A 68,689-nucleotide genomic window follows, 5' to 3' on the forward strand; every position below is an offset into this window, starting at 1 on the left:
CAGGCAGGGAGGGGGAGCACTGCCAGAGCATCCCACCTAACTTCCACCTTCCCTCCACCCATCTCCCAGCCCCCATCCCTCCACCCCCATGCTCCAGCCTAAATAATTCCTCCTCTGCCTGGCGGTGTGCAGACTGCTCTCCTGTCCTTCCCTTAGTCATCACTCAGCCAAGAAAGACAGATATAGTTTTGTGCTGCTCCTCGTGGATCAGTCACTCCAGCCCCCGGATCATTTTCCTGCTGGGTCACGGGGTTCTCCATGGTGAACATGAGGTGCCTCCCCCCTTTAATACTCCCATCCTTGCTGCCAGAGCCCCAGGCCCCACTCCTGGAGAGTGAATGGCCCAGTTGATGCTGCGTGGGTTGGCAGATACCTCAGATGGAACTCTGTGTCCCCAGTCATCTGAGGGCCGGGTGCCTCTGCCAGTGCAAGCACAGTGCTCATTTTCTGGAGTGGCTCAGATCCAAATCCCTGCTTTCCAGGTACTCTGGCTGACTTCCTCTTTCCCTGGCCAGCAGGGTACGTCTTGGCCCCATTGAGCTCCCACATTAGATGCTTTTGTATCAATGTCCCATGACTTGAGGGTAATCTGAGAGGACTGTGTGTGCTGTCTTATGGGTCCAGGGGCACATCCTACATGAAGAGGGGATAGTGGGGTGCACAGCACGCATATAGCATGAGGAGGAATGCTGGGGCACACAGGGACACGCATGGCACTGCCCAATGTGCTATCCAGAGGAGCGCTGGAGCACCAGTATGTGCTCCAGTGTCAACTGCAGCACTTCATTGTACCCCAAGTAATTTCACTCTCTGCTTCATTTGGCACCCAGTATCTCCTGCCACACCAGCCCTGGTGCTTGGTAGCAGCTGCTTAGGAGACTATGGGGTGCAGAGAGGAACATGGAAGCTCAGGGCTGGGGGGCCAGCTCCTAGTCCCACTGCAATGCCAGGGCAGTAGGATCAGGGAGATGAGGAGGCAGGCAACCAGTGCTGTTAGTGCATTGCTCTGGCATGGCCTTACTCTGAGGCAGGAGAGGACCTGGACACCCTGCCTGAGTGCTGTGTGGGTTGCCAGGATGAGTCACAGCAACGCTGCTGTGGGAACAAGATGCTTGCCATGCCCGGCACTGTGCTGTGCCCCCCCATCCCAGGGCCTCCTCTGCACCCTTTGCACCACGCAGACACCCCGTGTCCCCCCCCCGCGCAGCCGTGCTGTGCAGGAGAAAGTGGGAGAGAGTGTGCTGGGAACAGGAGGGAGTGTCTGGCAGCCCTGCACTCTGCCAGGGCCACCAAGCCAGCAGTGTGGGGGTGGTGGGAGCTGGTGGCACTGTGTGCAGCTTGGAGACCATGCAGAGGCCCTGTATGGGCTCCTGTGGGTGGGATGGGTCATGTGCATTTCCTTGGAGAGGAGCACACTGTCCCCATGTTGGAGTGCCTGTGGGGTTGTGTCCTGTTGGGGCAGCTCATCCAACAGCTGGCAGTGGGCTGGGTACATGCTGGGTAGGTGCTGGGGAGGGGATGTAATTTCCCCACTCAGGTGCTCCAGACCACCCTGTGGATCTGAGCAGCATGTGACTGGTCCCAGCAGGTGCTGGTGGGCATCACTGTCCTTACCTGTGCCACCACACCTAGTGCCAGGCTTCATTTCCGTCGCTTGAACAGCCTTCCCAGCCAGGTTGCAGTGCTGGGTGTGGTCAGACCCTGTGGCTATTTGGGGGGGGTTCAGTGGCTCTGTACAGAGGAGGTGGTGCCCAGGGCTCCTGCCGGGGGACAAGGAGAGGAGGGGGCTCTACCTGCCCATGCAACTCATGGGGAAGGGTTGTTAGACCGAGGGAGGCCTGAGTCAATCCCTCTTCTCCAAGGCCCAGGGTCTCCCATCTTCAGGGGGCTGTGGAGAATAGAGACCATCCCTGCAAGAGCCTGGGGCTGCCCGAGCTCAGTCCCAGCTCCCCGGGCAGCAGGTGTGGTCCTCCATTCACCAGCCACGGGCACATAACCAGGGAGGAGGAAAGGTGCTATGAGGCAGAGGTAGGAGTTAGAGCTGGGTTTGGCGCAGGAGGGGAAGGGGGTCACAAACCAGCCTACACAATTATTTCGGGGTATTGAAACGAGTCCCTGCGTCCCCCCTCCCTCCATCCCTGCATCCCTGCTCCCTGTATGCTTTCTGCGAGTTCCCAAGCGGCACGGCCGGCTCCCGGCGTGGAGCAGGGGCGACACCCCGTGGTCACCACTCTGTTGCGGGGGACACACGCACTTCTTACGGCCCCTTGTACCTCTCCGCGGCCCGCTCACCCCCAGCCCTCCCTCAACTGTCCCCAGAAGGGCCTGGTGTCCCTAGGGACCGTGATTTGGGGTGGGGGGATCACTTTTGGGTAATCCAATCTCATCGCAATTCCATTCTCCCAAATCATCTCAGCTTCCCCACCTTGTTCTCCTGCTTGCATCTGCAGTGATGTTGCTAAATGGGGACATCATTTATCCCTGTTCTGCATGGTCACTCCTGCTCTGACCACGGGCTGTGGCTTTGCTGTCACTGTCACATGCTGCCCAGTGAATCCTCTTTTCTTGCCAGTGGTCTCTGACAGGTCCAGGGATGGGATGAGGCTCTGACCTCTTGCCCTGGTGATAGCCAGTGCCAGGACTCAGTGACACTGTCCAGTGAGTCCCTCTGGTCATCTTTCTCCCCTCTATGCCAGTACAGCTCTCCTGAAGATTGTTTGGCTTTGGCGTGGGGCTCATCATTGTCACTTCCCCTCTGGGACACACCAGACCTGGGGGCATCTGGCCAAGTCTAGGGGAACTGCAGGGATGTGCAGAGGTGTCCAGGCTCGGAGGAGGGTGCTGTCCTGCCCCCTGGGGTGCAAAACCAAGTCCTCCCCACTAACAGAGTTTTTTTGAGGGGGTGGAAGCCCTGATCAATAGCCCTACAGCCTGGCAGAGGGGGCAACCTCAATACAGAGTGATGCACCCCCATCTCCTGGGTCTCCCATGGGGCAGTACCCCATCACCTGTGGGGTGCTCCTGAGCCAGGCAGGATCTGCCAGTCCCCTCCCAGACAGCAGGACCAGTGAGGTAAAGGGTGAACAATACATTGACCACAGCCTGCTCTGAAACACAGGAGCCAGAGCTGCCCCCCAGGACCCTGGGACTCTGTTCCTGGCTCCATGCAGAATGATGCTGGACTGGAGCCCTGGGGCTGGGAACCCCCAGTGGGGAGCACAGCATCCACTGCATGGCACTTGGTGGTGGGTGACAAATGTGGGACCACAGGCATGTGAACTGCACACTCTGACTTCAGCACAGCTTGGGAGGGTTGTGCTGGACATCTGGGTTTTGCCCCAGCCTTAAATCCCACATGAACATCCTGATCCTTTGGTTTAGGGCCTGGGATCACCATGGGGATGTTTACACTGCTGTTAAGGGAGAGGTTTGCAACAGCACTCAGTTTGCACCAGCATTCAGAGAGATCTGGAGAGAGGTTTGCACCAGTGTGAGGTGAGCAGATTGCATGAGTGTCCAGAGAGATCTTTGTGCCAGTTTTCTGGTGTTTGGTACCAAATGCAGCAGAAAGTATCCTCCAGTATTTGCAGATAGGCTTGCCCCAGCGTTAGGGAGGGTGATCTGTGGGCAGCAGAGGTTTTCTGGGGACTGTGTCTCAGAGGTCAGCAGTCTTGAAGGACCAGGTGACATCAAAGAGGAACCACAGCAACACCTTGCCCATTCCCCCACCACATCCTCCTGCTTCTGCCCAGACCTCGATGCTGCCTCTGTGGAGACGTGGCTGGGGCACACTGGGCTGCATAGTGGTCACTCACTGGGGATCTGTAGCTGTGACAGAGCTGTGAAGCTGGTGCTGCAGTGGTGACAGCACAGCCCTGCAGGACACAGGCCATCACAGCCACCTGTAGGCCTTGTTATCCAGCTTCCGTGGGACACCAGCCAGCTATGTGTCTTGGCAGGGGTGCCAGCCTGCTGCAGGGCACGACAGGGTAGGCTGGGGCTGGGAGAGCTGTTGTGTCTTGTTCCCCAGGTGAAAAGCTTTGGGGTGCTGGCAGTGGGTGCCCCACACCCAGGGTTATCAAGCCTATGCTCTGTGCTTGGTTGTTCTTCATCTCCAGCAGACGGAGCAATAACACAGTGATTTAACACCCTCTCACCATGCGAGGGCTTCCCTGGGCTTTCCTCCACTGGCAGAGCCCGCATCATCACCAATCCATGACATCCCACCACCAGGCACAAAACCTCCCTCCCCCTTCCTGCAGATGTCCATCCTCTTCCCCAAGGTGATGAGTGTGTCTCCCAGGTAACACAGATAATTTTAAGGCTTATCTGGCTCTCAGAACCTGAAATGCTTGCTGGATTTTCTCTGTGGGTGAGCTGGACACCCCTGCTGTGGTTTGTATGCAATGGTATCCCACTGTGACTGTGGGAGTGAGCTCAAATATCCAAGTCAAGCTTTTAGCAGCAAGCTCTGTGGCCCCACAGGCTGAACTGATGCTGTCAGGGCAGCACTCCCCCCTCCTAATTCCCTCCCAGATCCTCTTTGCAAATCCCATTCCCCTCCCAGCTGCAGCATGGGCACTGCAAGGAAAGTCCCCCACAGGCTGGAGGGTCTTTTTTACTGGCAGCCTGGTTCCCAAAGGCCATGTGCTGCCAGCAATAGCTGCAGCTTTTCCTGGGAGCTCTGTGGAAATGATTAGCTGGAGCATTCCAGCCATGGGGACCACTCTCCTGGGGAATCTTGGTGTCTCTGCAGGGTTATTTTGCTGCAGACAGCCTGTTCCCAGCATCCAGCTTCTCCAGTGCTCAGTTCTCATAATCCAGTGCCTCTAAGGGTGGAGAGCACGCGCATCTCTGTGGAGGGGTGTCCCTTTCATTGCAGTGTTTGGGGTGGTTCCACGATCAGCCAGGCACTCTCCTTACTGTCTGCTTTCCTGGGGACTCATGCAGCACCCCGAGTTTGCTGAGTCCTGGGTGCACATGCAGTGCCCCCTGTCACTGCTGTGGGACACTCTGGGGACAGGAGGCCAAGCTTGCCTGATGTCTGGGGTGGGATTTTAAACAATAGGAAGCTGTGGGTGCCCAGAAATGCCTGCAGAGAAGCCAGAAGCCCTGTGAGCACACCAGAGAGAGGCTAGCTGGACACAGCTGTTTAATGAATGTATCTCAGTACGGATAGGGAGTTGCAACCCACGCACCCACGGCCGCCTCCTCGCCATGGCTCTGGCCACATCTCGGACCTGGCATCCGAAATATCCCCATTGGCGCTCTGGCCACATCTCGGACCTGGCATCCAAAATATCCCCATTAGCCTGGCATGCCAGGGTGGTAGAGGAAGATGTCGTGGCACTGGTGCGCCTCCTGGTCTTGCAGTGGGAGAGACCCTGGAGAGGGGAACTGTGCCCTGGCTGGGGGAAGGGGGCTGACTGGGATGATGCCCACAGGGCATCAGGGATGGAGGTGAAGGTGTGACCAGGCTGCTGCAAGTGCACCCCTGGCCCGTGTGCATCCTGGGGCCTCCTAGCTGAGCCATGGCACACCAGGCAGGGAGAGGCTGAGGGCACTGCGGGAAAGGGATTAGAGGGGCAGGAGCAGCTGCTGGGACTGCCATGGGACCTGGGCATCCCAGCCCCTGGCGTGTCTGGGGCAATGTTTCCAGGCTTCCTGCTCCTTCATCTGTGGGCTGAGTGTATCTATCACTGTGGACTGCCAACGGGCCCAGTGAATGCCTCATCCCTGCAGCTGACACCTGGGGGGGCTCTGGGCTCTGCCTCCTCCTCCCTACCACGAGCACTAGTGCTCCCAGAGAGGCAAGGCTGCCCACTTGATGCAGAAGGTAAAGAGCGAGACTGAACAGGGTTGGTGTGGGACTGGAATGGCAAGCAAATGAAGAGCATCCCTTGGAACCAGGGGGAGAGGAGGGGATGAGGGATGCAGGGGAGTGCTGCTGGCAAGATCAGAGGCATAGGGGTGTCCCCCTACATCTGACCTTGCTTTCCTATCCTCTGATGCTTTCTGTTACCAGTGCTCCTTCCTACACCATCACTGTTGGCATTAAATAGTTGGTTGCCAGCAGGGAAGGGTTGAGCCATGCCAGGAAACTGTCTCTTCTAGCCATGAGGTGTGCATGCAAGAATGGACCTACTGGGCTCCAACCCCTGTTGGAGTAGGGCAGGGATGTGAAAGACCCCAAAGGGAGTCAGCCACATCCCGAGGATCCACCATGCTGATGAGCTGAGACACTACTTGCCGCAGACCTGTGGGTGCTGCCTGTGGCACGCAGAGGCTCAGCTGTGCTGCCCCATGATGCTGTGGGAGGCTGGGGACACATGGGTGCTCTGGTTCTTCTGTCACCCCACAAGTACCCAGGGCAGCCCCTGCTCTGTCTGCGGGTCCCTGGGTGCTGTGGGGACAGGGATCATGGGGGCAGCATGTTCCCTGCCCCTTGTGCCCCATGGTGACCCTGGGCACAGGACCCTTGCCCACCATGGTCCCTGCAGCGCACAGGGAACAGTGGGGATGAGCCCTGCCCCACCCTGCTTCGCCCCACCCAATCAGAGACCTGAGAGCCGCTCCCATTCCCTCAGCCAATCAGAGAAGGTGCTCATCCTCTTCACAGCCAATCCAAGGGGGAGGCGGGGCATAGGGCAGCATGGCCGCTTCCCTGCCAGCCAATCGGCGCCTGGCTGTGCCCGCGGGGAGGGTGGGGCAGGTCACCATGGCGGGCGTGGCACCGTGCCCTCGAGGCGCGGCCAGCTCTAGGCGAGGGGCTGCAGGTGCAGGGCGGCGCTGTTGGGACGTGCAGCCAGGATGTAGGCGACATTCTCCCGCAGGAATCTGGGCCAGTCGATGCTCCTGCGGGCAAATGTGGGCTCAGTGGACACCCTGGAAACACTGCTCCTCCAGGGTCTCCCCAAAAAATGGGGGTGTCCATCATCCCCCTAACCATCCCAGCCTCACCTGGTCTCCTCCTGCTTTGTGGCTGGCAGGATCTTCTCCGGGCTCTTGCCATTCCTGCTGCTGGCGGGGCTGCCCTCTGATATGGGCCCCACATGGCTGATGCTGTGGCAGGGAGGAAGATGCTCTTCATCCCTGCTCCTTGCACCCCAAATGGTGGTGGGGGGGGCAACAGGATGCACAGGGCTGAGGGGCCATGGAGGAGGAGGTGGTGGGAAGCCGGGGCAACCACTTGTGTGCTGAGCACCTTTGGTAGGTGTTGGGACTGTGTTGGGAGTCCTGGCTGGGATATCACCCCTACACCAGAGTGTGCATCCACTCACCTGACATTGCAGGACAGCATCTCCTTCTGGTGCTTGCGGAACCAGCTGTGCCGGGCCTGGTGGCACTCAGCCTCCCCAATGAAGCCATCGTTGTCCTGGTCCAGGGCCAGGAAGGCTGTCCGTGCCCGCTCCCGCTCCTTGGGTGTGAGCAGCCGCAGAAGGGCATTCTAGGGGGTCAGAGAAGCGAAGGTGGAGCACTCATTCTGTGGGAACCTCTGTCCTTATATTCCCAAAGCTGTAGGGGTTTCCACCCTGAGTGCCGTGGCTAGGAGTCAGCCCCAGGTGTCACAGCCAGGGGCATCAGCTGTAGGAGCCAGCTTTGTGTGCCATGACCATGGGTGCTGTGGCGGTGGATGCTGGACCAAGGTGCCACTGCCACAGATGCTGGCCATGGTAGCCAGCCCTGGGTGCTGTGACCATGTGTGACAACCATGGGAGCAAGATTTGGATGCCACAACCATACCTGCGGACGTATTTTCTGCAACAGCTGGATGGACTCGTGGGAGAGGAAGTCCTGCCACTCAATGTGCCCCTTCTTGTCAGGGTCCAGGGCGTTGAACTGCAGGGCTGCCTGCTCCTCCTGTGCCTCAGGCATGGTCCGCTCAAACTGCTGCTTGTGCACTTGGTGTTTGTAGTGCAGGAAGTCATCCAGGGTCAGGCAGCTCTCTGCAGGGGACAGATTGGCTGTGCTGTGCCCAGGAAGGAGGGGGGACCCACCTCCCCAGCTGCTTCCTGCAGCCATCTGGGACCCGCCGCATGGAGGGTACACACCTGGAATGATCTTGCAGTTCCTCAGGGTCTCCATCAGGCTATACATCTCTTCCTCTGTCAGCAACAGATTAAGGTTGTCCTGGGGTGGGGGGCAGAGAGAAGCCATGAGGAAAAAATGTGGGGTGAGGGAGCACCTGCTCTGTATGGCAGCACCAGGATCCCTTGAAGGCGAGTGAGTGAGGACACCCAGAGAGATGGGCTGTATCACCCAAGGGTGCTGCAGTGGGATGGCTCCATGCCCCTGGGCTTTGGCCATTCCAGCTCTGCTACGGCATCTCATGTGCCCACAGTGTCACATCCTGCATCAAGGTTCTGAGGAGCTGGCTGCAGAGCTGGGGAGGTGGTAAAGGGCCACTGTCCCCTGCATCTGGTGGCCCCATCAGGCCAAGGTGGGTGGTGGGAACTGGAGAGCAGCATGTCCCCCATTGCCCCAGAGTAGGCTGTGAGGTGGGACCCCTGCTCACATCCATGTGGGGCACAGTTCCCTGGGCAGCACCCACCACCCAGCAGCAGCCTGGTGTCCCCTAGTCCAGGCACTCACGCAGTAGTAGCAGCTCCAGCCGGTCTCGGTGTGCGCCGTCTCTGTCACCTCCACGGCGCTGTCCTTCTGCAGGTACCCCATGCGGCGCAGGCAGCCGTCGTGGTACACCCGGTGGCAGATGCGGCAGGGGAAGAGGCTCTCGGCTGTCCACACCTCACAGATCTCACACATCTCATCATTCAGGATCTGGGGAGGGATGGGCACATGCTCAGCAGAGCAGTGTGGGCAGGGGCTTGGCTTCTCCATCTGGGCAGTGCTTTGCAGGTGGGGGTGGATGATGAGGGGGGAAGATGGGAATGTGTGGGGCTGGCATAGGGAAGAGGTCATTGTAATGGATGTGGCTGGTCAAGTTAGAGGAGGGTGGGTATGTTTGTGGGGAAGAATGATGGGTGGATGGGTCTGGTGGGGCTGTGGAGTCATAGGTTCTCAGCAGCGTGTTACATGTGGGTGGCTGGACTGTAGGATTTTACATTGGCTGGTCTTTAGAGTTGTAATTGTCGATGGATAAGCTGTAAGCCTTTCCACACATTTCCATTTCCACTTCCAAACAGACACTAACCTGGATATATTATCTAGGTGCCCTGTGTAATTTAGGCTCAGGGTGTGGTTGGACACTGGAATAGGCCCCCCAGGGCAGCGGTCACAGCACCAAGCCTGGACAATACTCTCAGGCACATGGTGTGACTCTTGGGGTGTCCTGTGCATGACCAGGAGTTGGACTTCAATGATCCTTGTAGGTCCCTTTCAACTCAGGATATTCCATGTCTTTATGGTGCTATATAAGGGTGTAGGTGGGCTGGGGTGTAGGCTTGTTGGGTGGGTGGCTGTATATGTAGGGTTGTGGGTGTGGATGGGTGGGTTGTAGGACTGGGCGAACAAGCTGTTGGGTTGTAGATGGGCAGGGTTGTAGGGGCTGCAGGTATGGAGGGATGGCTTGAGTTGCAATCTGGTTGACTGTAGGTGGACGAACACGTAGATCAAATCGGCCTCTCTTCCCCAGACCTAGAACTGCCTGTGCCCAGCAGTGACTTCTCCTTTTCAAGACACCCCAGGGTGCCTCCAGGGCACATCTGAACAATTGCACACCCCTCCCAGTGTGGCACCTCCACCTGCCCAGCCTGGCTACTGGCACTGTACCCCACTGAGCCACCTCTGAAGGGCTTTGTGAGATTGTCACTGCCTGGCAGACACTCAGGTGATTGTCCACTTCCAGCCCTGTCCCCATCCCTCCCACACTGTCTCTGTGGTTCCATCAGCTCACCTGCTCCCTTTGCTCCAGGCTGATGTCCGGGGGCTCATCATCGTGGAGCTCCCTCTTGGGCCGGATGAAGGCTGGCGGCGTGAACCTGTTGGCCCGGTCGAACTCCTCTGGCTCCACGCCCCGGCCGTCCCGCAGCCGCTCCCAGGCTGCCTTGCTGGCACTGCTCTCCTCCGGCTGGGAAGGTCCTGCCAACGCTTCCTCCTCTCCCTCTTGCACCTCCTGCTCCAGCGTCCCCTGGCGTGCAGTCCCCGCCTCCGCCCGACGCCGTGTCGATGGCTGCTCCCGCAGCCCATCCTTGAAGGCTGACACGGCCAAGCTGACCTTCTGCACCCTCTCCACGGTCTGCCTCCTGGACATCAGCACCCCCATGGCTCTGCGGTGGGAAGGAAGGTGCCATGTCCCTGACCCCCAAAAGGGTGTCCCAGTGGTTTTCCCCCAGCTGCATGAGGAGCAGCTCAGGGCAGGGAGAAGTGGGGTCTTTGTGACAAATTGACACTGGGATCATGGTGGTGGCTGTGGGGAGATGGATTCCTGGCTATGGAGGGTCTGAGTGGGTGGGGGAGTTGGACAGAGGGCAGGGAGATGGTTTGGGGGTGCCTCCCCACCCTTGCTGTATAGACTCCAGCTTAACAAGAAACACATCCAGGCCTTTTCCATGCCAGATCAGTGAAACCCAAAGGGACTAGGACCAGCTGTAACCCTTCTCTTTGCGTGCATCTCCTTGCTGCCTTAAAGACAATCTCTGTGGCCAGTCAAGGGTGAAAGATGTTCTCCCTGCAACTCTGCCCAGGACTAGGTCGTGGCAGGTCTGGTGCTGACCCCTCACCTTCCTTAAATTCCTCTTCTCTCTGCTGCCTCTTCTTGCACTCACATGTTCATGTGTGTGCAGCTGCTGTGATCACTGGGCATCCTGCAAGGAGCCGTGTGGGGAGGCTGGGCCAGCCCTAGGAGGACTCTGAGGGTAGAAGAGGGAAAGGGAGCAATGTATGGGACAGGGGCACAAGGGACCCAAGAAGGATTTTTTGCTTCAGTACCAGGGGAAGATCACCTTGGGATAAGGAGAGGAGGCCGACAGCAGCAGCAATAACAAGTTGGACTCTGTCTCACTGGGTGTGAGCTGAAGCTGGGGAGAAGCAGAATTTGGCCTCCAGCACCATGGGGCACAGCATCACCTCACATGGGTCCAAGGGCTTCCCTTGTGCCATGCTGGGGTTGCACCATGGAAGATGCTGCCCTGGGCAGTGGTGGAATCACCATCTCTGGAAGTTTTTAAAAACCATGTAGACATGGCACTTAGGGATGTGGTTTAGTGGTGGCCTTGGCAGTGTTGGGTTAATGGTTGGAGCCGATGATCTTAGAGGTCTTTTCCAGCCTTAATTATTCTCTAATTCTATGCTACAGCAAAAAGGCATTTCCAGCTGGTGCCCAGGGACCGGGAGGCAGAGCAGGGAGATTGGAGCAGCAATCTCCCGCCCCGCCAGCCTCGGCAGGGAAGTCCCCAGGTAGCGGGATAATTAGCAGCACGCGTGCACACCGCCGGGATCTCATTGCCTGCGGGAGGACTCCACACCACGGGCACTGCTGAGGCAGGGAGCCTGGTCAGGGTAATTACAGGTACCCCGCAGCAGCAGGGCCGAGCGGAGCGGAGCAGAGCATGCTGGCAGGCGGCAAACACCACTGCGTGCACACGCATGTGATTCCCCAGCCTCTCCCCACCACTGCGGGACCATCTGCCTGCAGATTCCCACGCGCTGAGCCGGGGATGCAACACGTGTAGGCCCCGTCCTGCGCGTGGGGGTCCCAGCAGTGGGCGCGTGTGTGGGCTGGGGTATTTGCACCTGTTGGCCGCAGTGCCTGGCTCGGAGCTGGAGCCCAGCCTTCTTCAGCTCCCGGGGCTTTGCAAGGGTGGGAGCGGGGCAGAGCTGGAGGCACGTGTCCAAGCCACAGCAACAGCATCTCTGCGGCTGTGCCAGTGGGAAGGAAAACACCTGGGTGTTTCTACCTCCTCGCCGTGCCACCACCCTCTGCCTGGCTGGCTCAGGATCACGTCTGCCGTGGTCAGGATCAGCTCTGCTGCTGGGCAGCATTGCAGCTCTGCCTGCGAGCGAGAGAGTCGGAGAAGTCACAGGGAAATCCCCACAAGATCTGCCTTTGTAGGTCCCTGCAGCACTGAGTGTTGACCAGATCCAGGCCTATTCCTGCCTAAGGTTTGGTTAGAAGTAGGGAGGAGAGGGTCCAGAGGGGCTAGGCTCACAGAGAATAGTGAAAAGAGCCCACAGCACCCCAGTCTCCCTGGTACCCACATCGATGTTACTCATCTCAGCGTGCTGGCAGCTTCTCCCTACAATGCTGCTGAGCTCTGGGTGCCCCAACCCCAGCTACCCTGCAGTGCAGTGGGGCAGCCTGGGCAATAGAAGGCTGGCTGGTGTGTGGACTTGCTGTATTCCCCCCCAAATCTGGCTCTCCTGTGCCAGAGATGAGCACATGTGTTCACAGTCACCCACCTGCACTGCACTGCTGCTGCAAGATCTCAGCCCACCTCCCTGTTTCCTGTCCTCTCTCAAGCCTACACTGAGTGCCTTCTGCTGCTGTCCCCTGTGTGCCTGGAGCCTGGACAGTGTCACTTCTGTCACGACTTGTGTCTATTCTCAGCTACACTTGCCTCCCTGCCCCTGCTAGTGCTGCAGAGCTGGACCTTGCCTGCACAGCCAGGGCTGAATGGCTTCACCCTGAACTCAGTCTCCAGACTCCACTGCCTTTCCACAGGCCCATTGCTCCCCAGATACCCCAAACTTGCTCTGCACTGTCCTGACCCTTTTTTGCCTGTGCTCCATGCTCTGCCTCACCTGGCTTTGTGGGGTGGGACTTCACCTTCACATAGAACCTGGGATGACTTGGGGGCCTGCCAGACTTTGGGAGTCCCCCTTCTCCTGGGGAGGGAGGACCAGGGGCAGTCTTGCCTCATAGCAGCCCAGAAACCCGAGCAGCCCCTACGTCCCCACATGTCCTTGGGGGAAGGTGTCTCCAGTGCTATTTGTGTCCACCCCCCGAGGCAAACAGAACCACCACCTGTCACACTGTGACCTAAGAGGTGCGGGGGCCCCGACCTTGCTGCCAGGCTGCACGGTGGGGCTATTTTTAGGTCGCCCCCACAGAGGAGCTAAATCTGGGCACAGGCGGGAGCTGCCTTCAAACACCCGGCTCCACTGAGCCCTGCCAGCACCGGGGGCTGTCACAGTGGGTGGTGGGAAACTTCCCAACCCCTTCCCTTCCCTTGCCCCCAGCCCCCTGCACCCCTGCCCTGAACCTTGGGCGACACCTGTTCCCCTTACTCTTCTCTTTTGGATTTGCTCCTCACTGCTTCATTCCTTCAGCAAAACACTGAGCCAGAAAGCGCTTCATCCTCTTAGTACCCAGGGACACATCTTTCTCAGCTTCATGCTCCTCTCTGCATGGGAGAAACTGAGGCATGGAAGCAAGGCTGGTGCAGCTGGAGTGAGAATTAAGCCTGTGTTAGGTGCGAATGGGGAGAGAGCTGGTGGCTAGCAGGGAGGCACCCCGGAAGAAGGAAACAAGACAGAACATCCAGATGCAAACAGAATCAGTAGTCCCTGGATTTTGCATGGCTGCAAAACCTCTTTCCTATGGCAGAGCACACATGGCTTGTGCTGGGGTTAGGGGGTGCCAGGTTAGTGGTGGGTGGTGGTGGCGGGTGACACACAGGTGGGTGTATGCGGCGCAGCTGGGGCGGCGTGGCGGCTGGGAGCGCAGGAGGGATGCGTCGGGAGCGGCGCAGGGGGGCTGTGTTTGTTAGGACTGGATGTGTCACAGGGTGGATGAGGTGTGAGGGGTGGATGTGCTTCGGGATGAACGTGCCACGGCGTGGCTGGCAGTGCGGGGCAAGTGTTATGGCCCATGGAGGGTGTTGCAGAGGCTGTGGGCTGTGGGGTGGGTGGTGGCTTTGGGTGCAGGGATGTTGCAGCAGCTGTGGGAATGGGGTGCTGTCTGTGGCAGCTGGGGGTGTGGGATGGGTGCTTCTTGGGGGCTGTGGGTGCAGGGTGAGCTATTGTGGTATGCAGTGGTGGCCTGGGGAGATGGGGGTGTGGAGCCACAGGGTCTGTAGGACTGACTGTTACCTGCCTCACAGTGTGTCCTCGGTGAAAGGCCCTCCCAGCAAATGAGGGTCAGCAGTGCTTGGGATGGTGCACCCTTGGGCAGGCACCCACTCTCAGGGAGATGCATCAGGGGTGTGCATGGAACAGAACCCCCTCATATGCCAGGAGCTGGCTCCCTGATCGGGGGTGGGGGAAGGATGTGCCTGGTCCCCACAGGCTGCCAGGGGGTCAGGCCTCCTCCCTGCCCTCTCCAGGCTGCTGAGTCTTTTGCCCTGCAGGGCTGTGCCTTACTTAGAGCAGCATTAGGGGCCCTGGGGACAGAGGGGTTGGGTACAAACAGAGGGGAAAACCCTGGGACTTCAGAGCCTATGGCAGCCTGGTCCTAGGTCTTAGTCTGAAGGGCATGAAGCAGGGCTGTGAGGAGCGCCATGGCTCTACCATGGCTCTTGCACATCTCTGCACACCCTGCCAATTGCTGCCTGCCTGGGGTGAGGGGGACCAGGCTGCAAAGGCAGCAGGCTCTGCTTAGGGGACATCGCATTCCACCTCCTTGAGCTGGTTGCAGACGGCCACGGGGGTCTGCCAGCATCCTCTTGTCCCCTCTCCCAGACAGACAGCATATGCCAGAACTGTGGAACTGCTAGAACTGCTGCTGTGAGATGATCTATTTGCCATGGGGCAGAGAGGTCCGTGGCTGATGGTTCCTTCCACCCTCTGCAGGACTGTGGGAGTCCAGTGGGGATGTTGGGTGGGGGGGGTGCTGTGTCCCAGTCGTGGGGACACCAAGCCAGTGGCTGTTCTCCCTGCTGGATCAGGTTGCCCATCCTGCTGCGCTATGACAGATTTTATAGGTGTGTCGCACTCTTTCATCTCCCAGAGGGGGATGAAAATGCCGTGACAGCAGAGTCCCTTCCTCTGCAGCAGACACAGCTCCTGCCCAGCTCTGCACTTCTCCTTCTCTTCTCCCTCCCCAGCCCCTCTCCCCAGTACCCACATGAGGACCCCGATGCCTGGGCAGGACCCTCTCAACCCATCTTCATCCCCATTCCCAGGCATCCCATCCCAGGAGCTCTAGTCCCTGGCACCAGGATCCCGGGGGCAGTGGGGGAACTCACGGAAGGGTGACACAATGTGTGGACAGCCCATGCTACGCACCCAGCAAAGCGCCTATAATGCAAAAAAACCCCACTTACCAGGATCGGGGTCGGTCTGGGAACACGAGCCCTAGACAGCAGTCCACACGATGTCCATCGCCGCTGCCTCTGGCCAGGAGCCCCTCTGCGCCCGCGGGTGCTCACCGCATGCCGTGCCTCGCGGGCAAATGCCTGTCAGGGGATGGATGGAGCGGCGAGGGTGGTACCCGGGAAGCCAGAGCCCTGCACTTGCTGCCGGAGGATGCAGGAGGCAGCGAGATGCTGGGAGCGGATGCCTGTGTCTAGCGCACGCACATACACACACACACACACACACACACACACACACACACACACACACACACTCAGAGGAAGCAGGGAGCTTGTGACTGGGGCTGAGCAGATGCAGCCTGGTTTGCTGTCCCTGTACCAATTGCTGCCTGAGCCGTGTTAAAAAGCTCTCTGAGAAACGGAGATTTTTTTTAACCGGGCTGACGTGTGCTGGAAGATACCAATAAAAGCTTTCCCTGCATCTCCTTTGGCCCCCTGGGTTGAACCGCCTTTCTCAGAAAAAACCTCAAGGATTACAGAGGTGGGACTGCATCCAAGGATGAGCAAAGGTCTCATCTGCCCCCGCTGTGGGGTCTTCCCCAGACCAGTGCCTCAGTCACAGGCTACCTGCACCTGCTTTAACCCAATGTCTGCTGGTCAGTGTTGTAGGCAGGCTGTCCTTCCCACACTATGGTGCAGCAGGGGCACAGTGGTGGCTGGCTACATGCAGCCCTGTGTGCCCAGTTCAATGCAAAAACACAGGGTTTTTGTTCTTCTAGTCCCCATGACTTGTTATATCACCTGGGTGGATACCACAGGGCAGCAGCAGGGCTGGGGGCTTACAGGGGCTTGGACGGAGGTGATGGGGCAGAAGAGAGGATGCTGGTGGGGAAAAAAGGCACAGCTCTAATGTAGCACCTCTGAAGGCAGAGTATCCAGTCCACATGCATCCCCAGCTGCACTACATCAGCTTGGCAGAGATGGTCTCTCAGCCCCCTTACACCTTACTGGAAGGGGGTGCCACTGGTAAGGGGCTGCACTTTCCCCTCCGGGAGTAGACAGGTGTACATGAGGATGCTTTAGGGTGAAACAGACTCTGAGCCCTTCTAGGAGCAGCGTCCATCCAGGCTTGGGATACACACTGAAGGCGAGAGCAGAGGGGCGGTGGGGATGCTGCAGGGCTGCCCTCCTCCTTGGCCAGGCTGGGCACGGCAGGTGCTGTTCTGACTCAGACATAGGGAAGCTCTGCTCAGCCCCACTGCACTGTTCCTGTTCCCAGGATACTGCCTGGGGGGAACCCCTCATCCCTCCCTGGCATCCTAGCCCTGCCAGCCCCTGTGCCCTCCACTGGCAGGTCTTATCAGGCTCCAGATCTGCCAGCCCCACAGAACAGTGGATGTGTGCACAGCAGTGAGCAGCAGTGGAGAGGTAGGGATGTCACCTTTCCCATACCGAGAGCATGGGGAGCATGGAGTGGGAGACCTGGGATTAAGAACCATTTGATGACTGAAGCTTCCTTGTTTCTGGAAGATGGGAAGCACCGTCCCTGAGGTCTTCTACACCCCCCCCTAAAAAAACCCCAAAACTGTGGTGGATGTGGTATGCAACAGCCCTGGAATGCTCTGCATCCCCAGGAACAGATCACTGGAACAGGGCAGCCTGGGGCGACCAGGTTCTACATGCTTGTGCCACATGTTGGTGCCAGAATGGTTCTTGACCCTGGGCTGCTATTCCACACCCTGTGCCAGCCCTCTATAGACTTATGGGCACTGACACTGACCCCACAATACCCATATTGTCATAATGGACCCTTCCCATGGCTCACCTGGGAGCCAGCTGAGACCATCTGCAGCTCATGTCACCTGCAAACAGATCCAGAGGCTGGGAAAGGCAGCATCTGGGTGCTGTGCTGCAATCTGAACCAGTCCATTGCTCTCTTTCTCATGGCTGGGGATGCCCAGAGCCAGGCTGGAGGCAGGATTTATCTGTTTTCTGCTTGTGGCTGTCAGGTGCTGTTTTGCTTCACTCCATAAGCTGCAGGAGCCTTAATGCAGCCTCTGGGTGCCCTGCCCTGGCCCAAGGTGCCTCTCTGTGCTTCGTCCTTCCTCAGGAATGCTTTCCCTTATGGTGAATCACTTTTTGCATTATTTAGCCCGGGGAGCATGGTGGAAAGGTGTTGGGATGGCCGTGCGGTGGAGAAAGTGGATGCCAGCTGTAAGGGAGGCCAGCAGGAAACATCTTCACAGACAAACCTTGGCCCCAGAGGACAGGAGAGGAGTGTGCGGGCAGGCTGTAAAAGCTTTTAGTGCCTCTGTGGGAAGGGCAGTCCCAGGGCCGAGTGCAGTGATTCCTGGAAAAGCAGAGGCAAGGAGGAGCTCCAGCCCCGCTCTTGCTCTAGCCGCCAAAGGCCTTGGGGATCCTGCTGCAGGCAGGTGCGCTGTCCCCCAAAATGAGAGCTACGTGCCAGATCCGCTTCTGCAAGGACATCCTGTGCCAGATTAAGGATCGTCTCGCACCCTTTGGGGAGGAGGAGGACACAGTCCCCTGTCCTCTCCGAAAAGCCACGGCGTGGTTGGCTGCTCACTGGAGCGGCACAACCGGCAACAGGCTGGGGAAGCTCCTGACAGGGAGCCGGCAGCGCCGGTCTGCTGGAGGAGGGCTGCAGGGGCGGAGGTGAGAGCTGAGCTGCAGCGGGAATGTGCATTTTCGTCAGCTCCTCTCCCCGCTCCAAAATCTCGCATGACGCCCGCGTGTAGGTCACTGGCTGCTGCGGCGCCGCGGCGTGTGGGCTCGCCATCTGCGGCGGCTCCTGCAGCGCCGGGAGCGCCGAGCGCTGCCCCGCCGCCTGCCCGGCCCCCGGGCCCGCAGCTGCCACCGCCCCCGGGGGGACACGGCCCGGGGGGCTGCCCTGCGATGGGGAGGGAGGGGGTCCCGAAGTTTTGGCAGGAACGGCAGCCCTGGCGCGCCTGCGCGAGCCGGCGTTCCTGCCAGCCAGCGGGGGGTGATGGAAAAGAGAACTTGTCAAAATAGCGAGATATCTTTTTTCAGGAGATTGCAAGTTTGGCTGATGGAGATAATAGTGTTGATGCGCTGCAGGGAGGGTTCGGAGAGGCATCGACTCCCCTCATGGCAGCTGTTTCAGGAGGGAAGTATGATACCAAAATCAGCGTGAAATTGGATAAAAACTGGCTGCCTGAAGGGCTGCCGTGTCAGACTGCAGGCAGAGAATGGCAGAGCATCGCCCATCACCTGGAATAAACGGTGAGCAAGGCAGACCATGCCTGGCTCCCTGCACAGCAGCCTGTGCCCCCCATATGTGTGGGGTCCATGCAGGGAAAGGAGCTCAGGATCTTACGCATGGAGCTGGTCCCAGTTACAGACATGATCCTGCTCTCCACTGGCAACCAAACAGGAAACCTCCCGGTGCTGGCTGCAGACAGCACCTCTCAAGGCCACCTGCTGATGGCTGTCCTTCATGTCCACTGACAGTTGTCCATCCCTGCCCCTGGACATTCACACAGGCTCATTGGATGGCTCATTGATGGCCATCCATCACTCTCTTGGTCATCAAGGGCTGTGCAGGAGGCTGATGGCTGTCCATCATGTTCCCACATCAAGGCCAGATCATTGACACTGCCTTTCACTCCGTGCATTGATGCAGCTGTCCCTGTGTGGTGCCACACCCTGACAGCTCAGCCATCGATGCCCACAGCCTCCAGCTCCCTGCAGCTCAAACCCAAGAGTGGAGGAGAGCTGTAGCCCTGTGCCAACTACCCTAAAGGTTTAAAACAACTTCCCTTGGGGAGCTTGATCCTAGAGGATCCTAGGCTGCTCTGACGTTCCCTCTCCCAGTCCTGTCCCCACTCATGTTCCCCCCTTGCCAGGTGTGTGTGTGTGAGGCTGCAGTGCCATTGCCACTGCAAATTGATGATGGGGTGGTAACTGCTCCATGGCTCCTGCTCCCTGCATTCATCCTGTTGTGTTTTTTGGGATGGTGATGGGGACAAGAATCATCCTGGCTTTTCCCCTCCCTCAGTAGCCAGAGTGCCCTAAGCAGGAGCTGCCAGATGGTGCCCAACACAGGTGCAGCCCCTCCTTTGGCCCCCATCAGCAGCCAGAGAGTAGCAAACCCAAAGTAGGTTAAGACACCGTGGATGCTGGCTGTGTGCCTCGCGGCTGTGGCACGGAGCTTTTGTGCTCTGAGCTTTTCCCTCCCATCTCAGAATGCAGAGCTCTTGCTGGACATCATTGCTGAGCAGCCCTGTTTACAAGACAGGGTGCAAGGGCCGGTTTTGCTGCGCCTTCCCCCAATCCCCCCAACAGCTTTTGTAGTACTCAAAAATCCCCCAACATAAAAGCCTGGAGTAGAACCTGTCTATTGTCAGTCACACAGGAATGGGGAGGGAGAGTTTGCAATCGAGGTCTGTCTGGATTCACAGCTGAATTCCAGCTGTGGTATGGCCAGGCACCACTTTGTGTGGGTAGGAGGAACCCCTCCTTTGTCCAGCCACAGATTTAGTCTGAGGTCCCACTCCAGCCTCATCCAACAACCTCTCCTGGAGCATGAACACCTTGTGCTTCCCAGGGTGTTTTTAGCTCCTTCCAGGGCCCTGACCTGGTACAGAGTGGAGTGCTGTTTCCTTCTCATCCTCTTCTGTGTCTGCTGCCACTCCTACCTCACTGCCAGAACTCCACATCTGCTGGGCTGAGCCATAGCAGCCCCAAATCCACTGGACATGCATCTCTGAGCAGGCAATGCACCCTACCAGCTTCTCCAGCTACTGGAAGGAGAAGATCCAGCCCAGATCCAGCCCATCTATCCTTTCACTTGTCTATTTCCAGAGCTGCATGCTATTCTCTGCTCCATGCTATATTCCTGCAGTCACAGTTTGGGTGTTCCCTTATCCTACAGGACAGGGCTCTGAGGAGCCTTGGAAAGAGTCTGAGGTGCTCAGTACCCTGTTCCCTTGTGCAATCATTTGCCCACATTGCTCGTCCATAAGCTGCCTCCATCCCCACAGTAAGGGAGAAAAGCTGGTGGGAAAAACTGTTCAGACCTGGGTAGGGAGTAGAAAGAAAAGATGTGGTCTGACAATGTCTGAGTGCTAAAATGCCCCATGAAGAGCTGGGGGGAAGGTTCAGGGGTGAGGAAAGCAGTGACATGAAGAAGATGGGAGGAAGGCAGCAGCCCATCTTGCCCAGAGGACATACTCCAGGACTTTGATCTGCAGGGAGGTGTTCCCCAAGCTTGTACTTATCCTGGGATGCCCTTCCTTGGAGTGGCAGGTCCCTGCAGAGCAGCTGGGGCAGGGAGTAATGGGTCTTTCGATCCTGTTCCTGCAGCTGGAGGCTTGCCAAGCATGGCCCTGATGAGATGAGGGTGCTCCTGCTGGACAGATAATAGCTGAGCAATTTAGAGCTCTCTAATCTAGGAGTACTCTTGCAGGCATCAGCTAAATGACCCTCTTCACAGGACCACTCCAGCCAGCTCCCAGACACTGGGCATCCCTCACACTTATCCCCTCTGCTCCACCTCTGAGTCCCAGAAAAGTTGAGTCTGACACCACAAGTCTCCAGGGACCCTCCTTCCTAAGCAGAGACATGGGTGTAGTCAAATAGGGACTTGTCCCCCAGGACACTGATGGGCTCTGGAGAGCAGGATGGCCCCTGGGAATGGGGAGAAGGATCGAGGCCATGTTAGTGGGGGGACTGCAGGGTTTGGGCTGTGGGTGGGTGCAGGGTGTGGGTTTGTAACTCCACAGCACTTGCAGGACATGCACAAGCCCCACAGGAATGCCAGCCCTTCCTGCTGCCTGGCCGGCAGCCTGGCTGTCACCCTGCAGCGTCAGCCATCCCCACATCCTCCATCTCTGTCACGGGCCGGTGCAGCATCCTCACAGAGGAGCTTTCAAGTGGAACGGAAACGCCTAATGAAGGCCGACTTCATTAACCAGGGCTGTCAGTGGGATGATTGCTGCCTTCCTGAGCCACTCTGTGAGCAATGAAGCTGTGTCAGAGGAGAGGGAGAAGGAGAGGGAGAGGGAGAGGGAGAGGGAGAGGGAGAGGGAGAGGGAGAGGGAGAGGGAGAGGGAGAGGGAGAGGGAGAGGGAGAGGGAGAGGGAGAGGGAGAGGGAGAGGGAGAGGGAGAGGGAGAGGGAGAGGGAGAGGAGAGGAGAGGAGAGGAGAGGAGAGGAGAGGAGAGGAGAGGAGAGGAGAGGAGAGGAGAGGAGAGGAGAGGAGTCAATCCAAATACCTCTGCCCTGCTGGCAAGGGCACCATGATATGTTTAGGGAGCTGGGGACAAGCAGGCAGCCCTCAGGGCTGGAGGCAGAGCCCATCTGGCTCTAGAGGAGAGTGGCTCTCCCTCTCTTTTCCTTCTCCTCTCACACAGTTCCTTTCCTATCTTCTCCTCTTAGCTGAGAGCTGTGAGTGCTGGATCTGGCCATTGAAGCCCCCTGGGGCACAGCTGGGTCCTGTTCTAAGACGCAGATGGGACCTGGTGTGACCTGCAGTAATCCCAGATTTCTGCATGCTGCAATCTGGACAGGGACATGGTGCTTGCAAGTGGTCCAGCAGGCTCCACATTGCTTTTGGCATCTCTATCAGCCCTGTTCCCATACTGCAGCATGCTACAGACTGGCTTCCTGAAAAAGCTCCCTCTCCAAGCCTGGAAAACCTTTACCCATGTGAGGGGCTGTGCACGCTCCCTGTCTTCCCTCTTGGGAACCTCCAAGCACCCCTGATGGGGTAATTTGGAACAGCCCCGCAGAGCATCAGAGCCCCAGCACGCCACTGCCTCTCCTCTTAATCAGCTAATTGTGTGTTTGGGGTTTCAGGCAAGGGCCCCAGCCTGGTGTTGCCATACCAACCACATCAGCTTCACTTTCAAACATTTACCAAGCAGGCTTGAAATGTGGAGGGGGGAGTGGGGGGTGTGAATTAAAAGAGAAGAGGAAGCCAAACAGAGGGTTGAAGGGAGGGGAGAGAGTAAAAGGGCTGTGCCTGTGCCTTTTTCACTACCCCACGCTGAGTCCTGCAGGGCAGAAAGCTCTGATTAAAACAGCTCTTGCTGGGACTCGGAGGCTTTTTGGGGAACAAAAAAATGCCCCTGCCTGCTGGAGACTGTCTGGGGCACTACTGGGGATGGGATTATATTGATTCCTTCAGCAAGGTGAGGGGAGGGCTGGGAGATGAGGGTGCCCAGGACCCTGAGTAGGATGATGGATGAGTTGTGGGTGCTGGTTCTGGGTGCTTATCACCCCCAAAGTTGGCTGGGCTTGTGGTGAAGGCAGCTGGTGGAATGGCTCGGTGTAGGAGGTTAAAAAAGGTGGCTTGGACTGTGATGTGGGGCAGACCTTACAGCTCAGAGGGCCTGTCCCCCTCTTTGTCCCCAGCCTACTGTCATCCCAGGGTAAAGAGCAGGACCCCCACTCCCAGGAGCACTGCCCTCAGCTGGCTAGTGCCTGTCCTGCTTTCTGGAGCTGGGTTTATTGTCTACCTTGCTCTCTGGCTGTGACCCTGTCCCTCCTCTCTTCTTCCCAATCCACATCTTTGCCCTGCTTGATCTATCTCTGAGCTGGATCAGCCCTTTCAGCTTTTCCAGCCCTGCAAAGCAGGCTCTGGGCTGCTTTTTCATGCCAGCACTGGTATGGCATGAGCCCTTTGCCTGCCAGCCCTGCTGCAGTGTCTCAGCAGTGGCCTGCATGATGCAGGCAAGGGAACTGCCCCAGGAGGGGAAATGGAGGCGGATGTGTGTTCCTTCTCCAGTTCATCCAGCTTCCTCTGAAAGCCCATTTAACAGATCAAAATTTTATACTCTGAGCCGTGCTACAGCCCAGAGCAGAGCAGATTTTAGTTAGCTGCAGATTTTGGGCAAAGGAGAGGTATGGCATGAACAGGAGACATCAGCTGCTGCAGTTACACAGGGGAGATGGTAAGGAGGCAGGGCAGGTCACGGAAACGATGACATTACAAGGAAACCAAGTTTTTGAGGGTGACATGTGGCCCTTTTGGCATCCTGTTCCTTGGGATGGGCCTTGCTCTGGCATCTGATTGCCTCTGTCCTATTCCTCTTCCCCACAGCATCCCCTGGCTGGACTCTGACACCCACCTGAGTGTCATGTGAGCCTGGTGGCACAGGGCCATGGCCCTGGCTGTGAAGCAGAGGCAGACAGTCCCTTTTCCCTTTTCATTGCTAAGTCTGCAACATGTACGACTGCTTCCCTTGAAGCGCCTCTGTTCCTCCTCCTCTGTGCTGAGCAAGTCACTCCATCCCTTCACGCTGGCCATGTGGCTCAGCTGTCAATCACCGTGGGCAAGGCTGCTCCTCAGGAGTTTCCTGGTCTCTGGAGAAGACCCGATGCACCCTGCTCCCTCCTGGCCATACACCTCCTCCCTGCCATGCTTTGCTCATCAGAGGCCCCAGCTCTCTGGAGACCAGTGCTTGTGGAGGGAGGGAGTTGGAAGAAGTCTGTTTCTCTGGAATGAGTTCTCTCCTTCCTCTCCCAGGTGTCTATGCAATCTTCACATGCCCCAACAGCCAGAACCACCAGAAACTGTCTCCTCATACTCATCACAAGGGTTTCAGAGGCCTGTGCCATGCCCAATGGCCTGGAGACCCTGTGGCCTGTGGATCCCCTCCAAGTTTCCTGTCCCACCTGTTATTTCTGCGATGACAAGGGCTACTGAAATGGCCATGGTTTGTGGGATGGCTCCTGTGAGCCTCAGGCTGGAGCAGATGCAGAGGTCAGCAGCAGGAGTGCAGCCCAGGCTTTGCAGGGCGAGCTCTGGGATTGCCTGCACTGCCTCGGGCTTTGCAAGCAGCCTGAGACAGCTTGGCCATCCCAGTTAGCTTATCAGCCTTGCTGAGCACCTCTGAGTGGCCCAGATGGCTTTCTACTGACAGAGTGCAGCCCTGGAAGCTCTCATCTGCTGGAGATGCTGTGTGGGCAGACCCCTGCCTCCTCCTGTACACCCTCAGGGGCTGGTGTGCTCAGTGCTGGGTTCTGGGGCTCACCCAGACCTGGCCACAGTGCAAATCTGGACATCAACAGGGCAGGAAGGCAAATCCTCCCTCTCAGAGCTGTGTGGGTACTGCTAGCTCCATGGATGGAGCAATCTGGGGGGGTCTCAGTGGGATTCCCTGTGCCATGGGTTATGCTTGCTGGGCAGGATAGCCTGGTGAATCCCTCCTGGATCCTGCACCCTGCCCGTGGCTTCCCGACTATGGACCAAACATCAGTCAGGAGCAGGGACAAGGACTTCCCTGGTCACAGTTGTGCCACAGCCACCAGGACAAGCTGCAGCCTCCTAGGTGCTGCCTGCTTTGTCACAAACACTGTGCTTTGTTCTCCATTCTCACCATGTGTCCTTTTGACAGGGAAAAGCCTCCAAGCCATTATTCTTGGGCTGTAATCCCCTGTAGATTCAGGAGGAGATGGTCAGTGTGACCGCTGTGCAGGTGGCAGGGAGAAGGAATGTGGTGTCCCACGACCCTGCATCCCACCCCAGGAAGCTCATATGTAACACATGGGCCTCTGAGTGCTGGACATGAGGCTCTTTTCTGGACAGCTCTGCCTGTGAGTTTTACATCTGCTTGCAACATTTCCAATGGTTTGATTTACTGTAATTCCTCTGGAAAGCAACTTTTGTGATTGCTAGCCTGGAGATCTCAAGCTGGACTTAAACAACAGGATCCTAAAGAGGCCATGAATAATTGAGCCTAATAAATATTAATAACTGTGGCAGGGCATGTAATTGCAAGGAGTGTTCTGGAAACACAGCTCTGCAGGCAAATGTGCACTCTCGGCAGGCCGGGGCAGAGCCCAGTTAACAATGATGCTGCCAGGCCATGCAAAGCCATACCTGGCCACCAGCCCAGCCACTCTCCTCTCTGGTTACTGGTGGCCAGGGGCAGGGCGTGCTGGCCACTATGTGAGTTTTCAGTTGTCTGTGTTTAGCAGAGGGTGTCTCCCCCATACCCTGACCTCCTGTTGAACACGAGCAGACTTGCAGCATCCACTGCATCATTTGGCAGGGATGTTGTCTGACTCTGAGATATCCCCATCCCTCAGGGATCCTGGAGGACCTGGGACACTCCAGAAATTCCTGCCCACACTCACCCACAGGCCATAGGAGGAATGCCCCGAACTGCAGCCAGGCTCTTTGGCCACAAATACCAGATTGTCTGTCTGTGGCCAGGTTCTAAACAGGACTGTCCCATGCATCACAAAAAATGGATGCACTGCAAAATCTGGTTCCCAAGTCCAAGTGATATCAAGAAGGCACAGCCTAAGTTTTGTATGACCTAACAAGTCCTCCAAAGTTGGGATGAGTGAAGACAAGACTGAGGGAAGAGATATGCATGGATTTTCTGCTTCTGACAGGGCAGTGATAGGGAGAGCATGTGGCCACCTCTCCTGACTGAGGGATGTCCTGCAGGGAAAGACTGAACTTGTCCCTCGAACCCTTGCTGAGCCATTGATCAGAGCTTGAGGAGATGCAGGATCCTGCCCAAAGCAGCTGATCTTTTTGGATGAAATGTAACAACAAAGCTAAAGACAAAACCCAGCCATACCCTTCCTGGGGTGCTCTAGTCCCTCACTGAATCCTATGCCTGAAGCAATGCTCACCCTTGTGGCTTTGCCAAGGCCCAATCAAATCCAGCATTTCCCAGTCTTGTCTCTGCTTTTCAAGGCAGATGAGGGAAAGGAGTCAAGAAGGAGTCACATGTGCCTGCATGGCTCAGTCTGCAGCAGTGCTATGGGAGGGTTTTGAAATGCATGCGTGAAGGCTTTGCCAGAGCTTTCTGGGTGTTGTGATTCAGAGTGGGGGCCTTGTGGACTTGCCCTTTGCAAAAAAACACTGGCTTTGTTACCTGATGCTGAGGGTGTGGTGAAGGCTTCTGTATGGCATACCAAAGAATGGAACAGAAAAGCTGTTAGCTGAGTTTAGGGCAAGAGCTGGGGGTAATTTGAGTAGGATGTTGTCCACAAGCTTCTGCTTGAAAATTGTGGTGCTTGGGCAGCTGAAGGCCTGTGAATGCTTGGCAAGGGTATTGTACCCTCTGCAGGAGCTTCTCCCACACTGAACAAGTGCTTCTTTTCCCCAAGCTGCCTGGCTGTTGAGACTGCATCTTGCAAATGCGGTTTCAGACAATAACAGCTTGCAATTATGCAGTGCTTTCAAAACCAAGATATCCTGAATTTCGTTAACGTCTTTGTATAAAACTAGCTGAGGCTGCTTTTGGGATGCAAAGCTCCAGCGTGTGCGGAAATGTCGCAGCTGGATCACCCAAATCTTTATTCTGTTCTGGAGATAGATCATCCTGAAGGAGATTTTAGGGTGTTGCTGTCTGCCTGGGACATACTGCCTGGGCTCAGCCAGAGCAGAGGGTGCACAGAGACATTGTGTGGTCTCTGACCCCACCTTCTGTGATTTCTGCTGCAATATGGGTTCAGGGGGAGGGCTGGGGGGGGTGGGGATTATCCGTGCTGGAGTCAAAGGGCTCTGTGCTCTCTGGGGGAGAGAGACATGTGGCTTGGTGAGGATCAGTACAGGAAGTGGGAATTGCTGTAAGACCCATTGCAGGGCAGAAATCTCAGAAAAGATTTCTCAGTGTGCAAAGGGCAAGCAAGGATTACCCAGGGAAAGCTGTGCTGGCCTCCAAGTGTCACCACCAACTGCTCGAAGACTGGTGGGTGGCCAGTAATGACTGAAGCACCTGGAGGCTGACACAGGGCTTTCCATCAGCAATGGGGGCACCCGCAGGGGATGAACCTTCAGCCAAGCCTCAGGTGCCACTCGACAAGGGGGCCTGACACCTGACACAGCCTCAGTGTGAAGGGATTAGATAAATGTGAACACCAAGACCCTGAAATTCATCAAGAGCTATGCAAAGTGCAGCCCTGAGGTGCAGTGAGCCCAGGCAGGGAGCAGAGCATGAAGCAGCAGCAGCAGTGGGAAAGACCTGTGTGTTATCATGGACACGGGGCTGAACGAGAGCCAAGAGAGCACTCTTGTCGTGGAAAAGGGAAACCACATCCTGGACTACATTAGGAGGAGAGTGTCCAGCAGAGTGAGGGAAGTTATTATCCCTGCTCCTTGGCCCTGGGGGTATGCACAGATGTCAGAAGCTATTCTTGAATTGCTGTTAGGAGTGGCTCTCCCCCAGCTTCTTCTGTTGATACCGGGAGGTGAAAATACAGACGATGATACAGGGGTTACTGCAGGAGCAATAAAGGAACTGCAGTGTTATCCCAAGGCACTTGGAGCACCCGCTTGGGAAATGCGTGGTATTTCCTAAGTTCCATGTAGTTCAAATGATACATTTTGGAGAAACAAGGATCTTTGCACTAGGATATTAACTTGTCTTTTGGATGAAAAATTAATGAAAAATTTGGCTGTGAAGAACCTGGAGGTTTTTTTCAGTGATAACAAATACCTCAAACATAAGAACACTGAAACGCTTCCAGTTGCTCTGAGTTGCTGTGCACTCTCCAACTGAAAACAGTAATACATCATCTGCTGCACTGCATTCAGGATCGAAAACTGCTTCAGCTGTAGTTGAAAGTGTGAAAAAGTGAGTGGTCAGCAGCTTGGCTGACCATTGCTACGTGCAGCTGACAGTGCTGGAGCTCTTTGAGGAAGCAGGCAGCAGATTCCTCTTTGAGGAATCAGTACTTGCCAGGTGCTGACTGCCCAGAGTGTGTTGCACAGGAAGTGCTCACATCAATGTTTTCTCAGTCCTTTTTCCTTCTGACTGTGTCGAAAATTCAGTGTTTCAGATGAGACCCATCTGTCATGGATCAGCACATTTGCCCCACAGAGTCAACTTAATACCCTGTGGTTGTGAGGAACACGAATTACTTTGGGGGTTATCACAGGTATCTCTGCACTGAGTGTTGTGTTTTGTGGGAGTGGTTTCACTGCTGGGTGAAGCCATTACCATGCTGTCAACACTTCAGAGGGATCCAGCATCACGTGGCAAGGCTGGCAAGGAGGCACACACTAGAGAGACAGTGACGTGGGTGGGCTGGTGACAAGTGGCTGGGGCAGACTTTCAAGCCAGTGGCATGGGCAGGCTTGTGACAAGTGGCTCTGGAGGTGGCAAGCCTCCTTTAGCAGGGAATCAAGGGCAGTAGTGGATGCCCTGGGACAGCTTTGCCCCAAGCTCCTGTCTTCATGGGTGATTGCAGAGCATCAATCCCCAAATCCGCTCCACTTTTCAAAGCTTTTAAGCTCCCCGGGCTTTACTATGCTCAAAGGCAGCTGCATGAAAAAATATTTTCCCTTTGTAAACAGATGCAGCGACCTGCTTAGCATCGATCCTGTGAGGCAGGGCTTCAAATTCAATTTGTTTCCATCATATCTGTGAATAGTTCGGTAAATTGATTTTTGAGAATAAAAATGTATTGACAGTGATTATAGCTGATAAATATAATTTTAAATATAAGATGAGGCTTTTGATCATTGAATTGTTCACCTGAGGGATGCAAAGCTTGCACAGTAAACAGTATTTTTCTAAGACATCACTTGAAGCTCTGACCTTTATTTTTCATGAGACGACTCCAATTTCCATCTCTTTTTCAAGGGAGGAAGCCCTGAAAAAGTCATGGAGTGCAGCTGATGATCCCTAAACCTGCAATTTATGCGACTGTTGTAATCTCCGCACAACTGTAACTGATGAATATGCATCACATCATCTCTATGCGTGGCAGAAAGTAACCTATTTCTGTCCCCTAACAAGCTCTGGTAGGGCTGGCTGCATATTCCTGAGACTCTGTGCCCTCAGTGGGGCTGTGGGATTTCAGGCAGGGTGGGGACACCACAGGAAAACCCTGAGGCCAGACCTGTTCTGCAGGTTAAGACCATATCTATCCATCTGTTCCATGGGTGTCAGTGTGCTGATCTGCTCCTGCCTCCTCTTAAGTCCCATTTAAGGCAGGGTTTAGGGCACGGTGAGGCAGCAACTTTCTGATGGTAGCTGGGAGGATGGTGGCCACCCCAGAGGCGGCCCTAAATTAACACCTTGAAGCCAAAGCGGCAGAGATGTGATAGACACAGAAGAATGGCCAAGTGACACTCTAATGAGTGTTAATGGGAGGTAGGAATTGAATCCTGCCGGCTCATTAGCAAGGGAAGAGGTGCCATCTGCTGTGGCTGGCAGGTTCCCTGCCACAGTTTGTGGAGGGGGGGGGGGGCTACTGCTTCTGGGGGGTTGTGGGGAGGCAAGACCCCTGCCTGGGAGGGCCCCTGCTGCTTTGTGAGTGACAGCCAGAGCCCGAGCTGGGGGGTGTTGTGTGTGGGAGCCTCCTTGGCCCAGATGGGATCTACCTTGGCACTAGGATGAGGCCCTGTGCACTCTCATTTTGTCCATGGGCCCCCCAGCCCTTTCCAGCCTGGCCAATGGGGCAGCAGGACCAGTAGCAGAACTGGCAAGAGGGTGAGCTTTGATCCTGCCAAAGAAGGCTGGTGGCCTTTCTGTGAGTGCCCACAACCTGGACTTTTTCCTCCCAGCAGGCTGGCAGGGACACAAGGATGCTGGCTGGGCTCTGCAGGCAAAGCCATTTGTCTGCAGGTCCTGACTCCTCCCAAGCCCTTCAGGACTGAGAGGTTCGGGGCTGCCAGCCAGGCAGTGGAGCTTGGAGAGCTGTGGCTATCACTGGGCAGCATTGTGTGTGAGATACTTCTCCTGCATGGAGGAGAAGTTGCCTAGGGTCTCCTAGTTTGTCTCTGGTCCTCCCAGCCCCTCTCAAAGCAGAACCTGCAACAGAACTAGCTTTTATCCTTCCCAAGGAACATGGCCATCAGACCAATCCCACCACAGCATGCTCATGTGCAGCTGAGGACAGGAGCCAGCCTCACACTGCCATGCCTGTGGTCCTCTCAAATTTGGAGCTGAGCCAGGAGACAAGCAGCAAGCACAGAGCAGGAAAAAGGCTGGAGATGAAGCTGTGAACCTTTCTGGAGTAGTGCAGTGGTTCGTGGAGAGGTTCCACTGGCTGCTGCCCAAATTCCTGAAGGTGGTGACTGGCCCCTGTGTCCGAAGTGCCTGGCTAAGCCAGAGCAGGTCACACGTCAGCATCCCTGTGAGGCTGACTCATGCCCTGCACTGCATCCCTACCCCACCCAGTGCCTGGTCACTATCATGGCAGTGCTTCCTCAGGCTGCAGTGGGGCTGCTGCCTCAGCCTGGATACCAGGTACCTTTGCCCTTACTGCTCCAAAATTTGTCCTGCTCCTTCCCCCAGCCTTGAAGCGCAGCTGAGCCTCACTCCCCTGAGAGTCTGAGCAGCATAGACCTGACCCAGGGAGAGCAGCTCCTGCAGAGCTGGGGTCTGCCTGCCCGCTGGGATCTCTGCATGGCTGCACAGCCCCTTGGGCCTGGACAGTGTAGGTGCCACTGGACTGGAGAGACTGTTACTCTGTGGTTGTGGGTCATGACTGTGCTGGTGCATGGATTAGTTGTTGTGCTCAGCAAAAAATGGGGAGCACCTGCCAGAAAGGAGCTGGTTGGCATGAGCAGATGCAAATGGGAAGTGGAGAGGTATAAAACTGTGAATGCTTCTGGGAAATATGCATGGCTGACCACAGCAATGATGATGATAAGGAGGTACTGCAAAAACACATCCTCATCTTTTAAATCTATTTCCCAAAAGAAAGAAAATGCTGTTATGCAAGAAAGGCAAGCAATGTCTGTATTCAGTGTTTGGGAAGAAGTAAGGAAGACTGTGAAATATTTTCCAGTTTATCAGGCACTATAGGGGATGCTAGAAGACACACACCAAGGGCAAATATTTCAAAAGTAGCTGCCTGCATAAATTGTACCCAAGAGCCCTATAAAATGGGCTGAGGGATGTTAGCTGCAATAGTCTTTATTTCTTTTACAACTGGAATTTCCCTGGTGCTCCCAGGAGGTGCTGGGGCTGACAGGCCTCTGCTGGGTATCTCTCTGCTCAGGCATCCATGTTCCCTGAAGCACAGAACATCCTTCATGTGAGTCAGGCCCACAGAGATGATACTGCTCTTACTACAGGCATCTTGAAAGAAGACTGGCTGCTCCCTCTTTCTGGGAAAAGCATGAGCAGGGTAAAGCAAAGGCAATGCAATTCCCACATGAGTTTTTAAAAGGTAATAGGGACACATCCCATGGGAAGGGATCCCCTTTCTCTAGCTCTCCACTTTTTCCTCCTCCATCCTTGTGAGGAGAAGCTTGTGGAGAGAGATGACTTCTCCCTTGACATGGGGACACCCTGCATCCTGCTGCTGGGAGACTGCACCTCTTTTTGGTGTGCATGGATTTTAATGGGGCTTCTTTCTTTGTAGGCCTTTGGACGTTTGACCACGAGTCTGCAGAATTGTCCCCTACAAAGAAAGCATCCTAACAGCACTTAGTTACTGCTTCTTGCCAACCTGCCTCACAAGACAGGTCTCCGGAATAACTTCCAACTTATTTTGTCAATTCCACAGTTTTTTACAACCATTTCTGGTCATTTCCTGCACTACAAAAGATATTCCAGGTACTCTAGAAAAAGGAATGGACATGGGAGTCCCTGTGAGAGTTTGAAGACATCAGGTTGTCTGAGCTGGGGAGAAACAGGAGGTGGCTTGGGACAGTAGGCACCAGTAGCCATCTGTGAGGAAGTGACACCTGCCAGGGTATTCCTCTGGGACCAGCTCTGGACCTGATGACGTTCAGCATGATAGGAAATGAATATTAAATGACTGTAGATGGAATCTGCAGGCACAAGGAGACAAGCAAGAAGCTAAAACATGGCAAGGACTGGGCATCTACACAGCCACCAGTGAGACCTGTGGCTGTGAGAAGCTCATCTGATGGCTCCCTCAGGCTGGAGGCTTTTTGAGACTGAGGAGAATGCAGCCTGCAGCTGCTTCATTCCCATAGACATCCAAAGAGGCAGGAAACCTGGTTCTTTTCTGAATCTGCTGTCTGGAAAAGACATCCTCCACTGCTTTGCCCTATGAAGTTTTGGGCAACACTGAAACATGGGGCTGCAGCTATGCTGGGCATCACTCACAGGTTCTTGGAACACACAGAAGCTCACCATCCTTTTGAGGCTGCCAGAGCAATAGTTTTGGCAACGCCACTGAGCTGGTAAAAGGCAGAAGGGCTCAATTCTTTTGTGCTGATCTCAGAAAGTGATTGCTCTCCTTTGCTACCCTCATTATGCCATATCTGTCTAATGTGTTCAGGTTTCAGTCCCCCCAGTACTGGAGAAACATTGATAAACTGGAGTGAGTTCAGCAGAAGCCACTAAAATAGCTTGGGCTGGAGCTCCTGCCCTAAAGGAGAGGGTGGGGAACCGGGCTTGTCCCCCTGTGAGAAGGGATGGTTTGGGGGAGACCCGAGAGCAGCTCCCCAACAGCTGTGGGTGGATTATTGAGAAGATGGAGCCAAGCGTTTAATGGAGGTGTACAGTGGGGACATGAGAGAGAGAGATCTAACTTGCAGCACAGGAAAATCATCCCCATGGGCACAGTCGCATGTTTGAAGAGGGGCCTGGAGAGCTGGAAGAATCTCCAGCCTTAGATGATGTCAAGAGGCAGATGGGCATCCTGTGCAACCCGGCCCAACCAAAGTGACTCTGTGGTTCTCTGATCCCACTGTTTTGTATGGAAGGTTGGATTTGAGACCTTGTTTGGTCTGCGAGTTCCTGAGTGGATTTGTCAGTCCCTGAAGGTGTAGGAAGGAGACTGGGGAGACCAGCAACTGGAAGTGGTCTTGTGCAGAGTGAGCCTGAAGGAGGGATAGGGGAAAGCTGGATACTTGAGAGGACAACCTGCTCTACCTCAGGCCTGCTCTACCACCAGTCCCTGGTGCCTGGTCTGAGACTGGAGAAGAATTTGCCTTGGCAAGGACCTGCTTGGAGCACAAGACTCTTGGAGCTGGTGGAAAAAGCAGGACCAAACAGCATAAGGAAGCAAAAAAGCTGGATAAGAAAGAAAGCCAACTTCCATCATATCCTTCTGGATTCAGACTCATCCAACATGCTTTTCTGCCAGCTCCAAAGGAGATGGGAGAGGGGAAATTAATGGAGCTACTTGGAACATGTTTGCAAACGCTTTGGCCTCATGCAGAGGACTGTGGGACAAGGCTCTGAGAGTGATGTGGGGCCGGGGGTCCTGAGCAGGGCTGGGGCCTGACTTGCTCGGGTGCTGGCGGCCAGAACTACCTTCTAGGGGAAAAAGCAGTGGGATGCTGACATCTGCATCAGGAATGGAGCAGGGCATGAGGTTACGCCTACGCCTCAGAGGAAGGAGGCTGTAAATCAGGGAATGGTAGGGTGCACAGGGCAAGGAAGATGTCTGGGCTGTCTCAGCATCTGGTGGGACCTGTGTTCCCAGTGATTAATGAAAGAACTGCCGAGTCTGGATGAGGTGATTAAATGTGCACAACAAAGCCACCAGGCAGCGCGGCCAGCTGGCAGGGACAGCCTTGGGCAGAGCTCTCTCATCCCTGGATGGAGTGGCTGCATTTCCCCATCCCTCGAGGATGGTCCCTGGCTCTGCTTGCCCCCATGCACTTAGCTTGGCATTAGCTGGCCTGGCTCAGAGCGTGCAGACGATTTGCCAGCACATGCAGGGATGTTACAGTGGTGCCACTGCATTCTGAGCATCACTTCAGGACAACACCATCACTCTGCAGTAGTAAAAAAGGAGGAACCAATGCAAGAGTCTTCTGAAGCTACAGGTGATCCCTGGTTTCTTGGCTGACAGACCAGGGCCTGCATCTATGGAGAAACCATCAGGGAAAAAGGACAAACAGAAAGGCCACTGCAGTTTGTCTGTTCCTAAGGGTAACAAAGGTCACAAAGTTGGGAAGTTGTGTCTGTGTCCTCTCCTCTGCCTACTCATCCCTCATCATGGACTGTTAGTAATCCAAAAGGCTTCTCTATCTGATCAAGTCCCTGTGATTCTCTGGGATGATTTTGTCCTCCCAGCTAGCAAGAAACTGTCGTCTATCTTGCCATGGCTCAGGGAGAGGGCAGTCATCAGTGCTGTGGTTTCACAATGTCCCATGGCCATTTTAGGGTCCTCAGTGCTCCTCTGGAAGCTTTCCTGACTGGAAAACCCATGTTTTTGAACTTTCACCCATATGGCTTTCAGGAACATTCTTATTTAAAAAAAAAGAAAAAAAAAGATAATAAGAAAAATAGGAAAAAAAAAATTACAAGTACTTCTAGTGTTTTTTCCTCTGATTGTGTTCCTTTAATTAATTAAGCTGTTTGTCTCAAAATCTCCCCTCTAAATCTGAGCTATGTTTCTGGTTGAACTGACCAGGTTTTGAGTCCAAGTTGTTCTGTTTGTATTACCGGCAAAACTTTGGGTTCTCATGCCTGGAAGACATCACCCTGGGAACAGCTGGACGAGCTGAAGAGGGGATGGGACCTTCTGTATCTGAGACACCACAGATGGGGCACTCGGGGTCCTTGCATCTGGGTCATGGAGATCTCTGGTCACCTTGTGCCCTGCCAAAATCCGGCTGTGCTTAGCCTGAGCTTCGTGTGTGGCAGCAGCAGCACAAGCACTGCCTCTTGCCGGCCTTCAGAGCTACCCATGGGCAGGCAGGGGAGGTCCTGGCATGGCTGCAATCAAGGCCAAATGTAAATTCCCCCAGCCTTGTGTTGTGCTGGCCTTGGGGAGAGTGAGGGGGCTGGTGGCAGGGAGAGGAAGGAGAGAAGGACAGACCTCCCCATCCGGCGTGCCTGGAGCTTGTCAGGCTTGTTTGGGTCCCTGCACTGGCAGGAAAGGGGTTGTGAGCTCTGCTCCTGCCCTGGCGTCAGCACATCAGCCACTCTGTGTCCCCACAGCACGTGGGCATCAGGCCGGAGCATTTTATCCCACTGTCATGCTCTTACAGGGAAACTGCCCAAATAAATGTCTCCCTCACCCCAAAGCCAGCAATACTGGGGGACCCTCTGCACCGTGCGGGGGGAAAATATCACATTTCAACCACAAGCCCCTCTTGCAGGAGCACTGATGTTCTCTTTCCTCTCCAACTCACACTCGTGTCTGTTCCTCAGGACTCAGGGGTCATGTTTCCCTACTGCTCATCCTATACTGCAGTCCATCAGGAACCCCAGATGGCTGCACTCCCTTCTTTCTCCGTGCAATCACAGTGAGGCCAGCTGCAAGCTGCTTGCTTTATGGAGTGGCAAACATACAGATGGTCTGGGGGTCCAGAGTGAACCCTCAGCTTGTGAGTAGAGAGAGGACAGCCTGTTTCCTTTGACAGAAACAGAGGCTTTGCCTCAGGGGGAGGCTGCAGAAGCCTCAGCACACAGCTGGACGGATGCAGGATGGCTTCTCTGTGGTGTTGGCTTGGGGTCTCTGAGCCACAGGGGTTTGAAGGCTGCAAAATCTGGGGTTGTTTGAATAATGAACAACTCGAAGCAGCATCTACTGCCTCCAGGCAGGAGGCAGCACAAGGACAGGGGAATCTCTCTGGAAGGACTGTGATGGAGGCTCTGCTTTGCCCTGAGCTGGCTGTTTAGCTCCACTGAGCCCTGGAGGGTGGTGGGCAGCCTCCTCCTGAGGAGTGAGGGTGTTAATGTGCTCAGGAGGATGGGGGGGACAGCTAAGCAGAGCTCCTGGGGGGGCAAGGGAGACTGGGGTCTAGGCTTCTGGTGAGATGTGTTATGGATGTGAATCCTTTCTGACAGCTCTGGGCATCTTTCCCCCAGCCTTGCTGTCTCCCTTTTCTTCCCCTTTGAAGGGCATGTGCCTGGTCACTCCATGGTTTGCAGTGTCCCCACACTGGTGGCTAACTTGCCTGGGTTAGCACTGACCCCTTCCTGGGAATTCCCTTCACAGATGCCACAGTGTTTATTAGCCCATGTGCTTTTGTGCCTGAGTGTGGCTGCAAAAGCTGCTTGCAGAAACAGGCTGGAACTGTTTGCAAACCTTCCAGGCTGGGTCTTTGCCTTAATCTCTGTGATTAGCTCAAATGGAAAGGAACAGCTGGGCAGCTGGTGAGCCGGGGAAGTGGGACAAACATATGTGAGATCCAAAGCTTCCCAGAAATTGCAGCGTAGAGTTTAGTGCCAAGGGACTGGAAGGGCAGCTCTTCATGGGGGCATCCTTGGAGTGGGAGAAGGGAGCAGGTAGTGTGTTTGCCCAGCAGATGCTCTGGCATCCATGGAGGGAGGGGCAAGAGAGCCCTGGCTGTAAAGTGAGGACAGAAGGTGTGGGTACCACATCTCCCCTTGTTTCACGGGTTTTTTTTGGGCTTCTGCTTAAATGAGTTGGTATTTAAAGCTGGAGGAGACCAGTGGGTTGCTCAGTCTTAGCCCTGCACAGTGCAGATCACAGACCACTGTGATTGCTTTGGGGCAGGAGGTGCTGCTGCCTTCACAGAGACCCACAAGGGATGCTGCTGACTGCCCAGTGGGCTTGGGGTGGGCCTGGGCTGCGGGTCCACCAGCTGTAGTCTTCTTGGCAAGCCTAAGGCCGGCACTCTAGAGTGTTTCACAGTCCAGAGACTGTGGTGGAGGTGGATGAACCCAGCACAGTGTTTCAGGGAGGTCTTTAAAGGGAGGTCTTGGGGTGCAATGCCAGAGACAGGCTGCAGTCACCTGTGACAAGCTCTTCTAATGTCCCACATCATTTTCTTTAGCATGTATAAAATGTCTGTTTCAGCAAAACATGATGAGGACAGGCACCAGCCAAGTCTCAGGACAGTGGGAATTTCCAGAAGATATAGAAGAAAATGTTATGCCAGTATTTGACAGGGGTACAGGAGTGACTAGAAAGATGGTGCATGTGTCTGGTGAGGAACTTGGTCCCCAGCACTCACCCAAGCTGCACGATGTCTCTGGAAACCAAAATGTTTTAAATAAGGCAGAACTTTTTCTGGAAGTCTCTGTGTGACCCAGCAGATCCTAAGGCAGATAACATCAAGTGGGAAGGGAGAACAACTTGACCTCCAAGAGCTGCTTGGATGTTTGGAGCATTACCCTTATCTTTGAAGAGCTCTTGCCAAGGCGGCTGTGTGCGATCTCAGCTGTGCACTCCACTCAGGCTCATTATCCCTAAGAAATGCTTAATGTTTTAGTTCCCTATGATACATGGGCAATTGGAAATTTCATTAGTTTCCAGGAAGATCTATTATCCCAGGCAGTGAGAAGCTAACATCATGGGGATGGAAGGTGAAAAGGCACTTAGTGAGAGACTGGGTGGAGATTGGGTCAGTGCCATGGGGCTGAGGGTGGCACGCTGGGGTCCCCTGAACAGAGTTTACTTTCGTGAGAAGCTGGAAACAGGCAGAGGTGTGTGGCTGGGTGTCTCTCTGTACAAATCTCCCTCTTTTGAGAGTGAAGTGTCTTGTGTGTTTTCAAGCACCTTTGCAATTGTGCTCCAAATCCTGCTGCCCAAATCTGACCAACCTTTACAGGTGCTGGTGCTGTCCTGGCACAGCGTGAGGCAGCTGAGGAGGCCACACAACTTCTGCAGCAGCAGGGAGGGAGTCCCTCACACCAGGTGTGTTCAGGATATGCTGCCAGGTGGGGGTGTGGCTGTGCTGAAGGTTGCATCCTCATTTCCTTCTCCTGAGTGCTACCACCCCTCCAGCAAGGGCAGATGCGGCACTGCTGGGGTCCTGCTGTTCGGAAGGGGAAATACAGGCAGTGCTCCAAAGGGAATTCTGCTGTCAAAAAAGCATGTGGGGCCATTTCATGATTCTGGAGGCATGAGACGAATTGGGATGTGTGTGTGTGTGTGTGTGTGTGTGTGTGTGTCTGTGTGTGTGTGTGTGTGTGTGTGTGTCTGTCTGTGTGTCTGTGTGTGTCTGTGTGGGGTTTGAAGCTCCTTATCTGGAGCTCTAAACCCTACAACACTGCCAGTGGTTATCATGGATAACCATACCCTCTGTCCATGCCCATCTAGAAGCAGCAGGAGATGTTCTGAACTCTTCTCCTTGCCTCTTCTGCCCTGGATTTTCTCTCCAGCATTGAGTTTCCATCTCTGGCCACAAAGCTTTGGCTGTTGTATCATGAAGGGATGCTACATTGTGCAGTGAGGAGGGAAGACAAGTTTGGTTTCCCAGGATTTTAGTGCAAATGTCCTTACTCTGGGCAGCTGGTGTGCAACTTCGCAGGGGAATGAGCTCTGGGTTTGTGGACCCCTCAGCAGTCCTGCTTCCAGAGGTGGGAGAGCACAGGGTGAATTCAGGGAGAGCGGGAACATCCCCAAAGCTTTCAACACTGCACTGGCACACAGTCCTCTGCTGCTAGTTTGTACATCTTCCTGCTCTCCCTCCAGGGAGGCTGTTTTGCAATGCTGGCAACTCTCACAGAGACCTTCAGCACTGGAGCAGAGCCCTGTGCAGATGGGAATTAGGGTCATGGCCCTTGTGGTCTTTCTAGGAGTACAAAATTCCCATGCTGATTGCAACCACAGTCACTTACTGGTGGGATACATGAGATTATGGTCTGAATCTCATCTTGGCAACCTTGAGCTCCCCCAGACTCCTGCAACTTGTAGGGTCTGCTCTGCAACCAAGGTGTCAGGGCAAGACCCATAGGTGAGGCGGTACAGGACCCCTGTTCCTAAGATCTGGATTTGGACCTTCAGTGCAGAGTGCAGGGACCCTTGGGCTCGTTCAAGGACACCCATCAGCTGGGCCACCAGAGACAGACCAGCTTGGAATGGGAACATGCCACAACAGCCCTGGAGGAGTTGAGACCATCACGCTGCCTCCATCACCCTCAGCCTAGGGGAGAGGCCCCGAGTGTCACTCTGAACTGTTTGCTCAGGGGAGTCAGAAGGGAAGAGGCACCCACCAGCCCACAGGGGGAACCCTGAGCCAGGCAGCAGCTGAGCTCTGGAGTTTGGTTTGATGGTCTAGGAGCAATTGGAGGGGATGGAAATTCCCTCTGGGCCTGGGGATCACACGAGTGGCTGTTTACAGCAAGGGAAGAGCTGTAGGGCCAGAAGCTGGGTGACCTCCTGACAGTGTCTGCCTGCCAAGGCTCTGGAGACACATGACAAGGATGGAGACAGAACACACCAGTCCATCAGGACAGAGCAGCTCTGGCCTGTGGGAAGTACCAGATAGGCCAGATACATCTTTCCAGTTTAGAGAGGAAAGATTTGGGCTCTTCTTCAGAAGAGATGCCAGCCTCCTCACTGTTTTCCAGGTAAGATCCTCTTTCCAGGGCAGCTTTGTCCTGTGGAGTGAGAAGCACAGGGATTTGGGAGCACCGGGATACAGTGAACATTTGGGTCAGGTTCATCCTGATCTCTGACCTGATGGCACCACCTGAGGAGCCTCAGGCTGTCAGGGGATTTGGAAATATTCTCCCATCTCCACAAATGACACCAGCTCTCCTTCCCTGGGAAAGCTGTGAGTCCTAGCTGCCCATTGCAGGATTTCCTTGTGATACACTAGATGGGAGTTGTACCTGATGTTTCTTCTTCTGTGGAGAGTTTGTCATGGAAACAAACACTCCCTTGAGAGAGCTCATCATCACAGTTACTGTGGGGAACAAATTATTTTCCATGGCCAAACAGAGTCAGGGAGAACTGCTTACGGCTCTCTGGCCTGGCCCTGCAGCTTCGAGATGGCAAATGGGCTTGATGAATATTGTCATGGGATGAAGCTGGTGAGACACTACATGTTTGGGTGCCTGTGAAGGCAGCACACCAGTCTCCTGCCCCATTAGAGACATCTATTAAAGCTTCCCAGTGCTATAAATGGGGGTTTCTAGCTTGGAAATGAGCAGCACAGTATTATAGAATGGTTTGGGTTGGAAGGGACCTTAATGATCATCTCACTCCAAATTCCCTCCTCCAGGGGCAGGGACACCTTCTGCTAGAGCAAATTTCTCAGAGCCCCATCCAACCTGGCCTTGAACACTGCCAGGGATGGGGCATCCACAACTTCTCTAGGCAACTTGTGCCAGGGTCTCACCTCCCTCCTCTGGATATCAAACCTAAACCCACTCTCTTTCAGTTTGAAACCATTCTCCCTTGTTCTCTCACTTCATGTCCTTGTAAATTGTCTCTCTCTATTGAAAAAATCCAATATATGTCCGGATGGGGCTTGCCCGGGCTTGTCTAGCCTTTGCTGCTTGACCGAAAGGCGGCACTGCGGTGGTCTTACCCCAGAGACACCTCTGGCTAAGCCGGGTGCTGCAGCTGGCCTGGAGACAAGTTCAGGCACACACAAGCCCCAGTTTACCTCTGTCGCAGATGCTTTAAGAGGAATGGTGAAGGAAGGAGTGGATTCTGCTAGAGTTTTGATCCAGAGTTTATTCAGATGGCAGTCTTCTAAACCCCATAACAACTACTAACAGAACACTGAACTGTGTGGTTGCTGGCTCTTTTAACCCCTGGGAGAGAGGGAGGGGAGGGGTAAGGAACCCACCCACCAGGTACAGGGTGGGCAGGTCTCAGGTGCAAGAGACACCCGGGTGGGCCAATGGACCTCCAGGGATGCAGGACATCTTTTGAACTCTGCCAATGAACTCGATGCCCCACTGGAATGCCAGGATTGACAGACAGCACCCAGAAGGGGTCAGGGCGGAGAGGGGGGGAAGTGATTGACTCCTGGGAAAGGACAGGGTACCTGAGATAAACTATGACATCACACTGCTACATCTCTCCATCTTCCTTGTAGGCTCCCTTCAGGTACTGGAAGGCCACAATTCTTTTCAGCCCTCTCTCTTGCAGTCTGAAAAATCCCAGCTCTTTCCTCATAGGAGAGATCCTCCATCCCTCTGATCATCTTGGTGGCCTCCTCTGGGCTGACTCCAGCAGGTCCCTGTCCCTCCTGTGCTGGGAGTCCAGAGCTGATGCAGTGCTCCAGGTGGGTCTCAGCAGAGCAGAGCAGAGGGGCAGAATCCCCTCCCTGCCCTGCTGCCCACGGGGCTCTGGATGCAGCCCAGGACACGTTTGGCTCTCTGGGCTGTGAGTGCCATGGCAGGGCATGTGCAGCCTCTCACCCACAGCACCCCAAGTCCTTCTGGGCAGGGCTGCTCTGGGGCTGCTCATGCCCAGCCTGTGCTGGTACCAGGGGATGTCCCAGACCAGGTGCAGCACCAGCACCACTCATGATGTTCCCATGGGAACACTTCTTGAGCTTGTCCAGGTCCCTCTGGATGGCATCCCATCCTTCTGGTGTGTCCCTCCTCATCCTTTTTTCAATGCCTTATCCCATTTTTTTCCTGAAAGGTTGACTCCAAAGCTGGGTGGTGTCAGGAGTCGCCCTGATGCTCATGTGCAGAAGGGCACATCAGCTCATGTTTGTGATTCCCAGTGTTTGTGGCAGACACACATTTCGTAAGTACAGGTTGTTTTGGCCACTGAAATTACTGATACTGAACATGCTGATGGACAGCAGGGCTCTCTGGGCTGTGCTTACAGGAGAGGAATGGACTTGATCAGTCGTGTTGATGATAGCTCCTGGCCTGTGGTCGGACAGGCTGAACCTAACCATTGCTCCCATCTTTCATGTCTATCAAATTAAATCTCCCTGACTGTTGTATCTTGACCTCAGTGGCAGAAGAAGGTTGGCTCTTGCATTTCATGCTTACCTGAGGCTTCCACAGCATCATGGGTATTGTTGGAGTGTGAAGCACTAACCATGAAATGGAGAGGCATTAATGTGACGTGTGGCAGATGTGGTTTTATTGAGATAAAGGCCTTTTTGGCACCCAGTGTGGTGCTCAAAGCATTTGAGATAATGACAGATTTTATTGGAATGTGTTAGACCAAGTTTATACCTGCATTGTCATTTAGCTGTCAGTGGACAGAGTTCCTGTGCTTGCCATGGGGTTTGCTTGCCTGATCCTGAAGTATTATATATATACTGGGTATATATATATATATGTATATATGTGTATATATATATATATACACACACTCACTGGACCCTAGTGCTTCTCAGTGGCTACTTTTTGCTCTAGCAGTTTGCTGCAGTGCTGTGCAGCTTGTCACCCTCTTGTGCTGTGCCTGGGAACATTCTGATAACATCCATGCCAATGGGCCTGGGCTGGCAGATGGCCAGTTCTGCTGCACTGGGCAGGCTGTAACTCCAGTGGGACCTCCTAGAAAAGGGGTTAAAGGATTGTGACCTGTAGATGGAGTCCCTGGAGTGTGGATGTGGTGTGCCCCCAGGTGTGTGGCCATGGGTATGTCCATGTTGCAGCAGGTACTCAGTGAAGCATTGGTGGCCGTGGATAAGGCCATGCTGGAACACCTCGGAGCCTCTGGGGCCAGAAGTATCTGCACATCACAGAGGGCTCTCCCCTAAAGGGATTGCAGCCCATGGATGAGTCTATGGCAGGGCAGGGGCAAGGGGAGGGGCTCATCACAGTGTAATCATGACTGCCACCCCCTGATCATCACCCAGAGAGACCAGGGGTGGAAATTGTCACCTTGCACCGTGGCAACCTGGGATTTGAGCTGCACGTTGTGGAAATTTCTGTATCTGGAACCCCCTGAGCCAGTGGAGGATGAGCCTCACGAGAAGCAGTGCAAGTGCAGCAGTGAGCCCATCCGAGCTGGCTTTGGTGCCCAGTAACTCCACCCAACACAGTCCCTCTCCTGCCCCAGCAACCACCATAAGAGATGGAGCCCAAAGTCATGGACTAAGTGAATTCAATGGTCATTTTGTAGGTGTTTCACTGGGATGGCCAACAGACTAAGGACTGATACCTGTTTATAAATCAGAGGATGGGAAAGGGGAGAGGAAACAGTTAATGAGAAGGTCTTGGGTGGTGTGGGACCTGAGCATAACCTAAATGGTATCAAATAAGGGGTGAAGATGGTACTGGTTTTATCCAGGAAATAGTAAATTTTCTTCATAATAGCTCATATGGTGCTGTGTTTTACATTTGTGATCAAAACCAGTGTTGATAAGACAGGGATGTTTTTGTTATTGCTGAGCAGTGTTTGCATAGTCTCAATGCCTTTCTTATAATTTGGGAGTGCATGAGGAGTAGGGAGTGATACAGCTGGGACAGCTGACCCCAACAGATCAAAGGTGTACCCCATACCAATGGTGTTGTGGTCAGCAATAAAATGTGGGGAAAAGAAAGAGGAAGGGTGGGTTTTCAGAGTTATAGCATTTGTCTTTCCAAACAGCCACCACACGTGATGAAGTATTTACTTCATCAGCATGATGAACACTTTCCTGGAAGTGGTGAACACCTACCTCCTGATGGGATGAAGTGAATTAATTCCTTATATTGTTTTTCTTGCACATGCAGCTTTTGCTTTACTTATTAAATCTTCTTTTATCTCAAGCCACGAGCTTCCTGACTTTTACCCTTCTGATTCTCTCCTCCACTCCACTTGTCAGGGAATGAGTGAGCCATATGTTTAGCTGCTTACTGGGGTTAACCCACCAGAGCTCATCAGCCAATTTTAACATAAGGCTGTGTTACCCCAGGGCTGTGGTGGAAGGGTGAGGCCACTGCTGTGAGTTCACAGAATGGCTTGGGTTGGAAGGGGACTTTAAAGACCATCTCGTTCCAACCCCCCTGCCATCTTCCATTTCCTCTAGACCAGGCTGCTCAGACCCCCCATCCAGCCTGGCATTGAACATCTCCAGGATGAGGCATTCACAACTTCTCTGAGCAATCTGTGTCAGTACCTCACCACTCTCATAGTAATGTTTTTTTTTTTTCCTAGTATCTTATCTAAACCTACTCTCTTTCCATTTGAAGCCATTGACCCTTGTCCCCAGTTGTTGGTGGGACATGCTCTGCCCAACTCAGCGTTGAACCTAAGAGCAGGAAGAGATTGGAAGAGGCAGAACAGTTTTTGTGTCTGAAAACCCATGGGGAGGTTTTGATCTGGCTTCATCTCTCTACTGAGTGGAGGGAGAAACCCAAAGGGAATGGGATAGGCCACATCTGCCAGAGCTGTGTCCTTCAGGGGCTGTGGTATTTGTGCAAGGAATCCGCTGTTCCATGGGAGGTAGCTGCAGGCAATGGAGAGAGCAGCATAGAATTATACAATCACAGAATAATTCGGGTTGGAAAAGACCCTTAGGATCATCTCATTCCAACCCCTTTGACATGGGCAGGAACATCTTCCTCTAGACCAGGTTGCTCAGAACCCCATCCAACCTGGCCTAGAACACTGACAGGGATGGCGCATCCACAATTTTTTCTGGGCAACCTGTCCTGAGAATGCTCTCCCTGTGTACTGATAAATGCCAACCATAGCAACTGGTCAGACAAACCTCTTTATTGCCTTTATAACCTTGCCTTGGGGCACCATGTGGGGTTTACAATGCTGCCACCTATCACAGGGATCTTTAGCCTTCAGTCAGAGTCCTGCACAGCTGGAAACTGGGGCTGCAGCCTTCATGGTATTCTTGGTGGGCAATTTCCCCTTTGTGCCTGTGACCACAGTCAGCCAGCTCTGGAGGACATGGAACAGGGCCTGCACTTATTCTCAGTTTGGTAGCCATGAACCCCTCCAGATCTCTGCAGCAAGCACGGTCTGCTCTGCTGCCAGGGCACTGGGATGCAGCCCATTGGTAGCTATGATGGTATGTCTGCCCTTTGACCTGATGCCTGAGCCAGATACCATCAAAGGGAATCTCTACAACTGTCTGGCTGACTTTTCCAGAGCTGCCATTGCAGGATCCGTGGGGCCTTGGCAGGCTGCTGCTGCCAGGAGGCATCATGGCTTCTGGGCCTACTTTTCTTCCCTTGATGTAAACAGATGCTTGCCTGATCCCCATTCCCAAGAGGAATTTCCAGCCCCTCTCACTGTTCCCAGCCCCTCACACACTGCCTGCAGCCACCTGCTGAACCACAGATGCTGGCTGTCTGCGGCCTCTCGAGCAGTGCCCCAGCTCCAAACAATGTTTTTCCCATGTATCCTCCTGGACACACCCATTTGGTGATGCCCAGGTCACACACCAGTCTTGACTCCCCAGGTCCTTGGTGTGCCTGGGTCAGTCCCTGCCCTGGGTGTGCTTGGGAGGAGGTTGCTCTGCATCGTGCAGGTTTCCTGGGTGGTGCAGGGTGTCCCCTCTGCATAAATCGTGTTTGCCTGGTGCCAAAATGACCCTCAAGTCAGTCCTCATGACTCCTAGCGCTGGCCTTGTGGATGAGCCAGCTGTTGCCAAGTTCTAAAGGCTCTGTTGTTCTGCCCTACTGCTCTGAATCACTGTTCACGGCCAGTTATCGTTAAGCTTGGGGTATGTAACTTCTTATCTTCTAGCTATATCCACACAGGAAGAGAATTGTCCCCTGCATAGCTGAGCTCCCAGAGCCCCCCTATCCACTTCCCTCTCTTCCAGGAACTGTTTCCTTTCTGTGCAAGCTGCTGGGAACAACTTGGCCAGTGACTATTCAGGTGCCCGCCTGGCACTGGTGCTCCTTGGTGCCAAGTCCTGATGCTCGCGGCCCATGAAATTGACAAGCAACATGGTGTGTCCCTGCCTGGTGTTGGTGCCTGGCACCTCCTCCTGCTGTGGGGCTTCATCTCCTTTCTCTTTGCTTTCTCTCTGCTGTTTGCCTTTTCTACTGCTGCCTGGGCATTGGGCAGCTGCTTCCTTGGCTGGGGTGTCTGGCTGAGCCACCACAAGGAGCAGAGCCCTTCTCTGGAGTTTTCCAGTCTCGGCTGAAACATATCTAGTTCCTAGTTTATGTTTGCTGTAATGTCTTCTGCAAAATCTCCAGAGCCTCCTCGATGTTTTGCTTCCTTTCCCTTTGGCTGTCTTTAATTCCTCTGTCTCCACACACACAGCCCCCTGCCAGCCCCACTGCTGAATTCACTGAATGTGCCAGCTCCTGTTTCCTCTGGTTCAAGCTCACAGGGAGGTGAACTCGTACCAAAAGTGTGGGGCAGAGCAGGCTGCCGGGCATCTGCAGCGAGGCTCTGCCTGGTGCCAGAGTCCGACACCCCAAGAGAGAAGGAGCAGTTTCCTCTCCAAAAACACTCAGCTTTTTTCCCCCAGAAGCTTCTCAAGTCTCTGTGAATTCACACACCAGAGCGATGCCGTCGCACAAAGTGCACGCATCCATCCCGGACAGAGCCTGTCCAAGCCAGCCATCTCCCACCTCCCAGAGCTCCATCCCGGCTGGCACACGCCGTACCCTGCTTTGGGAGCTGCTGCTCGCTCTGCCCGGAGAGGATTCATGACTCGTTACATCTCCACTTTCACTGAAGGCTGGGTTGTGCCAGTAGTTTCCACTGAGTTTTACGCTTCCATTTGAGGACCCATGAGATTTCTGGATGGAGTATTGATGTGCTTTGATGGAAGAGATAGGGTTGTACACACTGTGGTTGGTGGAAGGGATGAGGACTAGCTGAGAGGGACACTGTGTTTGGAGGACTGTGCAAGCAGTTAAACCTCTCTTCCTTGAAGTGTCTCCCACTCTCTGCCTTGTCACCTTTCCCACACAATTCTTGGCCACCCCATTGGGGTCTCCACCATGCCACAGAGGGACAGGCTCTGGGCCATCTCCCCTATATTTTCTGATGGCGTAGTGCACACTCACAACAGCCACAGTCCAAAGGACCTCATGTGCCTTGGTCAGGGAGCTGAGAACTGAGCAATGCTGACTATGCATTTTCCATGGCACACAAAACTTGCCCATTCCTTTGATTCTGGGTCTGAGCAAGCACTGTGTGCAGCACTGCACACCCTGCAGAGTGAAAAGAGCTCTATTCCAGGGTGCAGGATCTGCTCAAGCCCCTCTCATCCTGTTCACTTAGCCCCTGAACATTTTCAGCATCCTGCCTTAAACCTGAGTCACTCTGCATTGATGCTAGCAACCGAAGGTTAACCTGCACCAGGCTGGGAAATCAAGTTTCCATCTGGGGAAACGAAGAGTGTGTGTGGGCAAACTTTTCAAGGCTGAAGACCCTCTCCCAGCCCAGCTGGCTTCAGCATCACTGCACTCCCGAGGAGCTGTTTCCTTGCCCTTCTCAACATGTTATGCTTATCCTGCTCTTCCCATTGGCCCCGCTGAAGGCCGGGGACAGTGCATCAGCCAGCAGGCAGCCTGCCCGGCTCGTGTGCCGCCGGCTTCCAGCAATTATTTCCCGCATCCCAGGGAATGTGTGGCTCTTTGACATTTCTGTACGTTGTGCCTGGCAGTCAGCTCCCCTTCCCAGACACGGGGGCTTTCCATGCTGGGCTTTGCAAACTACCTCTATGCTGGGTCCTGGGAATCGGGGCCTCTGCAGGAAGGAATGTGCTGGTCAGCGGGTTGAACTGAGCCGTGCGACCCTGTTCCTGTCAGCAGTGACTGTAACTTTGAGGCAGCATCCACAAGGATTTGGAAATTCCCAGTCCCATTGGTTGGCCCCTCTTGATGCCTTCAGTTGGAGGAACCTTTGCTCCCAGCCCAGAGCTGCCTGGGAAGCAGACCCTGCAGTCTGGTTAAGTGGGACAGAGCTGGAGGCTTCTGCAGTGCCGGTGGTCAGCCCGGGCGTGGATGAGCAGAGGGCTGAGTGCTCAGGAGAACAGGTCTCCTGGCAATATGGGTTGAGGTGCTAGGAAACTGTGATGCTAGAAACCGGGGGAGTAATCCACAGATGAACTCCAGGCATTGGAGCTCTGGTGCAGGGTGCAAACTTGGGATGGAGGCTTGAGAGACCTGTGGTGGTTTTACTGCCTGGGAAGGGATCACGAGCAAGGCAGAGAAGTGACCTTTGCTATGGTCCCTCTGTTTCTGTGCACTCTGTGTGTGGGGACACCACAGTCTCTGCCTAGACTGTGGTATCTCCCCTCTTCATACACTGTGGAGGTTCCTCCACCACAGGGATGCAAAGGGCTGGAGCTGGGCTGCCTGAGCACAGGGATAGCTAGAGGCATCATCGTACAAAACCTCGTTGCAATGGCTCTGTAGAGGGTCAGACACAGATCCTGTGGTCAGAGAGGGATTCTCTGTAGCTGTGACACCTCAGAGGGCATCCTGCCTGGCTGTGTATCCCTCCCTGTGTCTGCCTCCATCCTGCACCTATAAGCTATGGAAAAAGGTGGCCACTGCAGAAGCCCAGGTGAATGAGGAATGGGTTATGTGTAGGAAATTGTGCCTGGCCAGCTGCTAGAGGCTGCTGGTGTTTGAGACCCCTAAAAAGCCTTGTCTCTACCCCCACCACTGTCAGTTCCTCTGTGTCCCAAAAGTTTGGTCATCCCTGCAAACAGGGATGCTCACTCATCTCTCATTGTCAGAAGCTCCCTTCTTTCTCCTTGGGCTGTGGGAACAGGTGACAGAGTAAGGCACATGAAGAGGAAGGAGTGAAGGGGGATGGTCTGAGGGAAGGGAAGCAGAAAGGGAGATGAGGCATGGACTCCCAGACTGCTTTCCAAGGGGCCCTACTGCTGAAGCATGCAGATGCATCTGCAATTGCCAAGTACCCCTTTCCCTCCTGGGACCTCTCCAGCCACCTTCCCCAGAAAGAATGAGAATCTGCTCATCCAGATGCTTTGTTAGAGGTGCAAGCCACAGCAAGAGGGAATTGCCAAAGACTGATGCCTCTGGGAAGGGAAACACGTGCCCTGACCCTACTCAGCAGCTCAGACTGTGGGGCTGGCTTCTGGCCAGAGGTTGCTGCTGTGGTGTCTTCAAAACACTCAGAGCGCCAGGGACTTTCCAGGAGCTTGCTGCCTTAGTGGGACATAGACTGGGCAAGGAAGGAATCTTTGCTGTGCTGGGGCTGCAGAGCTCCCCTGGGCTCCTTTGCGAGCACCCAGGCACTGCTGTCTGGGGAGGCTGCACAAGTAAGGGTTGGAAAGGCACTAAGTACCAGCGTGGCTCTCCTTTTTCTGCCCTGTTCTGATGCCACCAATGCTTTGGGATTAGGGGCATGGGTGACATCACACAGGATGCATCTGGGAACTCCTTCCCCAGGCTGCCAAATACCCTGGGGAGATGCACCTGCAGACAACCTGCTACTGCCCAACCTCCTGCTTGCCTCAGGCTCTGCTGACCGACTCCAGAGCAGCCTCTGTGCTGCACAAGTGTGTGGGGTTTTCGCCCCACAATCTGTGTACGTGGGTACCCCCTGGATGGGATCTCCATCCATGAGGGATGGAGTGCAACCCTGGCACACTGCCCCACTGTCCCAGAGGAATGCTCCTCTCCTGGCTGGCAGTTGTTGGTGATCCATGACTCCAGCACTGCCTTCTCCCTCCTGAGGGGAACAAGAGAGTGGGCACCTTACACAGCTCTGCTTCCTGCAGCAGCTGGGACTTGGTCTTCTCCTGGGCTACTCATGGTCCTTGATGACTATTTATCAGGGTCATTAACAGAAACTGGTGGAAGGTCCTGGTGTTACAACCCAGCTCCCAAGCAGCAGGGCCATCGAAGGGGTTTGACCCCCACTGTCATTGGTTAGACCCCATGAGAGCTGCCCATTCCATTGGGGCTCCCAGGACACGGCTGGCATGAGCACTGGGACAGGAGCTGTCCAAGGGCTGGAGGCCAGGGTGAGCGAAGGGGGGCTGTTAGCAGTCGGTCGTGAAGGATGGCAAGGGGGACTTCTTGCAGCTGGGGGTTGTCCAGGGGGCATGGAGTGGTGCTGGGGCATCATCTCTTCTCAGAGGGGCTCTGGAGCAGGGCGAGAGGCAGCGACACCAGACACATCACAGGAAATTCCAATTAAATGGTGGGGGAAATGTTTTCAACTTGGGGATGTATCAAGCACTGGAACAGGTGGCCCAAACCAGTTGTTTAACCATCACCCTTGATCTCTTCCAGATGATGCTCTGGTGATTACCTGAAAAATTTCTGACAGTCCTTTCCCCACAGCAGGACTGGTGTCACACTAGTTGCTCAGGGCTTGGTCCCATAACAAAATAATCTCTTTGGATGGCTTTTGTCACCACAGGAATTTCCTGTGGGGTCTTGTACAGCTCTCTGGGTTCACTTCTATGTAGTCCCCATCTGTCCAGCTATGTCTAGCTGCACAGGGCTGTGTCATGCTGCTGTGGGTTTTCACATTCTTGTCTGCACATTCTGTCAAGGTCCCCACTCACCCCAGCTCCCCACAATTTGATATCAGCACCAAAATATGATGGGCTGTGCTGTTTTCCCCGGCCCCATTGCAGTCTGGCCCTCACACATCCCAGCCTTGCAGCTGTATTCAGCTCTGTTCAGCTGGGCTCATCCCCAAGGCAGCCAGACACGGATGGGGGCTCAGAGGGAAGGGGTGTGGGCTCACCCTGAGCCACTTCTCGCCTACTATTTGTGTTGGTGGTTTGGCTTGGAAGCAAATCACCAAATGGGGGAGCAAAACAGGTTGACTCCTTGGTTTCTTTGATGGCTTGGCCACCTTACAGGATCCATTTCATGGGAATAAACACCCGACCCTCTGAGAACAGGTAGTGGCAGGTTGTGAGACTGTGTAGGAAACTGGAGCCCACAAACTCATCTAGCTGTGATGGGAGCTGTATCTCCAGCAGGTCCCCTACCTGGCACCCCACTGTGATGGGCAGCTGGGAACAAGACAGGACGTGTCTGTAAAGGGGGGCTTGCAGCTTACAGGAATCCCCCACCCTCTACTTCTGCATCACCCAGCCCTTGGCCGGCTGGTGGGCTGCCTGCCAGGCTGTCTGAAAACGAAAGCAAGGAATGCACAGATAAATAGGAGCAGCCTCAGCACGAGGCAGCAGTGTGTGTCCTACTCCCAAGCCTTGTCCTGCTCCCACGCCTTGCCCTGCTCAGCGCCCGTGGCAGCATCATGGCTCTCCGCCCCCTCCTGCTGCTGCTGCTGCTGGTGGCTGCCACCCTCCTCATCAGCCAGGCTCAAGGTGAGGGGTGAGGAGCCCTCCTGCCTGCTCCTGCTGGGATGGGGCAGGGTGTGAGGATCCTCACTGGGGTGGTGGGGCATGTGCAGGGTGCTGGGGCATGTGCAGGGTGCTGGGGCATGTGCAGGGTGCTGGGGGATGAGGGCGGTGTTTGTAGTGCCCTGGCCTGTGGGGTGTGCGGGTGTGTGTAGGGCTCTGTGTGTGTGCTTGTGGCATTGGCTGGCAGGGCTTGCTTGGCTTGGAGTGTGTCTGTGTGCATGTGGCTGCTGGGGCAGCAGCACCCCAAGCTGAAAAGAACAGGAGAGCAAGGTTCAGTACCTTTTCAAGGAGCTCCTCTCTGCCTCAGTTTCCCCGCTACCATTCTTGGATGCGGTGTCCCATATTCCTGGGGCCAGGTCTGACCTGAGCACTGGGGTTCAGAGCTTCCAACCCCACATGGCACTGGGGTTCAGAGCTTCCAACCCCACGTGGTGCCCAGGATCACCCTGACCTGTGACACCAAACAAGCCCTGTGCTGTCAGCTGGCATTCTGTGCTGAAGGTGCCCTGACTCACTGGTGATCCCAAATCCCACATGCCCTCCCTGCTCACAGGCATTGGAAGCTCAGCCTTGGACTGCTGCCTGAAGAACAGACCTTTGAAGAAGGAAATCAGTGGCGTGGTGACATCCTACCGCCACCAGGGACCCGAGTCAGGGTGTTACCTCCAATCTGTTGTGTGAGTACCCTGTGGTGGCCAGGACCACTTGGAACAGTTTGGCTGCAGACAAACCCTTCCCTGTCCTCCCTCTGCTCCTCCCCAAAAAATCTTTCTGCTGCTCCCCCAGGCTCATCACCAAGAGGAACAGGAAAATCTGTGCCTCTCCCACTGACGACACTGTACAGAAGTTGATTCAGCAGCTGGACAAGAGGGCCAAGAATGACAAGAACAGGAAGAAGGGTCAGACCCAGCGTCCCAGGGGCAGACCCAAGAAGCAGAGGCGGCAGCGGGTCTAAGTCAGGCCTGAAGAGGTAGGTGAGGGGAGTGAGTATAGTGAGGGTGCTGCATCCCATCCTAGATCCTTCTCTGTGGGAGGGTGGGCGTTCAGCTCCCAGTGCAAAGCCTGGGAGAGCTGTCAGAGCCGTGGCTGGAGCACAGAGGCACTTAGGGAACTGTTGTGGTTTGTGTTTGCCTTGAAATTAAATATGTTTCTGGAGCTGCTGGGATAAGGCAATGCTTGGGGATGGGCAGGCAGGGCAGGTCACACTAGGGAATGGCCCCCAGCTGGGGTGGATGATCTGGCTGAGACCCTCTCCATCTCACCCCCTCCTCCTTGCCTTTGTTAGGATGGATGCCTTCCCACTGGTGACTGACCCACGGCCCGGCAATGGCAATGGACACACACAAACCACACACCCACCCACCCGCCAGCCCCAGGGCGGGGATGGGGCAGGCTGAGGAGGATTCCCTCTGCCCCACCACCTCTTTGTTGCTGCTATGCCTGACACAGAGATCCCCCAGCACCTGCAGTGCCTGGGTGCTCTCAGCAAAACAGGCACCCAGGTCCTCACTCGTCCCACGGTTAAATAAGTGGGGACCTGGGCATGGGAGCTGAGCCATGGCCTCTAGATGGAAGTGGACATGCTTCCTACTCAATGGGAGTTATTTAGCCTAGCAGGATGGACGCTTTTCCTATGACTTTTTTTGGGGGATATTATACATTTGTATTTATATTTGAAAACTGTGCTTTCTTTCAGTCTTCCTGAAAGGCTTTACTTCTCTCTCCTTATGCTTCACAAAGTAGCCTTTATGCTGCAGGCTGGATTTTTCTGGAAGATTTATCTTATTTTTCTACCAAATAAACCATGGCTACATTTTATTTTCCTCTCATCTCTTTGCTCCTTCTTGGCTTGCAAGGCATGGGGAACCAGGCAGGTCCCAAGCCCTGTGTTCCTTCTTGAGCTGCTTGCTGGGTGCTTCTTTGCAGAGCAATTAATAGCAGCTGAGATGGAGAGTTTTGGGGAACAGTGGTAACAGCACGTCTGGACTGTTCTAATCTTTCAGATTTTATGGCACACTGTTGCATTGTAGTTTGTATAAAGATAGCCACAATTTGTCCCTTTGGTTTTTTCATTTTCTTTTTTAGGTACAACATTTCCGTGAAATCAGAACTAATTGTTCAATTTAGTAGAATTATACCCTTTTAGCTCCCCTGGCTACAAAATTGCAATGAAATCAGAACAAATTGTTCACTTTAGTGGAATTTTACCCTCTTCTTTCCCCTGGCTTTGCTTGTGTCAGGGTTTCAGACACTATTAAGACAAATGCTTAGTTTTCTGGGGGGAAGAAAAAGCCCCTGCAACTCTCTCATACATATTTACCAAATCTGAAAAGCCCACATGGTGAAAAACACATGTGAGGCTGTAAAGGTGGGGGAATAGCAGATTTTGTAAAATTCGCTGTAGATATCCTGCAGCCATTTGAGAGCAGATTTATCCCAAACCTTTAGTTAGAAAAGTCACTGAGTAGAGTATACCTTTAGGTGAGACTGCAAGTGGAGGAGGGACAGATCCCTGGGACAGGGCTGGGGAGAAAATGGCATCTCCCTATGCTTGCAGCCCACTCTCCCTGGCTGAGAAGGAGCAAATTAGACAGCTGCGCTAGAGCCACACTGCTATCTGCTTGCAGAGATTTTGAACGTGGACTTTGGTCAGTAAAGGTCTATTAAATCATATAAATGCAATAATAGGATTTGCAGAGCTTAACACTATCAGCACGGGCAGTGTGTTTGTTGGAGTAAAGCTTATAGCTGACTGTTTCTACCAAGTATGTATCTGGTTTGGTTGCTTTATTAATAGGGCATTTAGGTCTCTCATTTTAAGGCTGTTTAAAGTAACTGTGAAGTCCAAGATACTGGCCCCGAGCATGGGACAGGCACTGAGCTGTCTCCTCCTCCACATTGAACACCCGGCTGTCTGCCAGACCAGCTTTTGGACAGGATGTGTGGCAATAAAATGTATTCTTTATAACCAAATTAATTTGTTCTGGCTGTTGTGATGGGCTTTGGTGGGGTGGGAAGGACTGCAGGGCAGGGTGTTCTCCTGCCCCACTCACCATCATCCCCCAGGTCCAGGCTTTTGCAGTGCTCCTGTGCGATGCATCCCGGGGGTGCTTGGGCTGGGAGCTGCTGGCACAGGGGAGCAATGCAAGTCCCCCCTCTTGTAGCTGTGTTTCCCATCAAGGCAGAGACATCCTGGTTGCTCATCTGTCCCCAGTGAGGGGTTCTGAGGTGCCAGAGAACATGGGCACAACACTGGTTTGGACACAGCATCTTTTCTCATTGCTGAACCTGTCCCTCTAACTCCAATCCATCTGGGATGTGCACTGGTTGTTCAAAGCAAGGACTCTGTGCTCCTCGCTGCTTTGGGATAGCAGCAATAAAACAGGTTATTAATGAGGCTATGCTCTGGACTGGGCTTTACTGGGAACCTGGGAGCTGATACCTGCACACAAGGAGTCAAGTGGGGGTGCCTTGGGAGGGCTGGAGGCAGCCCTGTGTTTGATGGGGACACACTGCATTCAGTGGCCCTGCTTCTGATGAACTCCTTGTGCTGGTTGTGGTGTCAGGGGATTGTGAAATGGTTGCAAAAATTCCCTAGAAATGAGGTCTAGATGAATACCTCTGAAACCACAAACAGCTAAGCATGAGAATATGGCTGGAGAGAGCCAACATGTGAAATGTGCCCTGGTGTCTCTGTGGCTGTGGAAGAAAACACCACACAGGAGAGCATTTTCCCTTTAAATCCAAGGAGGCCATTAGGCTAAAACAGGTTAAAAAGACATACCAGTGGTGGTGTTCTGATTTGCCCTAAAACTTAACAAAAAAACAGGGTCTGGAAGCACACGGGATCTTGTCCCTTGCTCAGGAAGGCACATATGAGCATGGGCACAGATGCACAAATGCAAGCCCACGTGTGCCTGTGCCTGCACACACACAGGTGTTTGCACTCTCCTTCCAGATTGACTGCTGAATGTTGCTTTCCAGGAAGACAAGGTGGCAGGGTTACTGGGAGCCTCTCGAGGCAGGTGTGAAACAGGTGGTCACAGTGCTGCTACTGTGAGATGGCACCAGGGAAACACCTCCAAGGAAATTCCCTGTGAGAAGTAATGAGATGCAACCTGCAGCACTCAGCAGGCACAAAAATTCCTTCTTCACAAAGGAGCTGAATCCATGGACCCCAGCTGGGACAAGAGATGTGAAGAAGAAGGTCTAAGGTGGTGCAGCAGTGAAGCAGCAGAAAGGAATTCACACAGCTGTACCCCTGGGCAGGACAAGCCTGATGCTATGTGCAAAGATAAGGCTGTGTTGATGAAGTAGTGCTGGTGTAGTAGTGGGCAAGGGATGTATAAAAGCCCACCTAGACATAGACTCAGTCTGCAGGGAAGGAAGCAAAGCTGAGCAAAGAGTTGGGATAGCTCAGCCACTCTGGAACAGAAAGGCTTCAGTGACAGCAGAGGGCAGCCAGGCGAGACAGGAAACAAGTGCAGCCAAGAAAGTCTTGAGCCCAGGCCAAATGATTAGCTCAAGGCATTAGCTGGTGCAGACGATGCTCCAGGGCTGTGCCAGCAGTGCAGTGCTCTGGGCTGTGATGCCAGGTGGAGCTCCAGTGAGGCTCACCTGGACAAAGGCACATCAGCTCCATCCCTCCATCCCAGGTCCTTGCCCAGCAGCAGGAATGGGCAGTGCTGCAGCAGCCAGGTGGGGGCCAAGGGTTGCTTTTGGGGTTGCACAGGTGTAAGAAAGGTTTTGGATTCCTAGGAAAGCTTCGGGGTTCTTTTTTGGTGTTCTCTTCATCAACACTGTGCTCCTGAGGTCTATTATGGTCTTGAGAGCAGAGAGGATGTAGGACAGTGGCTGGTGGCCAACAGGGGCTCTCACCCTTCTGCCCCATGGTATTTCCCAGTGGCCATCCCCTGGCATTCATGCTGTCCTAGAGGGCACAGCCCAGAGCTTCCTTTCAACCCTTTTGTTGGCTATGTGTAACTCCCAAGTGTCCTCCTTCCCCCACCTTCTGTTTTGCTGTCTGAAGACCCTTAGCTTTGGCATGTCTCATGCTGTTATTCCTCCTTCCATTTCCCCAGAACTCTGCTCCCATCCTTGTCTCCCCATTGCAGACCTGCTCCTCGGCTGTGAAAAGCTCTGCTCTGTGGATATCCTGTGTTGGGGCCAACATGAGCCCTGTCCCAGAGCTGCAACAAACCAAGAACTTCACAGTCTCCCCCGCCCGTTGTCAAAGAGCCAACAGAGCAGTGAGGCAGCCCCCAAGGGTTTGTTCTGTCCCATTTTCTTGTAGATCTGTCCACAAGTGCATGGGGTGTGCAGCCTCACAGGGCATCCTTCTCTGCCAAGCCATGCAGGGGGTGTCAAGGAAATTGCTGATTGTCTGCTTTTTGTACAGGTCTTTGAGCTGTCCCCCGTCATCCCCTCTGAAATCCCTTTTTAGGGAGGGATTGCAGAGAGGACAGGCAGAATGATGGCAGGGAGTCAGGGCTGGGGGCATCCCCAGCCACTGCCATCTCGGTGCTATTTGCTGGAAGCATCTGGCTGGGAAACTGCAGCCCAAAAGTGATGCTGAGGGACACGTGCTGCAGGGGTTTTGAGAGACGTTTGCTTGCCTAGGAGTGTAGAGCAAGACACAGCTGAAGGTTTTTTTGGATCTGCTGCTCATCATTCATGGTGATCTCAACACTAGTGACACTGAAGCACTGAAGACAATGAGTATTAGAGACAGAGCAGGAATTGGAACCTTTTGAGTTCTTCTGGACCAGATCCTCAGGTTCATCTTTGCTACTTCTGGGCAAAGCTGTGACTTGCTATTTTCACCCCCTTATGTCCATTTAAATCAGACTGGCTGTGTTCACTCAGCTAGAGGAGATCCAGTGGGGCCCTGAGCCCCATAGCTGCTGTGGCCTCAGTCCTTGTGCTGCACCAGGACTGGGAATGTGCTGGGAGCTGTGTGAGGCTGCCACGAGCTGGGTGTTGCAAGCGGAATTGAAGCAGCTGCAGTGCTTTCCCAGTATTTCCCAATGAAATTAATGCAGTCAGCCCAGATCCCACCCCCAGGGACTGGCTGTGGCTGGAATTTGCTGAAATTCCCCCTTTGCCCTTTGCAGCACTGTAGCTCAGAGGTGGAAGGCAGACCACCACCAGACAGTCGGGGAGTAGCTGTCCTAGCAGCTCCCGTGGCTGTCAGCTCTCCAGGAAGGCAGCAGCATGGTCAGTGCCCCCTGAGGAGAGCCCAGGGGTGAAGGTGATACCCACATGGTCCGTTTACATTTCAATGGGTTGGATTTCCCACAGGGATCATTAGTCCCTTCTGGTTTCCACTTAAATTAACAACTGCATCACTGAGGTTTCTGCAGGAGTGAGTGCTCATGGATGCTTCATGCTGTATCCTGAGGTGTCCTTGGGGCTGGAGCTCCAGTGCTCCCAAATTGCTCAGGAAGAAGCTTAAATGAGTCAGTGTGAACAATGCTCTTTCCTCAGAGTCCCCTGCCTGTTTGTGCCTCTGGGGACCCTGGACCCTGAAGATCCCTGTCTTCCCCATCTGCACTGCCTCTTCTAGCCCCTGAAGCTCAATCCTGCAAGGGGGATGGGTGACCTTCCTGAGTGCCACAGGGATGCACTTCAGAGATGACCACACTTTTCTTAGAAATCTTACTGACCCCAGTAAGAGGGGGGAAACCCAACTCATTCCCCTTTCACAATGCAAGTGGAAAGCCCCTTTCCTCACTCTTCCTGGGGAGCAGAGGCGTGTGAAGCTGCTGTGCTTTGACCCACTAGACTCCCTGACAACTGTCATGAGGAAGAACAACCTCCCTTTCCTGCCCATGTTGTTGGCAGGGGCTGTGGGCAGCTCAAGGGGTGGGGGTGCCCTGCAGCCAGAGGCGGCTAAGAGGTTTAGTTCCAGATGGATATATCCCCAACTCAGCATGCTCCTTTTGGTGTAGAGCCAGTTGGAAGCCAGCAGGAGGTGGGACAACCTTGTTCCAGGGAAGTGGTGGCTGGGGACACCCCTGCTTGCCATGGGGTGCAGGACCCAGCAGTGCCTGGAGGGGAGTCCCATGGCACAGGAGTCCCAGCACCCCTTGTCAGCCCTTGGTTGTGCTCCAAGATCTGTCAAACACATCGAACATGCAAGGAAGTAAGGGTTTGTTGCTGGGCAGTTCCCCAGCAGCCCCCAACCCCCCTGTGGGTCAGGGTGCTGCTCTTGGAACCCACTCTTTACAGAGAGCTCCACACTGTCAGACCAAACCCCAGCGAGGAGCTGGCTCTGGGCTGGGAGCAGTTCTGGCCACCAGCTACCAGGAGCTGTCATCCTCCCTGCTGTGACATCTCTCTGGCAGTGTCCTGAGGAGATTTAGCAGAGACCAGGCTGCAGAACCAGCCTACATCCCCAAACCTGCGGGGAGCTGATGACGCTAATCCTCCACCACCTAAACTCGACTTCTGCTGGCTTGGGAGTGTCAGCAGGTGCTGACTGAAGTTAAGCCGGCACATCCTGTTTGTGCTACTCCTCCTGCCCACCAGCCCCCGCCTGACTGCAGGGCACAGGAACAGCCAGAGGCAATGCTTTCCTGGTGAAGGAGATCACCCCACACATGAGGCTGGTGACAGTGCCAGTGCCAGTGCAGGGATGCAGCACCATGTCTGGTAGCATGGCTGGAGTCTCCTCTTGCTTCTTAGCATGGAGTGGGGAAGGGGCAGACCTCTCCTACTGTTGAGAGGAGCATGAGGGACTCACTGAGGTACCCAGGTCTCAGCTGTGTGCCTTGTGCCCGGGTGGAAGGGGCTCTGTACACTGCTCTCCACCTAGGTGCATGGACAGTCCAAAGCTGGAGCAATGGCAAAAGTGCAGGCATAGAGACTCTGCTGCAGGGTTTGCTCGCCCCTGCTGCAAAATGTTTTTCCTTTTGTCAGTGGGAATTTATCTAGGTGCATCTGATGCCTTTACATTTGTCCTGCCCCAGGGCCCCTCAGAGAAGACCCTGACTCTGGCATATCCAACTCCCTACAAGGCAGATGCTGACAGCACTGAGCCTTCCGTCATTCTTTCCTGGGCTGCACAACCCCAGTGATCTCTGCTTTCCACAAGGGACTGAAGCAGCCTGGTTTAAGGGACATCACTACAGGTGGCACTGGCACTGGCACAGTGGTGAGTCACCCTACCAAGGAGAAACAACCCCCATCCCTGTGCTCCTGTGAAGATTCAAAGCGGGAGCGCTGGTCCTCACTCTCGGCAGTGCCCACGCAGCGGGTGAGATGCTGACACCCTGCGCTGTGCACACAGCCTCCTTGGGAGATTTCTGCTCTCGCATGGAGAAAACCTGTTTACAGGAAGCTCTGTAGCTGCCTTTGGCCAAGAACCCATTTTCTGGGACACCTGGAAATCAGGTTCTTTTTTGGCCTGTGAGATCGTGGTCCTGGAGTGGAGAGCACTAACTGGGCTCTCCTTTCTCTGCCAGCTTTGCAGGCACTAGGGAGGGCAGAGGGGGGAAGCTAGGCTTCAGAAACCAGCCAGGGAGACTCTGGGGGGGAGACAGACATCACCCCAGTACCAACATATACCCCAAAAATGGGGTTGAGGCAAGTTCTACCCCCCCATAGCATCAGAGGGTTGAGACTATGTGATATTTATTGTGAATGCCCCAGAGATATCTCAGAGAAGAGACTGGGAAATGTGTGGGGTGAGAGCCCACCAGGTGCTATTCCAGGTGCCCTGGGAGTGCTTTCACAAGGTAAAGGGATCCTGGAACTGCCTGGTCCTTACCAGCAACATCTATGGCCTGAGTGCTGGCAGAGAGGGTAAGAGAGTGTTTGGCTATAGGACTGCAGAGCAGCTGGCTGCAGGGAAAGCAGCTGCTGGGATATTCGGGAACTGCTCAAAGATTAAAATCCAGCCTGTTGTAACTCATTTTACAACCTCCCAGCCTTCGAAAGAAAGTGAAAGCCAGTAAAGCTGGAAGGATATATAAGCAGTGGGGAGCAGCAGCAACAGGGCACAGGGAAGCTGTGCAGAGCTCACCTCTCCTGCCTGGTGCTCCCTTGCCTCCAGCCCATCCTCTGCCAGACTTAGCAGCAAAATGCAGCGGCTGCATCTTCTCTGCTTCAGTCTCCTGTTGCTGGGACATATTCTGGATGGTAAGATGGGATCTCTCAGGCTGCCTTTCCTGGGGAAATTAGAGGTTTCTGTTTCTTCTCTCTTTTGCATTTCCAGCAGATTTTAGAGGGACACGTGGCTGCTGCTTCCTCACAGCCCTCCTGCATCCTCTTCTTGAAACTGTCCACAGGGACTTTGTCCTGCCCAAAGTCCAGACAGGAGCCTGCAGGGCTCTGGGGCAGGGAAGGTGTGTTTGGGAAAGGGCCATGGAGCAATCCTGCCTCCCAGTGCTCTAGCCCAGCTTGCACACATTTTACTGGGATTGTCTTGGTCCCATTCTCCCCAGTACACCACCGAGGTGACATTCCTGTCACCCTGTGGTATAGGGCAGCCTGGAGGCAAGTGGCAGGGCTGGGAGCCGAGGGAAGATGTCTGTTCGGGCAGGGCTGATGTTTGACAGGCTGTTGGTGTTGGATGCAGTGTTTGCACAGGTCACAGCTGTCTGGGTGGATGACATCAGAACCTCTACATGTGGTGGGGAGCTGGGGGGTCCAGCCTTGTGGCATTGCACCACACCTTGCTGCTGAGGGTACAGACGTCCGTGGGTGCTGCCAGCCTTGTCAAGTGTTAGCAGTGAATACAGGATTTGCTGGGAGGGTGACTCTGGATCTCCTTCCCCGCAGAGAAGCATTGTCAGCTATGTCCTTCAGCTGTCATAAGGATGATCCATGTGGGGTGGGCTGGTGGTGGGGTAGCTGCCAAAGCTGTGATTGCTTCAGTAAATAAAGCTGAAGTCATCCCCAACCCCTCAGAAATGCGTGTCTGTATTGCAGCACCCTGAAGCGGGGTAAATAAAGACCCCTTGCTAGCTGAGGAGCAGGAGGGTTGCCTTCTGCTTGTTTACTCTTCCCCATTTCCTTTGCTTTCCATCCGAAGTAGGCAAAGGGCTCTCAGCACTGGGGTGTGAGTGCAATAAAGCTGGTGCCTGTGTGCCCAGTCAGGGTGGTGTGTGACAGCATTCCTGCAGGCACCGTCCTGCCACAGCCCTCTGGGGGAGCTGGGAGAGGTGCAGCTGGGCTCAGCCTGCATGGTGTGTTCCTCCTCCAGTGCACGGTGGCAACAACGTCCTCGACTGCTGCCTGCGGACCAGCGAGGTGCCCATCCCGCGGCGGATCGTCAAGGATTACTGGCTCCAGATGGTGCAGGATGGCTGTGACATCCCTGCTGCCGTGTAAGAGCCCAAGTGCTGATGGCTGAGGGACTCGTGATAGCCAAGGGATGGACCTTGCATGGAGGCAGGGTGGAAAGCAGAGCAGGATGGCAGAGGGATGTTGAGTGGGGTTTGTGGGTGAAGGAATAGGGAGAGCTGCAGAAGAGGTCCTGGAGATCCAGAGGCTCAGTGTGAGGGGAGAGCACAGGACAAAAGCCAGGGAAGAAAGTCATCTACAGGCAGAGACGGGGGAGGGCAGTGAGGTGGGGAGTGGGTAAGAGCTTGAGCTGTTGTGGGCATCCATGGAGTGCCTGTCACTACATCTTGGTTTTTTCCCTCATGGGCCTGGCAGATTCATCACCACAAAGGGCAAGCGCCTCTGTGCACCCCTCCATTCCCCATGGGTGATTCGTCTCCAAGAGAGGCTGGATGCCAGCTCTGCCAAGAGGGTAAGAACCATTCCTGTTCTCAGCCAGGTATGAGATCAGGGGGTGGGTTTATCCACTGCCAGACAGGCTTTTCCCATTGTGACTGGGCTGCTGGGAAGAGCAGGGCGATGTTCTACCAAGGCATGGATAATTTGTCTTGGTCTCCATCTGTCCTGCCTACAACTGGGACTAATCTGCCTCCTCAGTAGTCCCTCTTCCACCTCAAATAAATGCAGCCCTGGGATTTTTGTCTACCCAGTGTCACTCTTGTCTGAGCCTGGTGTGTGCCATGGCAAACGGCACTGGGAGCAAAATCCTTTCTCACTTCTGCCCTGTAAGCTCGGAGTCTGCTGCTTGTGCATCTTCATGGAGAGGGCTAATGATGAGCTTGGTGGGTGCTTTACAAGCCCTGACTGGTCCATCACTACCATGGCTTGTGCAGCAGGGGAAGGGACCCTGGGAAGCTCGTACCCAAGGAGCATACCAGTATCAGTTGGGTTTTTCATTTCCCCAGGACAAACCAGAGGGCAAGTAGGTCCTGAAGAAGCCATGGCTGGTCCCAACAGCTGGAGGGGACCATCTCCCAGCTGTGAGTCTGATGCTAACGGAGCCAACCTGCTTCCACCTCCAACCTCAGGGCTGACCCTTCTTGAGATTCATGCCAGTATGTGGGACTAGGCAGAGCCCTGTCTGCTCTTTCCTTTTCCCTCTGCCTACAATGTGACCCAGCAGCCTGTGTCAGACTGAGGCAGAGGCTGCTGGACTCCATAACCTTTGCAGGCTGGAAGCTGTTTGATGGACTGATCTGTGAGATGAGCTGGGACTCTCAGACTTCCCATCAACACAGCAGTTGTGACCTCCAGCTATAGTCTGATCCCTTTGGTTTCCATTGCCAGTCCCAGCCTAGAGTCCTTCTGCACCCCTGGGAAGGGCTGCCAGCATAGAACAGTGTGTGGCTGGAGGGGAGTGATGGAGATGTTCCACAATGGCCATACATTGTACTGGTCCTTGCCAAGCACAACCCACATGCCTTCAGAAAATGCGTAGCTGATGTGGTTCCTCTCTCACCCCTGAATTCCCTGCACCATTTCCCTCCTGCCCTTCCTTGCACGGTTAGAAATAGAGCCACTAATGCGGAGCAGGCAGAGATGTGGCTCTTAACCCGTGCTCTCCTTGGGGATATTGCACCCTTTCTCAGCCTGACACCACTGTCCAGCCCTGCCCCATGCCCACGCCTGGAGGTTGTGCTGCTCTCAGGTTATTTGCTGCTAGGTCTGTTCATTGCAACAATTCCATGTGTATGCCTCTTCTTTACTCTCTTTTTTTTTTTTTAATTGTGCTGTAATTTTGTTAAATAAAAAGAAAAGCCAGCAGGTAGTTGTCATGCCTCATGTTTGAGCCTGAAAGCCAGTGGTGGAGTGTGTGGTGAGCAGACAGCACTGCCTACTGTGCTGCAGTGGCAAGGGGGCTGTGCTGGGATGTGGGGAGAAGGAAGGGAGGTTCTTAGGGATGAGGGACACAGCAGCTGGGCTGCAGGTCTCTCCTGGGAGTCCCTCAGCCTGCAAAACAGGTGCCCTGCTCTGCACTGCTCAACCAGGCTATGGGTGTGCAGGGATGGGGTAGGAGGGAGCATGCCAGTGTTGCACCATCCAGCCCCAGACGCTTCAGTCCTGCCAGTGCAGATGCTGGGTTGGATCTCCCCAGCTCTCAGCTTCCGCAGGAGCAGAGGACATGGAAGAAGTGCTGCAGGAACAGGAGGTTTGACCTTGCAGTAAAGGCAAACTGAGGCACAGTGTGGTTGATTCCTCTGGCAGGTCAGTACTTGCTGGCAGCTGGGGTGCAGATAAGTGGGACAATAAGCTTTTGGGGCAATGGAGACTGCTGAAGCCACCTTTTCCTGGGCACATCCATGATTAAGGTACAGATGGCACCTCCCCAGCTCCTGCCACTTATCAACAATAAGCTGAGAGTCTGTGGCCCTTTTCCTCCTGAGCCTCAGGTCTCCTGTGCACTCTGAATAAGGTCTTGCTGTCTCAAAGTGTCCTTCTGTCCCCTGTTGTCCAGGGGATGTCTGAACAAAGCTGTTCTGTCCAGCTGAAGCATTAGTGCGTCCAACAGGCAGGCACCATCCTCTCCTCCCAAGCACTGCTGTGTGACTGTCTGCATCATTCTGTTAGTCAGGTTTGGTGCTAGTTGGGCACAGGTTGGGAAAGAAATGGCTTGGGACTATTTCTGAAGGCGAGGAGAACAGCCCTCAGGGGATGTTATCCACAGAGCAGCAGTGGCTGGGCTGTCCAAGCCAGGGAGTGCCCAGGTACCTGATGGCTTTGTGCTGACAGCTCTTGAATCCGGGCTTAACCCTGTCCCTTCTTCTCCCTTGGTCACCTGCCTCTCTCAGCTGGTGGCTCATTTCTCTTTCAGGCGTTGCCCCCTCTGGAGTACCCCTCCCTGGTATGTGCACACACCACGCCTCGGGCTCAGATGTCTCCAAGTGTGACTCTCACAGAGAACCAGCTCTGTCCCAGACCATTAACTATAGTGACAGCCCCAGAAATTCAATCCTGGGCAGAAGGAGGAAGAGAAGGAAGGCTGGTATGGGAAGAGGGGCCAAGATAAACAGTGTGAGTGGGAAATGAGGATAACTGGTGCTGGTTTGGACAGAAGCCTTCCTGTGCTCGCTCAGTGACCTGTGAGGGGGCCGTGGCTGGGGAGGGGGAGGATGCTTGGCATGGATCTACTCTGAGGCTGAGCTGCTGCAGCTGGAGCAGGTCCCTGTGAAGGGCAGAGACTGCCAGAGGGCTTAGCCTGGGGTGCATTAGATTCATCCTTAGCTGCAGGTTACCAGGACAAGGAGAACAGTGTCCTGGACCAGGGAAAATGAGGAAGAAGGGGCTTACACTGGTCTCTTGGACATTGGAAGCAGGTTAATCCATTTACATGAGAGTTTCAGGGATCTCTTAGCCAACCAGCCAAGAGCACGGTTGCAAAGCCCAGGGTTCTCATCTCTCCTGGGAGCAGTAAATGTGTTCTCCTCAGAGCAGTGCAGCTGCACACCACAGATCCCTGCTAGGTCCTTGCCTGCTGTGGTTCTCAAGTGGATGATGATCCACATCCCAGCTCTGGCAGCATGCTGCTCTCACCTCCCCACCAGGGGAGGACCAGAAGAGATACTGTCCTGGACCAGGTATGAGTTCCTGGCTCCTGTCCCTCCTCCAGCCCTGTAGCAGCCTCTCCATCCAAGCCAGAGCCCAACTCCTCTTGGAAATCTGTCAAAAACCTAAGACTGGTTCAGTGCTTAGTAAACTAGGGAGTGAGTTTCTCTGATTCAAAATGTCAATGATCTCTTTAGAAGGAAGCAGCCACTTTCCTCAGGGAAAGTAGCTAGTCACTGCTGTGTCAAAAACCTTGGTTCCCAGCCCAAAGCTAGTTTCAGTAAAAAAGTCCTCCTGCTTTTCTCTCCCCAGACATATTTTCCTTGCTCTTTTCCTAACCTCACTGCATCCTCGGGGGTGGGTGGTACAGGGCCAGAGTCCATTGCAGTATTATGCAGACATAGCCTCAGAAGCTCTGGAGTTACATGCAGGAATCTCTCTGGCTCTGGAGCATTGGCTGAATCCCCTGCAGGCCTTTGTTCAAACTTGGGGACCTGTATTTCAAACATTGTGGAGCAATAAGGTGCTACAACTGCAAAGCTTTTACAAGGAGCTGACAAAACAGCCACTCTCCTGGTGACTGTGCACAAGGCAGGAGAGAAAGGACAAGGCTGCATCTATGCAAGCAAACTGAGCAGGCATTGGGTTGCTCCCTGGCTGCCAGCACTCACAGCTGGGATCAAGAACACTTGTGTGTCTGCCTGGCATGGTGAAAGCAGTCTTGGATGCTGCCCAGGCTGAGTTCAAGGGGCACCAGACACAGCAGGCACAATTTGCTGTGGTCTCAAGGTCTGACCTGGCACAGATATACCCAGCTGGGAGGTAGGAGTGAAGGTTCCATGGCAGAAAACATCCATTTGCTTCTCTGTAAGCAGGGCACCAAGGGAAATGCTATGTTGGTCTCCCTTGATGCCATAATACCCTTTCCAGGAAGCATATTTACTGGAACTGGTTTTGTCCCTTGCCTCCAAAGACAGGATGTACAGGGGCTTTTTCTGCCACCAGCATCCCCCTTGTGCTGCACATGCTGCTCCTGGAGTGACTGGGGAGGGACCAACTGCATCCTCCCCACACGGACCTGCAGGCAAGGTGAGCAGCACCACGGGGGCTAAAAGCTGTCTGGGTTTATACGAGGAGATGGGACATGTGGATGGCTGGGAAGGGTGGGAAGCCAGTTGAGGAAAAGCCCCTTTAGTCTTGTTCCATTGTACTGTTTGCTCTTGCCTAAACAATATGTGTGGAAGATGGAGAGGATCCAGAACTGGCATCTCTAATCCTCAGGCCCCTGCTTGCTAACCCCTCATTCCCAGCATGTCATCACCACTGCTGCTTGTCTGGACACTTTCTGCTGAGATTTGTCCTGTGGGAAGATGCCAGCACTCTTAGCCAGGCTGCAAGGTTTCAAAAAGGAGCTGGTGCCATTCCTGCCATGCTCCTCCTGCAGCTGAACTCTTCCTGGTGGCTTGCCCAGCCTGCACCTCCACGGTCTGATCCCCAGGACTGGAGCATTAGACCAGGGAACCTGCCCTGAGCTCCTGGAGTCAAATTGAGTCCAGAAGCTGTCTTACATGGAGGCCCTTGTGCCTGGGCAGGACTTGACTTAGCTTTGTGTTACTAGAAGTAGCAGAAACTGCAGCTCATTGCAGTGGGGGCTGAGCCACAAGCCAGGCACAGCTCTGCTCAGGTCTCAGGGCTTCCTTTGGAAAGGGAGGGAGGACCCTTCCTCTCTGCCCTCAGACGCACCCATCTTCTTCACTCGCACAGAAGCACTAAGAACTGGACATAAAGACAAAACCAGGAGAGGAAGCAAAGAGAAGACTTAACCTGCTGGGAGAATGCTCTGGAGAGTACCTGTTACCCATCCCTCCTGAACAAGCAGTAGGCAGTGAGAGCAGGCTTAGTGCCATTTCCGTGGCCCTCCCCGCCTCTCCCTCCTGTTTTCCTGCTTAGCTGTGCCTCTAGGTAAGGCTTTTTTCTGCTCTCCAACTGTGTGCCCAGACACAGAAGGCTGGTGGAAACCCATCCTCCCCTCTTTCCTCATTTGCTCTGCAACCACAGCAGAATGGCCTGGATACAGGGCAAAAAGTCTCTGTTTCTGTCAGAGACTGTGGTGAGGGGTCACCACCAGCTCAGATTGCAGAGATGGGGCTTGGAGGGGGCTAGCAAAGATCGGGTTAGCTCTGCTTGGGATGAGAGGGACAGCCATGGGGCAAGCAAAGATGAGAAGGTTTTGGATGTTCTCATGGATTTGTGAAACTGGTGTGCAGCCTGAGACTGGCTGGGATGCATTATACCCATAAGCATGAGAAATCTTTCCTTGTCCATGGTGAAAAGGGAAAGCCAGAAGATTAAGGCACACCCAGGGGCTCTTCCTGCAATCTTTCTTTAGATCTAACAAGCACAAACCTCTAATCCTGGCATCTCACTCTGTCTGCTTGGCCCCGTGTTGCCCAGTTTCTGCCTGGTTTCCTTGGATCCTTCTGCCCTGGATGTATTTTAGTGGCATCAAAACTATTCTATGCCTGTGCAGAGGATCTGGCAGCTGTGCTGTGTCAATGCAGATTTGCAAGGTGTGGAGTTTCACAAGCTTCCTGGCTTGGGAGGCTCACCTGCTACAGCCTTTAGTTATTTCTTGCTTCAAACCTATCTCATTCTTCCCCACTTTCCCACAGAAAGCAACATTTTCTTTCTTGCAGATGTTACGGCTGGGAAAGCCCCTTCTCTGCTGAGATGTGCTCTGCAAGCCCACAACTCTGTTTACATGGACGCTCCTTAATCCTGTTTAAATTTTCAAGCAGAGACTTTCTGCTCTGTGTGGGAGGGACAATGCTCCAGAAATGTGAGCTGCTGAGGTGGTCTTTGGTAAATAAATCAAGTGCTTTCCTTGAAAGTACCTGCAATATATAGCTTACCACCTTTTTATTTAGCTGACACAGCTTTTGGAAAGGCACCAGTGTGTGTTTATGGTGATGGATGACAGCCACTGCTCTGCAAAAAACAAAAGCAGAAGTGTCCCGGATACGCTATAGATACAGATTCAGCCTCTTCTCACAGTGCTGGGTTTCATTTCCCAGCCACTGCACTGTCCTCTGACCCTGTCAAGGACAACTGCCCCAGGGAATTCCCAGTGTCAGAGCCAACAGGGCTGCAGGCTTCACTGCCTGCCTGGGGTGAAAGCAGGGAGGATACCTGCTGTGTGGAACCTGGCTGTTTCTGAGGGCTGTGCCTGCGCTGTGCAATGGCCCTTTGCTGAGCCTGTGGGATTCAGTTGGCTTCAGGAGGGCAGCAGGTCCTGGAGCTGCTGTCACTCAGCTCAGCACTTCTCACTTCAGGTAGGCAGGCTCTGTCCTGTTAGAACTGCTCTGCCCCCCATCCCACTACAGACACTTGGAGCAGCAGATATTTTGCAGTTTGACAGAGGATGGTAGGAAGGATGCTCTCTCTACCTTGATTTGGACTCCAGCTAAACTACTCACTAGCCCTGCTGCCAGAAAATCCAACACAGGTGGTTTGCTGCAAAAAATAGCATCTCCTGGCATGCCTACGTGCTGTAGAGGTGGTGTTTAAAACTGAGTTACTGCAGACTCAAGCAAAAAATCACCACAAAGAGCCATTTGTGAGTCAGCCTCACACCAAGAGGTGCTCAGGTCTCCAGCCCAACTTGGCAGCTGGTGCAGAGCTAATAGGAGAAGTGGGGGTTGTGTTGGGATGAGGGAAAAAGGGGACATGTCCTGCAGCTTGCTGCCACTGCATCCAGCTGCTGTCCCCTTCCCTTTCAGCAGGGGTGGCTGCTTGATTTATCTCTGAGATTTCTTTAGTGAGGATTTTGGACATCACTCATGAATGGTCCTGTAGGGCATGAA

At 54.3% G+C, this 68,689-nt stretch overlaps 3 protein-coding genes across 3 annotated transcripts; 2 read left to right on the forward strand and 1 right to left on the reverse strand.

The window, feature by feature from the left end:
• Nucleotides 1–5,135: 5,135 nt before the first annotated feature.
• PHF24 (PHD finger protein 24) lies at nt 5,136–10,222 on the reverse strand. Its single transcript, XM_059836625.1, has 7 exons — nt 9,854–10,222; nt 8,593–8,778; nt 8,052–8,130; nt 7,744–7,946; nt 7,281–7,447; nt 6,961–7,062; nt 5,136–6,855 (listed from the first exon to the last, which is right to left on the reverse strand). The coding sequence occupies exons 1-7, from the start codon at nt 10,220–10,222 to the stop codon at nt 6,759–6,761; spliced, it is 1,203 nt and encodes a 400-aa protein (XP_059692608.1). The 3' UTR covers nt 5,136–6,758.
• A 40,519-nt stretch (nt 10,223–50,741) lies between these two features.
• LOC132341922 (C-C motif chemokine 4-like) lies at nt 50,742–53,909 on the forward strand. Its single transcript, XM_059874062.1, has 4 exons — nt 50,742–50,900; nt 51,490–51,613; nt 51,723–51,906; nt 52,222–53,909. The coding sequence occupies exons 1-3, from the start codon at nt 50,831–50,833 to the stop codon at nt 51,889–51,891; spliced, it is 363 nt and encodes a 120-aa protein (XP_059730045.1). The 5' UTR covers nt 50,742–50,830; the 3' UTR covers nt 51,892–51,906; nt 52,222–53,909.
• Nucleotides 53,910–59,912: 6,003 nt separating this feature from the next.
• On the forward strand, nt 59,913–63,047 carry CCL19 (C-C motif chemokine ligand 19). Its single transcript, XM_059836627.1, has 4 exons — nt 59,913–60,077; nt 61,144–61,267; nt 61,599–61,695; nt 62,189–63,047. The coding sequence occupies exons 1-4, from the start codon at nt 60,020–60,022 to the stop codon at nt 62,207–62,209; spliced, it is 300 nt and encodes a 99-aa protein (XP_059692610.1). The 5' UTR covers nt 59,913–60,019; the 3' UTR covers nt 62,210–63,047.
• Nucleotides 63,048–68,689: the final 5,642 nt, after the last annotated feature.

The sequence above is a fragment of the Haemorhous mexicanus genome, chromosome Z (assembly GCF_027477595.1).
Source record: "Haemorhous mexicanus isolate bHaeMex1 chromosome Z, bHaeMex1.pri, whole genome shotgun sequence".
Classification (NCBI taxonomy): domain Eukaryota; kingdom Metazoa; phylum Chordata; class Aves; order Passeriformes; family Fringillidae; genus Haemorhous; species Haemorhous mexicanus.

What these genes read in the sequence shown, in the direction of transcription:
- PHF24 (XM_059836625.1), bottom strand. Translation starts at nt 10,222, where the DNA reads ATGGGGGTGCTGATGTCCAGGAGGCAGACCGTGGAGAGGGTGCAGAAG. An exon ending in GAACTGCAAGATCATTCCAG is followed by an intron (nt 7,947 to 8,051) that starts GTGTGTACCCTC and finishes TGTCCCCTGCAG; the next exon opens with AGAGCTGCCTGACCCTGGAT. An exon ending in ATGCTGTCCTGCAATGTCAG is followed by an intron (nt 7,063 to 7,280) that starts GTGAGTGGATGC and finishes TCCCTGCCACAG; the next exon opens with CATCAGCCATGTGGGGCCCA.
- LOC132341922 (XM_059874062.1), top strand. Translation starts at nt 50,831, where the DNA reads ATGGCTCTCCGCCCCCTCCTGCTGCTGCTGCTGCTGGTGGCTGCCACC. An exon ending in CCTCATCAGCCAGGCTCAAG is followed by an intron (nt 50,901 to 51,489) that starts GTGAGGGGTGAG and finishes CCCTGCTCACAG; the next exon opens with GCATTGGAAGCTCAGCCTTG. An exon ending in TGTTACCTCCAATCTGTTGT is followed by an intron (nt 51,614 to 51,722) that starts GTGAGTACCCTG and finishes CTGCTCCCCCAG; the next exon opens with GCTCATCACCAAGAGGAACA.
- CCL19 (XM_059836627.1), top strand. Translation starts at nt 60,020, where the DNA reads ATGCAGCGGCTGCATCTTCTCTGCTTCAGTCTCCTGTTGCTGGGACAT. An exon ending in TGTGACATCCCTGCTGCCGT is followed by an intron (nt 61,268 to 61,598) that starts GTAAGAGCCCAA and finishes TGGGCCTGGCAG; the next exon opens with ATTCATCACCACAAAGGGCA. An exon ending in ATGCCAGCTCTGCCAAGAGG is followed by an intron (nt 61,696 to 62,188) that starts GTAAGAACCATT and finishes TCATTTCCCCAG; the next exon opens with GACAAACCAGAGGGCAAGTA.